This window comes from Sminthopsis crassicaudata, chromosome 2 (genome assembly GCF_048593235.1).
Source record: "Sminthopsis crassicaudata isolate SCR6 chromosome 2, ASM4859323v1, whole genome shotgun sequence".
Classification (NCBI taxonomy): Eukaryota; Metazoa; Chordata; class Mammalia; order Dasyuromorphia; family Dasyuridae; genus Sminthopsis; species Sminthopsis crassicaudata.
The window spans coordinates 368,048,238-368,120,326 of NC_133618.1; the positions used below are offsets into that span (position 1 = coordinate 368,048,238).

The 72,089-nt window shown below is 39.2% G+C and overlaps 1 protein-coding gene across 4 annotated transcripts; it reads right to left on the reverse strand.

The window, feature by feature from the left end:
- Positions 1-6,400: 6,400 nt before the first annotated feature.
- Positions 6,401-59,685, reverse strand: LOC141556642 (tRNA (adenine(58)-N(1))-methyltransferase catalytic subunit TRMT61A-like). Of its 4 annotated transcripts, none has more exons than XM_074291091.1 (4): positions 59,588-59,685; positions 55,367-55,727; positions 30,508-30,774; positions 6,401-13,666 (listed from the first exon to the last, which is right to left on the reverse strand). In XM_074291091.1, the coding sequence occupies exons 2-4, from the start codon at positions 55,695-55,697 to the stop codon at positions 13,395-13,397; spliced, it is 870 nt and encodes a 289-aa protein (XP_074147192.1). In that variant the 5' UTR covers positions 55,698-55,727; positions 59,588-59,685; the 3' UTR covers positions 6,401-13,394. The 4 variants fall into 4 exon arrangements, with proteins under 4 accessions (XP_074147192.1, XP_074147190.1, XP_074147193.1 ...); XM_074291089.1 differs by lacking the exon at positions 59,588-59,685 and adding an exon at positions 58,830-58,969; XM_074291092.1 differs by lacking the exon at positions 59,588-59,685 and adding an exon at positions 58,830-58,953 and having other exon boundaries at positions 55,367-55,722.
- Positions 59,686-72,089: the final 12,404 nt, after the last annotated feature.

Sequence of the window (72,089 nt, forward strand, 5' to 3'; positions counted from 1 at the left end):
GGAGGAATGGGAGGAAAAATTGAAACATAAGATTTTGCAAGGGTCAATGTTGAAAAATTATCCAGGTATGCAGGTTTTGAAAATAAAAGGCTTTAAACAAACAAACAAAAACAAAAGTATGCTGAAAACTATGTCTACATGAATTTGGAAAAATAAAATACTGTTAAATAAATAAATAAATATACTATTAAAAAAAAGTTGGCAAATGCTTGAACTAGTGCTTGAATTGTTGTTTTGTTAATTGCTGAGTTTTAATAAAGTGATGGAGAAAATGTTAACACTGCAGATTAAATTTAAAAAAAGAAATTGGGCTGGAAATGGGGTATTATGGTGAATATTTGGAGAATTATAAAAGAATTTTGCTTTTAAATATCCATGGGATTAGAAGATTATGGATTAGGGGACTGTGTTGTCATGTCAACAAGCTTCTCTTTATATGCAAGACACTAAGGGGTAGAGAAAAAAGCAAAAATCTGTCCTCATGAAACTCATAAACTAAAAGGGAAGACAAAATCCAAAAAAAATATGTACAAATAAGACATATACAGGATGAACTGGAGATAATTGACAGAGAGAAAGCCCAGTGTTAGGAAAGGAGAGGGCTGGGGGCCGAAGTAGAGCAGATCCTTCCTCTTAGCTGGGTGAAGTAGGTACAGTCATTATCACTGATCTGGCTTTACAGGTAAGGAAGCAGAGAGGAGGTTGTTGGGGGCAATAGCCCCTTGATATTCCTTGTTTGATCCCCAACTTCTTTTGGGACTTGGACCTTTGATACAAGATCTGGTCAAACTAGTTTGGGCTATCTGGGCTGGCCAGGGTTTTACAGCCCCCATTCTAATCTGCTCCAATAGACCAAATGCCATCAGGAAATTCCTTTACAGGAAGAGACTTCTTCTATCTCCAAAAGATAACAAGAGAATCCTTATCTTATTTACATTACTCTCCTGAACCTCCTTACATCACTGCATCTGAATGATTGTGCTCTGGTATAAAAGAGAGAACTCAAAAATCTTCTCTTTGCAAACTGGCCTTGTACCATGCAGCCATTTTGCCCACCGGCTCTCAGGTGTTTCCATTCTAATCAATAAAGACTATGTTTTGCATTAAGTAGTAAATTCCTTTGCTGTGGAACCCACCCTTGGTTACTTTGGGGAAGGAAGGAGAGGGAGAAAAGGAACTGGCCCATCTCGGTTTAGACCTCAGTTTACTCCTCATCAGAGGTGACTTGTCCAGTGTCACACAATTAGGTAGAGCAGGAGTTTGACCTTTCATCTGGAGCAACAGTGTGATATGGAAGTCACAGAGCCTATCTTCAGGTACAAAAGTACCTCTGTGACTCTGACCTTTGGACCTTCTTGCCATGATCAAGATGAGGGGTTGGACATCAAATTCAGATAGAAAAGGGGACTGTTAATCTGTATCCAAGGATTTATGCAGGCTGTATAATGACTTGGTTTTGAAATGTAATATTACCCATGTTTTATTATATTTTTATTTATTTTTAAAAAGATTTCCCAATTCATTTTTACCTACTTTCAGCTGTACTCCCAGAGTGTTGCAAACCATAAGAAGACAGCTGGCTCCATGTTGAGCACCTCTAAAATCCCTCTCATCTTGAAATCTATAATCCTATGACTTGGGGTTAAAAAAATTCTGCTTCAGTTATTATTTATTATTGGGTAACTTTGGAGAAGGTATTTTTCCTTGGACCTCAGTTGATTCATCTGTAAAATGTAAGGATTAGGCTAAAATGAATTCATGTTTTTTCCAGAACTTGATTGATGAACCTGTGATAGAAACTGACTTGTGATATCTTTTCTCATCCTGCTTCCCATCACCTTCCCTCACTCCCCATCCCCAAACCAAGGTGTTTGTATGAACACAAAGAGCTAAGATGGTGCTATTCTTGAAAGCAGTCATTGGAATAAAGGAAAAGGAAAAAAGGGGAAGTCGGTGTATAGGACATCATTTCACAGTCTTCTGGATTCACAAATCAACTTTGTGAATTAAAAATGAGATAGGTACAGCATATGGCCCAATCACAAAACTATTCATCAGTAATTAGGAGCCCACCCTGTGCTGGACATTGTGGCAGACATCGGGGATGCAAATAGTATTGCAAAGAATAAAACAATCTTTTATTGGAAAGGAGTCCAAAGGATGATCCTGCTTCTTCTGCCTTGATCAGATTATTTATCCAAGACTATTTACAATTCTGGGCATCAGATAGGATTAAAATTTTACAATCCAGCTTTTGGTTCTATTTAGAAAGGATACTGGTGAATTGGACAGACCAGAGGAGGTAACTAGGACAGTGGAGTTGGAGACTGTGCCATATGAAGGACAACTGAAAGAATTTAAAAACCAGAGTAGGTGGTGGTTCATTATAGCTTTCTTCAAGAATGTCTTAAAGTAGGGGCTGCTTAGCAGTTGGTGTAATGGATAGAACACCAGTGATGGTCAGGAAGATCTGAGTTCTAATCTGGCCTGAGGCACTTAACACTTCCTAGCTGTGTGACCCTGGGCAAGTTATTTAGCCCCAATTGCCAAAGGGAGAAAAACAAACAAACAAAAAGTCTTAAAGTACTTAAAATGCTCTCATATTGGGGAAGGACTAGATTTGTTCAACTTGGAACCAGAGGGCAGAACAAAGAGCTATATTATAAAATTTTAAACATGGTCAATGTAAGAATTGGTTTTATCTGATTATGCATATGTTACAAAGATTTTCTTTTTCTTTTTTCCAACAGGAAGATGGGATAAGAAGGAAATTCTTATTATTTGAAAATTAAATCAAAATAAAAATAGGCTATTGAAAGACATTAAAATTCTAATAAAAACACATATTATTTGTATATACATGTATTTTCTTCATTATAAGATGTAAGCTCCTTGAAGACAAGCCTGGCATATAAGCATTTAATCAATGTGTCTTGATTGACCTGTTATATCTTAAGAGAACTATAGATGTAGAAGGAATCAGACCTTCCTCCCTCACTCCCTTTTTTTCCTTCCTTCCATTCTTCCTTTTTCTCCTTCCCTCCCTTTTTCTTTCCCCATTTTTTTCTTTCCTTCTTACGTTTTTGTTTTTAGGAAGAGTCTTTTGGGAGGTGGGGGTAGAGTTCATTGGAAGTGAGATCCATGTGGAAAGAGAACATTTATTTAAAACAAAACAAAAACAAGCCAGAGCTGTGGTGCCTTAGGAGGTAGCAGATTTCATATTACTGGAGGATTTCAAGGCTTGATGAGCAGCCATCAGAGGTATGGCTGAGAGGATTCCTGTCCACAGACAAGGTGATCTTTGAGGCTTTTTCTGACTCAGAGATCCTGTGGGATTTTGCCCCTTCCTGGCTACAAACATTCACATAGACTATAAAACTAAAGTAGAACAAATTAATCTCTTCTCCAGCTGACCTTTTTATTCTCCCCAGTCTATATATGCCATTTAATAAATGGAAAAACAAGCCCAGGGGAAGCACTTTGCCCAAGGTTACTCAGAGACGGGGACAGGTAAATCCAGGTCTCCTGACTTTCAGTCTCAGGTTCAGCAAAGCCTAATAGAAAAGAACACTGAAGTAATTTAAAGTTCTGCTGTTTATAACTGTGAGGAACACGTTCTCTTTAGGCCTCATTTTCTCATTTTAAGACAAGTATGAGACTACTGCCTGAACTTTCCTCTCAGACTCATTAAGTATTTAAAGCCACATGTACCTTGCTTGGCATTGACAGGGAGAGCTGGTTTGTGACTGTTCCCACAGACACAGGGCTCAGGAAGCTGTCCCTCAGGAAACAAAGGTAATAAATAAATATATATATAAATTTTTTTTTCCTTTGTATTTGTATCAGTCTTTTATAGAGGGGGAAAAACCCCTTCCCTTCAGGTCAAACTCTCTTTTGACAAAGAAAAACAATATGCAATTAATTCTATCAAAGGACATATATACACCATTCTGCCCTGGTCATCCTCCACCTCTTTAACATGGAAGTATATTTCATTTCCTTTTCCTGGAAACTAGATTGGCTTTTTTCAATTACCAATAATTCTCTTTTCATTTATCTTGCAGCTATGGAAAATATCCTTCTTTAGGTTCTACTTTTTTCACTCATCCCTTCATGTAAATTTTCCCACGTGGTTTTTTCTTAACCCTGATCACTGAATAAGCTGGACAAAGATTCCTTGATTCTTGAGTGTTTGGAAAGAAACATAACACTCCTGAGGGGGCTTGTGGTATTTGGCATTTCATAGAGTGTGTTCGTGAGCCCAGTGTGGCTTTGTTCTTCCTTACTAGTTTGCTGTTGTCAGTGTCTCTGGGGCAGAGAGAAAGGGTAGTTGGGGACTAAAAGGTGCTAGTTAAATATGAAAGACCTGGGAAAAATACAAGGGCAGGGAAAGAGCCCAGGCTGATTAAATCAGGAGATCTGGATAGAAAGGCACCCACCCCACAGAGAAGAGAGACACTGGATGTTTCTCACCCACCTCACTAAGGTTTTGACAGATTCCTCCGTTTCTAGGAGAATCTTTTACTTCCTACAAAAATGAATTAGACTAGATTCTCTCAAAGCATGGGGCTCTATGTTCCCTTTCTTTCTCTGGGCCTTAGTTTTTTGCTTTCCTCACATGAGATTGAAAGGATTTAGGACTAGAAAGGGCCTTAGAGATGATTTAATCTACTTAAGTCATTTTACAGATGGAGAAACTAAGGTGATGTGATTGGCTCATGGCACACTGTTATTGTTTATTCATTCTTGAAGGGGGCCATCAGATGAGGGAGGTGACGCCACGACATGAAGGTGAATTAGATTTCAGTGAAGGAGGGCTGGGCAAGGTCACCTGTCTCACTTTCCCCTCCAGAGCCATCTGAGTCCAGTCGTCAGATATAGATCAGGATGACTGGAGATGGCCCTGGATGCCACGGTCACAAAGCCAGAGAATGGCAGAGCTGGAACTCCTATCTGCTGAGTTTTCACAGACTACCAGTCTCCCTCCTTAAGCACTGGGCTGGTTGTTGAGAAGCCAATGGTAAACAACAGGTTTAAGGGACACTTTTTCCCTGAAGGGTCTGGAACACATAGGTTCCAGCACTAAGGCTTTAAGGCACCCTTCCATGAAGTTATTAAAACTATTTTGAAACACATCAAGGTTCTGATTATTCTCCTTTTACCCCAATTGGCTGAGGAGTAGTTCTACTTCCAAGCTCTATTATAATTATTCAATTAACTCCCATCTATGTCCATCAATTGAGAATGGCTGAACAAGTTGTGGTACTTGAATGTTTTGGAATGTTATAAGAAATGATGAGCAGATTGATTTCAGAAAAGCTTGGACTTACATGAACAGATGCTGAGTGAAGTGATCAGAACCAGAAGAACATTGTGCATTTTCAATTTTTTTTCTTTCTCAGTTTTCCCTTTTGTTGACTGTTCTTTTACAAAATAACTGAAAATGTTTAACATAATCGTACATAACTGAAACCCTAATATATTGTTGGTAGAGTTATGATTTTGTCTAACCATTCTGGAGAGCAATTTGGAACTATGCCCAAAGAGCTAACAAAACTGTGCGTACTTGGGATAGTTAGGTGGTGCAGTAGATAGAGCACCAGCTCTGAAGTCAGGACAAATGTGAGTTCAAATCTGGTCTCAGACACTTAACACTTCCTAGCTGTGTGACTCTAGGCAAGTCAGTTAACCCCAATTGCCTCAGCCAAAGAGGGAAAAAAAAGAAAAAGAAAAAAACTCAACTGTGCATACTTTTTAATCCAGCGGTGTCTCTATTGGGTTTGTACCTAAAGAGATCATAAAAAAGGAAAAGAACCCACATGTGCAAAAATGTTTGTAGCAGCCTTTTTTATAGTAACAAGGAACTGGAAGCTGAGTGGATGCCCATCAGTTGGAGAATAGTTGAATAAGTTATGATATATGAATCTCATGTAATATTATTGTTCTGTAAGAAATGATCTGCAGGATGACTTCAGAAAAGCCTGGAAAGATTTACATGAACTGATTAATGAACTGAATAGAACTAAGAGAACACTTCACAGCATCAAGAAGATTGTGTAAATCAACTGTGATGGACTTGGCTCCTTTCAACAATGAAATGATTCAAGGTAATTCCCATAGCCTTGAGATGGAAAGAGCCATTGCATACAGAGAGAGAACTATGAAGACTGAATGTAGATCAGAGAATAGTATTTTCACTTTTTTGGTGTTTGTTTGCTTGCTTTTTTTCCCCTTGTTTTTTTTTTTCTTCTCACCTTTTGATCTGATTTTTCTTGTGCAACATGACAAATATGGAAATATGTTTAGAAGAATTTCACATGTTTAACCTATATTGGATTGCTTACTGTCTATGGGAGGTGGAGAGGAGAAAAATTTGAAACACAAAGTATTGCAAAGATGACTATTGAAAACTTTTTGCATGTATTTGGAAAAATAAAAAGCTATTAAAATTATTTTACATGTATAATCTATGTCAGATTGCTTTCTGTGTCAGGGAAGGGAGAGGAGAGGGAGGGAGAGAGGGGGGAAAAGGAAATTAAAAAATCTTATAAAAGTAAATGTTGGAAAAAAATGTGTTTAAATATTTTCTAAAAAATAACTCCCTTCCTTTGAGGTTCACTCAAACCACATTTACCAACCAATTAAAACTGTGGTAGCTATTATTTACTGATTTAAGGCACTCTTCTTTCCTCAATGAGTTAGCTCCGTGCTTGGCTCTACTTTTTACTTTCCAACTCCTGCCCTCATCCTAGTGGACTTCAATATAAATATTGACATTTTTTTCAAATACCCTGATCTTTCAGTTCTTCAACTCACTAACTTCCCATGGCCTACTTCTCTATTTCACCACACACCAAAAATGAGCATACTCTTGATCTTGCTCTCACCTTCAAATGCACCTCTTCTATGTTCATGAACTCTGAAATTCCATAGCTAATCACAATTGACAATCACCTTTCCCTCTGCTTCACCACTCCCCTGTTCATCTTCCCTGTGATCTCTAGTCTTGCCATCCCAGTTCTTTCCTACATCATCATCCCTACAGTGGCTACTTTCCCTTTACCCCTTGTTGAACTAGTTCCTCTACATCCATTTTTTCTCTTCCATCAGTGTTAACAGTCTCTGCCTGCCTTAAACATCTCCCCAGACTAGCCCTGGAAGATCTCAATGGGAGTACCTGGATCACTGAAGATGAACAGAAACAGGGAAAGCCCTCATTCCCTTATTCTATTGTCTATCTTGCCCTGACAAGCTTCAGTCTTAGATTATTCCCACTATACACTGCCTTCCCTCCTATTCACATCCTACTGAATATAAAAAAAAAAAAAAAAAATCATAAAATTTTGCTCACTGGATCCACTACCAATTAAACTAATCTCAATTGGGCCCTCACTTCTGCAAGCCAATTTTTTTATACATCCTAATCAATCTGCTATTTACCCACCACAACAGCTTTTCCAAACCTTTTGATCCCTTTTCAAATCTTTCCTAGCTTCCCTTACCCCAGCTTCACAGCTGAGAACTTGCCTATTTCACTGAAAAGAAAATGAAATCACTCAGTGAGAGCTTCTTTTTCTCATTTCACATGACTTTTTTTTTCCTATACCCTTCTGCTACAATTTCCCTTTGCCCATCTTACATGAAGAGACCTTTTCCTTGCCTCCATCCAATCCTCTCCAGTAGATTTCTCCCCTCCATCATTCCTATTCTTTCACCAATCTTCACTCTCTCTCAAGTGGATGATTACAAATTGCCTATAAACATGCCCATGTCTTTTCTTCCATTCTCAAACATCCCTCATTTGATCCATCCATCCTTGTGAGTGCTAGTCCCTTATCTTTTTCTTTGAAAGCTAAATTTCTTTTCTTACAATTCTCTGTAGTGTGGGTGCCCAACTTTATCATTCAATAGAAACTGTTATCTTTTACAGTTCTAGCTATTTCTTAATTGCCATATTTATGGCCTTTTCTCAATTCTTATTCACCCTCTTCTAGATAATCATGGTCCAATTGGGTACAAAGGGTAACACCTACCCTTAATCATTAAAAGGGTGTGGTCAAACTGAAACCAGTAGAAGACCTCAGCTCCTGATCTGGCCACTGGACCCAGATGGCACTGGAAGGGAAAGTGAGGCAGGTGACCTCATACATCCCTCCCTCACCTAAATCCAATTCACTTGTATGCCACGTCATCACCTCCCTGATGTCATGGTTCTCCATGTCATTGTCCATGAAGGACAATTTTTTCTTTAGAGTTTATGTGACATCACTCTCTCCTGGTTGTCCTTCCCATTTATCTGACTGCTCCTTTCCACTATCTTTTACTGGGTCTCTAGTGGAGTCCCACCTGGATGTAGGTACCCCCTAAGGTTCTGTCCTGGGAGGAGATTAAACTGATTCTCTATCATTTCTTATTTAACTATTTATGGCTAGTTGATTTTGTTCTGTAACAGCCAGTCATTGTTTTGTCGCTGAACTTAGTTTAGAAATTTAAATGGCTGGTAGAGTTAAGTTTAGAAATCCAGTTTTCTGGCTAATCACTGTTCTATTCTTGCCTCAAGAAAATCTGTTGTCTCTCTGAGGGATGCGGTGGACACCAGGGGGTCTGGTCTAGTATTTCTACATCGTCAAGTTATCCTTCAAGGATATCTGGTTTGCTATCTAAAGAAATCTGGTCCACTATCTCTGGCCTTGCAGGTGGACTCACAGAACATTTCTCAGTCACAAGAGGGGGATTATTGCTTAGCTCCTCATTTCCAGTGAATCATATTGTCCCCTATACCTCATCTCTCTCACCAATTATGTTGTTTCCCACCTCCATCCTGTAATCTGTCATAACTTGTTCACCTTCAAGATTCTGTTCCTTCTCCCCCAAACTGAAAATTGTCCCCTCATTCAGGGCCTTAGCTTTGCTGAGGAAATTGGAATTCTATTTATTGGTAAATCTCTTTTACTAATAAATTAATCATGGAACTTTGTGCCTTAGTTTACCTTATTTTAACTGAACACTGGGCCCGCTTTCCTCCTTTTACATTATTTCATTTAGGGATCTCATCAACTCCTAGAGATTATCTAGCTCTAGACTGATGATTCTCAAACCCAATAATGCAGATCCAGCCTCTCCTATCCTCCAGTCTCACACTACCTACTGAACATCTCAAACTGGATGTGCCACAGGCACCTTAAACTCCACATGTCCGGAACAGAACTCATTATATTCACACCCAAATCCTCGCCTTTTCCAACGGTCTCTCTGTCACTGTAGAGGGCACTCCCCTGCTCCCAGTCCCCCAATCTCACAACTTAGCAGTTATCCTTGACTCCTTATTATCTCTCACCTGTTCTCCATCCAATCTGTTTCCAGTCTATTGATTTCATCTTTGCAACATCTCCCGTATACACCCCCTTCTCTCCTCTGAACTTTTGATACAACGGGGCCTTGGAGCCAAGAATAACACATCTCACAAATCAAGAATTAACTTGAACTACTTCAGAGAGCGTCAGGGTTGAGCGGGACTTAGTCCAACAGCCCCATTTTACAGAGGGGGCCCATGAAGGCACAGTGCTTGCTTATGATATCACAATGACAGAGCTGGGACTGGAAATGGGCCAAGCCAAAAAGTCCAAGGAAGAAAGCTCGAATAAAAATCTAGTTCATAAGCAAGAAACAACAAACAAAAAAAAAGCTGTGAACCTCCTAAACCACCCTGGTCTGACCCACACCTGAGCCTCTAGTCAGTCAGTAAGCATTTATTTCTCTGAGCCAAGCACAGCAGTGATAGGGTTAAGACCTCAGGGCCTCTTTCCGGACAAGTGATCTTCCTAAAAAGGTCTCCTTAGGTGGCTGATATAGTCACTATTTCTCCCATTTTAGGTGGCTAATCACTTGGAAACCAAGAACCCCTCCTATGGCCATAGCCAATGCTAGCTGAATCCCTTGGGGACTTCCCCAGGAGACCTCTGTTAAGGTGCAGAAAGTGCAATCTCCACTCCCCAAGCCCTCTAGGGTTGGACCTGGAACCAGGAAGCCCCAGACACTAGGGCCAGTTACTAAAGCCTGTCTCACTTTCCTCATCTGTAAAATGTGGCTGTCACTGCTTGCTAGGGATAGCTGAGGATCAAATGAGAAAACACCATAAAGCACTTAGCGGCCGGCACACAGGAAGCACCGTATCCACGTTCACTCTTTATGACAGTGTGGTAAGAAATCTGATTTGGCGGCATAGGTCCTGGTTTAGAATTCATGTGAATTTGGATCAGGGTGATTGCTCTTGACCTTGAAAGCCTCCATTTCTCCATCTATAACACAAGAGGACAGGACTAGAAGATCTCTAGATTACCTTACAACTTGGGTGTTTTGATTCCAAATATCCAACAAAGGCACAATAAGAGTTGCAGTAAAGTTAGATCAATGTGGGCAAAGAAGTCCAGGGTCCAACACTCAGCTGTGTGACCTCGGGCAAATCCTCAAGCTTTGGTTTCCTCCTTTAGCACAATAAATTCTCACTATGAATAACAATGGTTCTGCCTGGGAATGTGGAGATGAACTCCATGGCTTTTTCAGACCCTGCGACTTTAAGTCACTTTAAGCCTCTCCATAATAGGATGTGGAAGGGGAGGACTCTTCTCCAAGGCCGAGCCTGCCCTTCCCATAGCCAGAACGGCCTCAGCCCTCGCCTTGACCACATGGGTTATTCCCTTGTCTCCCTCAGGACCATTCCACAACCCCAGCTGGCTCCGGGTCCTGCCCTCACTCTGGGTATTCAGAGCAGCTGAGGCCCGCGGCCTTCAGCAACAGGATGTGGTCTGGCAACCCGCAGAGAGCACACCCCGCCCCCTTGACCCCGAAGCATCCCAGCTGCTCCCAGTCACCCCCTTCTCCCCCAAGGAAATGGCCAGAGCTCTGTGCAAACACACCCAGAGGCACAGACACATATGCGCTGCAGAGAAGGCTCGTGTTGATAAGGTTTACCAAACAAATTCATACCCCTTCTCTCATTTGAGTCTCCACGTGGGAGGGTTGCCATTATAAGTCCATTTTAGCAGAAGAATTATCCCAGGTTGCAGTTACTCAAGTGTTCGAGTCAATAATCGAGTCCAATTTAACTCCAAAGTCATTGTGCTTAGGACACAGCTGCCAATTATGCACCCAGATACGTATGCGCTGATGGGTGCCCACCTCTGCACACAAGTACCTGCATGTAGGCAACACCCCCTAAGTGACAGACAGGCGGGGGAATCAGAGAACCCGTTCCCAATCTCTTTTCTCTCCTTTCAAAAGGCTAACACCAGAGCCAAGGCTCTTGTATCTCCCATAATGGACACCCACAAGTGTTTTCTGCCTTTCTTTTGCTGGTGGGAACAGATGGAATTTCCTTTTAAACTAAGACAAATTTGGAGTCTCTACGTGTTCATTTCCCCAGAATAGCCACAAACCGGGACCCCTTGAGGTCCTTTGGCAGGTACTGGACTAAGGAGTCTCAGCTCTTAGAACTACAAACCATTTCTGCACTCCCACACCCTCAGGTATCATGGACATGGGTCCCATGAGGATCTGCTGGAGAGCTTGAAGCTGTTTATTCCAGAGAAGAGAAGCCTCAGGTGGGAAATCCGGGGGAATCTTTGCCTTCAAGTATTGGAAGGGCTATTGCGGAGGAATGGATTAAAACATGTTCACTTTGGTCTCATAATGCAGATTTCATCTTAAGAAAAAAATTTCTTATTCACTTGAAAGGTTGAGTTTCCATTTTTTAAATGGAGATATTTCACAGGACTGTGTTAAGTAAAGTGCCACACCAATTCCAAAGCATTAAATCAGTGACAGAAATTAGAGCTATCCCCAAATTGACTGGGCTGCCTCAGGTGGCCTGTCAATGGAGGTCTTCAAAACAGAGACTAGATATAATATAAGACAGACTGTTTAGGTACTGGACAGCTGTTTGAGATCCAGGATCCAATGAATCTCTAAGGGTCAAATATGCCTGTTTTAAATCTCAGAGAATCTCAGAGCTAGAGGATACTCAGGAGGACAAGTAGTCCAATCCTTGCTCGAGTAGGATTCCCTTCTGCAACATCCCCCAATATTCCAAAGGTGACAGACAGCTCGTTACCTCCAGAAACATTCTTTGGGCCCCGATTACTAGAATTTTTTTCCCCTGATACCAGGTTTGAGCACTGGTTCCAAGCAAAATTCTGTCAAATGAAGCTAGAGAGGTAGCCTCCTCAGGGTTCCTTGCTCCTCTAGGAGATGTGGGAGACCTATTTCAGAAGATGGAAATGTGATCCAGCACTCCAAGGGCAACCCAGGAAAAACAGCTGATGTGCACATCAGGCCAAAGACTATCTGGGTAAAGAAACATGGGAAGGGTGAGCCTTTAAAAGAATGTACTAAGTTCTCTATTGTTACAAAGGGGTTATCCACAGGCTTAGGATGGTATATTTTCCATCTTACAGCTGTTAACATTCCAGGGCAAGGGTGAGAGAGGCCCTTCCATCTCTAGGGACTCAGAAAAACAGCAGAGGAGAAAGGCTTTTGCTCCTGAGAACAGCTGGAGTCCAGTCCCCAAAGCCAAGCTTGGTGTATGGATGGGGGTGGGGAAGAGGTATTGTACTCCTCCTCTTACCCCAACAAATGGCATTAGCTTAGTAGGAGCTGCCCCTAACCTTACTAGTCACTCAGGATCTTTCAGGATAACAGAATTTAGGGTCAGAAGAGGTCTTAAAGTTCCAGATCTATCACTTCCTTTTACAGATAAGGAAACTGAGGTCTAGATAGGGGAAGTCACTTGACAAGGCTGTATAGGTGATGGACTAATGGAATAAGAACTGAACTTAGTTCCTGGCTTTAAATTTGTGCTTTTCTGGCTAAAGTTCAAGGCTTGTTTGTTCCCTGCTGGACAGAGCACCCACAGAGGGATGTGGAAGACAGGCTGATGGCAGGGGTGGTGGGAGGGACAATTTTTTATCTTTTAGAACAAAAAATAAAAAATGCAAGGAAATGAGCCTAAAATGGGACGAGGGGGATGGTGGTGGAAAACATCTCCCAAATCTAAATAAATTCAATCCAGGCCACAGAGTTGTGGAGGGGAAGTGGGGGCGGAGGGGGGAAGGGTGAGGGGGAATGTTGGAGGAGTTCAAGAAAGAGGGTGGGGGTGGGTGAAAAGATGCAAAGTAAACACCCTAGATAGGACTTGGCCAGATTCCTTGCTCTGTTTCCAAAACCCGGGGTGCAGACTGCTGAGTGCCTGCCTGAGTGGTGTTTCCACAAAAGCCCAGGCCTGAGAGGCCTGACTATATAAGGCATTCTCTGACCAAGTGAAGAAAACTGGGCGACTGCGTATTATAGCCCCCTTTCACTCCACCTCCCAGCCTCCTCCCCTCTCCGGATCAGCAGCATCAAAACAAACTCTTGCTAGCAAAGGTCAGGTAGCCAGTGTGACCCACAGTCTCCTTCAAGGGCACCCCAATCTTAAACTGAGCTTCGCCTGGGACAGGCAAGGAGTCCAGGGCCCCACCCAGGTCTGGCAAAGGCAAGTTAGCTGTCCGAACGTTGTACTCTCGCAGCAGGATTTCCAGGGTGGTGACTTCGATGAACCCATGCTCAGCCAGGGCTTGGCAGGTCCGCTGGACTTGTTCGATGCAAGGTGAGAAAGAGCAGAGGCGACCACCTGGGGGAAATTGGGTAGGAAGGAGGAAGAAGATAGAAGGAGAGAGCAGGATTGGGGATGTGAGGGAACAAAAAGGGAGGGAAAGAATGGGAGGGAAAACACATAAAACAGCAATGTTATTATCTTCCCATGACTAAATTCAGTTCCAATCTTAGAACCATAGGATTTAAGAACTGTGTTTTTAGAACATCTAATCCACTTCCCAATGAACTAGAGGGTTTGCTTATAGATGAAATGAGTTGGCCAAGGTCTTAGTAAGGGAAATTAGGATTCAAAGACAGATGTTCTATTCGTGGTCTCTTTCTATACAGGTGGAGTGACTCCCTTACTAGGCAATATTTATACTCTACCCCGGTCCTGAAAAAATCTACTCCCATCCCTCCTAGGAAGAGAAGTAAGAACTATCAGCTCCCATGAGTCAGAAACCTTTTCTTATTAATTCAATTTGTGTCCCTCTTGCTCCTAATTAAAGCTTACAGTTGAATAAATGAAGACAAAACTTTAAACCACTTAATGAACAGACTAAGAGTTCTGACTCTAGAGTCAGGAGACCTGAGTTCAAATGTCACTTCTGATGATTGCTGCCTGTGTGACCTTGAGAAAGAAGCCACCTTTCTAGGCCTCAGTTTCCCTGGCTGTAAAATGGGGGGGGGGTTGCATCAGACAACTTCTGAGATTCCTCCTACTACCAGATCTATAGTTCTGTAATCTGCCTGCCTAAGAGGTAAGAAATCAGCTGGAGTTTAGAGTTCCCCCCTTAAATTGCTGTGTGGCCTGAGGCAAGACCCCATCTTCTTCTCAGACACAGTTTCTTCCTATGTCAATTGGGAATAATGCTTTGCTGGAGGAGTGGATCAGATGGTCTTGAATTCTGTTTCAACTCTAAGATTCAAGAAATTACCTTTTCTGAAATCATCTAATTACACATGGCTTTGGGCACCAGGTCTGCTGGGTCATAAGGACTTGTAGTTTGGAAAGGATGAGTTGGTTCTACCATTAGAGATGCAATTCTTCCAAGTTCTTTTGCAGCTATATTATTGCCCTTCCCCATCTTCCCTGGGCATCCCAAGTCCCAGTGGATGCAAATAGAACCTTCAACTATAGGGCTGTGTTTGATTTATGAGAGACTTAGAGGACCATGGAATCATAGGATTTAAAGCTAAAAAGAAAATCAAGTCCTTGGTCCAAGTCTCTTATTTTATAGGTGAGAACACTGACTTTTAGGGAGGTTAAGAGATCTGCCAAAGATCAAGAGTATTTAAGTGATAAAGGCAGGACTCAAACTCAGGCACTCTAACAGTAAATCCAACGCTTTTTCTGTTTCACCACACAATCCCTTGCATGTAACACCAAGGTAGGCTAAATCAGGAGAACATTCTAACAAAATGATCAACGCCATCAAAGATTCCAGCCCTATTCTGGGATAGTGAATTCTCCAGTCAGAGTGACTGGAAATATTCCAGCAAAGACTGAATGGCCCCTTATCAGGGAGACATAGATCAGATTTAGATGTAAAGAAAGAAGGTGAAGAGATGCCTTTTGAAGCTCTCAGAGTCTGTGCTAAGTTTGGACCCAGCAAAAAAACTCTTTGCATATGGAGGCACAAGAATTGCTTCCCCAAACCCAACCCCTATCTCTTTTCTTTCTCACACCATTCTCAAGGCATGCCTTCTTGTACATACACAACCACGTAGGTACACCAAAAAACTTGACCTTACTACAGGAAATTACCATACCACATATTCTGTAAGAAAGAACTTCTCTAGTTCACCTCATACTAGGTAGGTAACATAGGCCACAGAGCAAACCTCTTGTCACTTAGCAAAATAGTATAATAAAGAGCATGGCCATAGTGTTCAGAAAGCCAGGAAGTCTCATCTTCTCTTTGAGAATGAAGGGCTGATTCATCCCCAGCATCATCTCAAATCCAGTTTGCCTACACTTCCACATATTCTAGGAAGCCCTACCCCATAAGCTTTTTGAGCTTCCCCAACACTTAGTGGCTATCAATTGTACACAGTAAATGTTGTTTTTTTAATTTATTTATTACTTTTTTTAATTAAAGCTTATTAATTTTTTATTATATATATATATTTTTATAATGTTATCCCTTGTATTCATTTTTCCAAATTATCCCCCCCTCCCTCTATTCCCTCCCCCCAATGACAGGCAATCCCATACATTTTACATGTGTTACAATATTAAAGCTTATTAATTTTTAAAAACACATTCATTGAATACAAGGGATAATATTATTAAAAATATATAATTAAAAAAAAAAAAAATACACATTCATGGGGATAGCTAGGTAGTACAATGGATAGAGCACCAACCCTGAAGTCAAGAGGACCCGAGTTCAAATCTGGTCTCAAACACTTAACACGTCCTGGCTGTGTGACCCTGGGCAAGTCACTTAACCCCAATTGCCTCAGAAAAAAAAACACCCAAAAACATATGCATGGACAATTTTTCAACATTAAACCTTGCAAAACTATGTGTTCCAATTTTTTCTCCCCTTGTCCCACTCCCTTCCCTAGATGGCAACATATGTTATACATGGTAGAAATGTTAAATCCAATATATGCACACATATTTATACAATTATCTTGCTGCACAAGAAAAATCAAATCAAACAAAAAAAACCAAGAAAGAAAATAAAACACAAGCAAACAACAACAAAAAGAGTGAAAATACTATGTAGTGAACCACACTCAGTTCCTATATTCTCTCTGGGTGCAGAGAAATCTCTTCATCACAAGATTATTGGAATTAGTCTGAATCATCTCATTGTTGAAGAGAGCCACTTTCATCAGAATTGATTTATCTTATAATCTTCTTGTTGCCAGTACACAATAAATGTTGAAAAAGTCTACTGAATAAATCAAATATGGAAATATTTCCTCTAGTTAACTGGTCATATGTATAGACCTACCTTTGCAGACTAACTCCTTAAGGGTTTCTTATTCCTCAAATTAGAAGCTTCCTGAAGCCAGGGCTCAGGTCTCAAGGTCACACAATCAATGTTAGAAGATCCCTTACCAAGGAAAAGTACTTTGAGCAAAATTAAGGAGAAGGAGTGGGAAACATTTCCCCCAATCTCAGAACTCAAGTCCCAGGAGGAGAACTTTGTGAATCCAGTAAGATAGCTGAGCTACTGTAAGAAATGACCAGCAGGAGGAATACAGAGAGGCTTGGAGAGACTTACATCAACTGATGCTGAGTGAAACGAGCAGAACCAGAAGATCATTGTACACCTCAGTGCTGTATGAAGATGTATTCTGATGGAAGTGGGTATCTTCAACATAAAGAACATCCAACTCACCTCCAGTTGATCAATGATGGACAGAAACGACTACATCCAGAGAAGGAACACTGGGAAGCGAATGTAAATTGTTAGCACTACTGTCTATCTACCCAGGTTACTTACACCTTCGGAATCTAATACTTAATGTGCAACAAGAAAATGGTATTTACACACATATAATGTATCTAGGTTATACTGTAACACATGTAAAATGTATGGGATTACCTGTCATCGGGGGGAAGGAGTGGAGGGAGTGGAGGGAGGGAGGGGATAATTTGGAAAAATGAATTTAAAAAAAAAAAAAAAAAAAAAAGATTTAATTGGTTAAAATTGCCTAAGACTTTTAAAATACCTTGTATGTAAAAGGCTTTGTAACCCTTAAAGCACTATACAAATAATAATTGGAATTTATTTTCTAAAAAAAAAAAAAAAGATAGCTAAGCTAATGTCCTTGTATGTCTTCTCCCTGAACCCCTCTCTTCACCTTGTCATTCATTGCAATGTCAAGTTTGCTAACAGCCCATCCTTCCTTCCCATGGATCAGGCTGCAAAAGAAAAGGGCAGAAATGTTTGGTTTTCACTAAGGTAGGCTCTGGGCTGGGAGAACGGAGAGAAAATCATGTTTGGCTCCTTCCCCTGTTACCCTGGTGATCACCTCTGTCCCTGAACAGAGGAGGAGGTTGGGAGAGAAAAAAATGGAGATTCCTGAGATAAGGGGAAGGAAGAAGAAAAGGTAGGAAAAGGAGGGAAAGAAAAGGAAGTGGGGAGAAGAGTTAGAAGTCAGAAGGCAAAGTGGAAAAGGAAGAAAGAAGGTAAGATAGGAAGAAGAGATGAATCTCTCCTCATCAGTCCTATATAATAGTGCCCAGAGAAGGGCATGTCCCCCCAGGAATGGCCACATATGAGCAGTTAGAGAGTGGGGAGTCAAAGATAACCCCAAAGTTGTGATCATGTGAAAGAGAAGGGGAAAACTGGTAATACAGTGAAGGCATGGAAGAGCAGGTTTTAAGGGAAAAGACAGCCTCTCCCCCCAGGAGACCAGTGCAAAATGCAGACACAAGCCCAGGGGAGGAAACAAGCCAGACAAACTGAATCCATGATCCTCCAGAGATGTCAAGGGATCAAGAAACTGAAATCCAGGACATCCCAGTTGTTGCTCTTGAGGCTCAAATTTGTCAGGAGTATAGCTGAGACGGGGAAGCGGGGTGACACACAAGGCAGCATATTCCACCCCCCCCCAGCTCTCAACAGCACCTGCTTTTCTATAGCCCTTCCCCCCACGGGATGCATGTGTAGGTCCTGTAATCCCTTCTGGAAGCAGTCTTGGTGTCTCTCACTACCCTTCCCCCAATTCTCTCAGCACAGCTACCAGATGCTGCAGCATTTTAGGGAATGAATTCCTTTGGTGAGGTAAAGAACTCCCTAACAAGAAAAGAGAAAGATGAGAGTGAGGGGGTGGAGACTTTTCACAGGAGACAGGAGAGGAAAGGACTCAGAGCTTTTTCTATAATTCTTTCCATGGCAAGGTGATTCAGAAAAGGGATTTTTACTAAGGTGATGGGAAAGCATCACCCCTGGGAGTAAAGAGCTTGGACCAGCCTCTGACTCTGGAGCCTGGAAGTCAGAAGTCCTATGGGTATGATTTAGGGGTCTATGCTGTGTATCTTAAACTGCAACAGAAATAGGAATTGTTATTTTGACAGAATGGATGCAAGGGAATGGAGAAATTCATAGTTAGGACAGAAAGTTTGGTGGTTCAGCTAACTATTTTACCACAGAGGAAACTGAGCCCCAGAAGGAGCAAAAGGCATGGCTTTTGATATACAAGGAATAAGTAGTAAAAATCACAAACTTCAGAGCTGAGAAGAACCCCAAAGGCCATTGAGTTTAACCAGTAACTGAACAAAAATTCCTTCTATAATCACCATGAGCTTCCTTTTCAAGGCCTTCATAGACTGGGAACTCACAAGCTTTAAACCTTATATATTAGACTTAAAAACTCCTGGTCTTCCACAACACATTTTTTTTTCTTTTCTTTTCTTTTTTTTTTTTTTTCTTTTAATTTATAGCTTTTTATTTACCAGATATATGCATGGGTAATTTTACAACATTGACAATTGCCAAACATTTTGTTCCAATTTTACCCCTCCCCACCCAGATCGACCAATACATGTTGAATATGTTAAAATATAAATTAAATACAATATATGTACACATGTCCAAACAGCTATTTTACAATACATTTTCTTCTATAAAAATATTTTAAGGTTTTCTTCCTTTAAGAAACACTTGAAGTTCCCATATCCGGCTTTAAAAGTTCAGATCTTCTGGTTCTGATACTGCAATTACTGGTGACTAAGCAACCTCACGTTGAAGAGTGTGTGAGCATGAAGGGGATGTTTTTGAGAGCTCATGTGTCTCAGTACTAAAGTAGTGGGAGGCCTTGGAGCAGAGAGAAAGAAAGAGAAGGATTAAGACACAAAAGCCAGTGTCTCCTCATTTAATCTCAGGAGGAAAAGGGAGGGGGCAAGAAACACACCTTCCCTCAGCTTTGAGGCCAGTGAGCAAAGCTGGAAAAAACTCACACTGCTTGGGTTCTGAGCTCCCAAGGCTGGAGTCTCTTTCCAGGATCCAGACACTGAATGAAGTGATATACCTGAACTGTCAATCAGCAGGGAATTGAACTCATTAGACAAAAATCTCAGTGTGGAGGTTTCTTAACCCTTTAAGATAGATTTACAGAGATAAGTGAATTTGAATAGGGGGGAAAAATACATTTTTATTTTTAACGCAATTGGTTTGTTTTGTAATCCTGTGACTTTATGTTATAAACTTAGAAACATTACTCTGAGAAGAAATTTAGACTGTTTCACTTAGACTGTCAAAGACACATAAAAACTTAAGAACCCCAGTTTTAGACTAAGTCCCAATCCTGACCATTTCAGTCAAGTGACCCCTCCATGGGCTAGACAACAATATATATAAGTGGAGAGCATTTCCATACAGAGAATTTCCTATAAAAGTTAAATCACGGGGCAGCTAGGTGGCGCAGTGGATAGAGCACCAGCCTTGAATTCAGTAAGACCCGAGTTCAAATCTGGTCTCAGACACTTAACACTCCCTAGCTGTGTGACCCTGGGCAAGTCACTTAACCCCAGCCTCAAAAAAAAAAAAAAAAAAGTTAAATCATAGGTGGAAGCCTCTTTCCCAGGTAAATGTGCAGAGAATTGTGTTAACTTCTAGGGAGACAGTATTCAAAATGAAGTGACTGAACCAGCACTGATAGAAAGGCCAAAAGAAAACAGTTTCTCTCCTCAAGGAAGAAACAAGATTTGGTCGTCTATCTTTTATTCATGTCGTGGTAGACACCTTTTCAGGATTCACATTTGCAATGCCAGCAGCAAAAGAGACAGCCCGAGTGGTCACTGAATTCCTTATACAAGCTTTTGCAATTATGGGTGTGCCACAAGCAATAAAAACAGACAATGGACCTGCATATACGTCCAAACATTTTACACACTTTTGTGCACAGTATAAGATTTTACATACCACGGGCATACCCTTTAATCCTCAAGGGCAGGCAATAGTAGAGAGAAGAAACAGAGATATTAAGACACTCCTCCAAAAACAAAAGAAAGGGGGAGCCACAGGTAGCCCTAGGGAACTTCTAAATTTAGTTCTCTATACCATTAATTTTCTAATTTTTGACAAAGATGCGCTGGCTCCAGCAGACAGGTTTTATAACCCACCAGAAGGGCAGTGTCCAGTGAGAGCATCTCCACTGTCCTTAGATAATCGCCAGGTGATGTGGAGAGATCCAGAAAGTGGTGAATGGAAGGGACCAGATAGGTTAACTGCCTGGGGGAGAGGGTTTGCTTGTATTTCTTCAGCAGGAGAAGGAATCAGATGGGTGCCAACGAGTCGTATTCGCCTTGTCCATCAGAGAGAGACAGAAAAAGAGAAAGACCTCAAAATAAAGGAGAAGATCTAAGAAACATCTTACACCGAAAGAGCATGGCTAATAAAAAGACTGTTAAAGAACTTTAAAACCAGCAGGAATCATTGGACTTCCTCACACAAGATGAGACTAATGGACAATGGACTTATGGACATTTATAAATTTTCAATTTATGATTATGTTATATACTTCTAGCATGTGTTATGTTACTATGTTACTATGTGCTTATGTAATTTATGTAATTATCTGTAATACTTCCCATATTGATGGATTTATGTTTCAAGGTCATTTATGTAATTATCTGTAATACTTCCCATATTGATGGATTTATGTTTCAAGGTCATGACTGTCCTATGTTCTAAATCAAAAGAAAGGGGGAGATGTTAGGATTACTAAGTGAGAACTGAGGTTTTCTGGACAATTACAAGGTGAGAACTCAGGTTGACTTGATAGAGGGGGCAAGCTCATTGGCTGGGGTGGTTCTTCCCAGAAGCCCTTGCATTATCCCACGCCCATTCTCTGGGAGAATAAAAGAGAGGACTCTCAGAGAAAGAAGGAGACTCTCTGCATTACATCAGGCCTGACGGGGCTCCCTGCAGGAAGGGAAGTCACTTCTTTGGACAAGAGTTAACAGCAACTGCCTGGAGACAACGGTTCGTTACAGGAAGAAGAATCTGTTGGAGAGATTTGAGTAGACACAGCAGATCTCTTCCCAGAGAGCGATCCGGCAGCTTCTAGAGACGACAGCTCGCTACATAAATCCATGTAAAACATATAAAAAATTTAAAAGTAAGTTAAGAACCACATGACTGGGCAAGGGGCAGAGAAGGTACTCAAAATTAAAAAGACCTCATGAAGGAAATGGCTTCCAAGAAAGGGAGGAATTCTAACGGGCAGGGGTGAGGAAAGAGTAGATTCCAGGCAGAAGAGACCTGTACAAAAACATGGTGGTCTAGAAGGGAATGCCATATGTGAGGAGCAGCAAGTGGAACAATTTGGGGTTTGTAGAGTGTGTGAAGGGGAATAAATGTTTAACAAGTCTAGAAGTAGTCTGGAGCCATGTTGCCAAGGGCTTCAAATGAGAACTTAAAAATTGGTTGTTTGATATTCTTCATTCATGTCTGACTCTTCATGAGTTTTTTGTAGGGCTTTCTTGGCAAAGACACTGAAGTGGTTTGCCATTCCCTTCTCCAACTCATTTTACAGATAAAAAAAAAAAAAAAAAAAAAAAGAGAGAGAGAGAGAAATGGACTTAGGTGACTTGCTCAGGGTCACACAGCTAGAAAGCAGAACTCAAGTCTTCCGGACTCCAGGCTCAATGCTCTATCCACTAAGCCACCTGCCTGCCCTTGCTTTAAATTTAAATTCATCCAAAAGAGAGCATTAGGTTTTAGAGACAATAGAAAGCCAAACAGAACTTCTTGAGCAGGGAAACAACAGGGTCAAGTGCTTTAGGTATATCATGTTGTCATATGATTATGAAAAGCAAAGTGACTAGAAAAGCTAAGATCGAAGGGACTATTACAAATTCACATGAGGGAATGAGGGCCTGAATTAGGGGTGTGGTCATAACAGCTGAGATGGATCTCAAAAGTGGGACAGATGTTGGAGATTTTAAGACTAAATCCATAAGATCTGGCAATAGTAATATTAGCTAACATTTATATAAGTTTTCACTATGTGTCCGGCACCAGGCTTAGTGCTTTTTACAAATATTATCTCATTTGATCTTCCTCACAACTTTGGGAGATAGGTATTACTATTTTTCCCATTTCATAGTTGTAGAAACTATGGCAGAAATTAAGTAATTTACCCAAAGTTATTAAGCATTTGAAAGCAAGTTCGGATTTATGTTTTACTAATTCCAGGCCTGGTATTCTATCCATTGTGCCAGCTAGTTGCCCTCCAAATGACTGAGTGTTAAGAGTGAGAGAGAGTGAACGGCCAAGGATGACTTTGAAATAAAGGGTAAAGATATTAAAAGAATGTGAGTGACCCAGTGCACTCCATTTCTGCTGGGTGTGTGAATGAAAAAAGGGTATGAGTTAGAGTCCTAGTATCTAAACCAGGAACTAGAGCCCAATATCACTAATTAATAGGTACACAAAAATTTTAGTAAAATGCTAAGAGAAAAAAGATATTAAGACAAAAGAACTTATCAGGTCTTAATAGAATAGTGGGTTTGGAGCCAGGAAGAGCTGAATCCAAATCCTGCCTCAGACACTATCTGTATGACCCTGGGCAAGGGATTTAATCTGTTTGCCTTGGTTTATTCATCTGTAAAATGGAGATAAAATTAGCACAAATTAGATCAAATGAGATCATAACTGTAAAGCACTTAGCATAATGCCTGACAGGTAGTAAATGTTATATTGTTAATTATTATTTTATCATTATTCTACTACATCTCTCCAGAATTTGATCCCTTTCTCAACACCTACAAAGCTACCACACATCACCTCATATCTGGAGAACTGTAAAATCCTCCTAATTGGTCTCCTGCTCTCCAATCTTTCCCCTCTCCCATAATTTTTTTTTTTTTTTTTGCTGAGGCAATTGGGGTTAAGTGACTTGCCCAGGGTCACACAGCTAGGAAGTGTTAAGTGTCTGAGGCCAGATTTGAACTCACATTTGTCCTGAATTCAGGGCTGGTGCTCTATCCACTGCACCACCAGGATGCCCCTCCCATCAGTTATTAACACAGGTCAATCCCCTGTTCAAGAATCTTCACTAAGCCTAATCATATTGTTACTAGAATAAAATACTAATTCCCCTGACATTTAAATCTTTCCACAATCTGACAGCAGCCTATCTTTCCACACTGATTATATATCACTCCTCCTTTATGAACTCTATGTTCCAGCCAAGCCAGCCTACTTACTATTCCCATATTCTATGTCCTATCTTCATGTTTTTGTGCAAGTTGCTCCCCATGTTCTCCTTTCTCATCTTCTCCTGCTGGAAACCATGGCTCTCTTCAAGACTTCAGTTCAAATGGCTCCTCCTGCAAGAGGCCTTTCCCGATTTCTAGTTCTCCTCATTTTTTATTTTTATTTTATTTTGTATTTTCTTATCTTTAAACATGTAATGTTCTCCCCAGGTTTTTCCCCAATAGGAATGTAAGCTCCTTGAGGGCAAAGAATATTTTGTTTATATTCTTGCATCCTCAGATACTTAACAAATGCTTCCTGAACGAAACTAAAATACAATTCCTTGCCAGATACAGGATCATGAGAGACAAAAAAATCAATTATATAAAACTGACATTTAAATTCTCTGGAAATTAACACAAACAATTAATCACTCCTCCCCAGTAGATAAGAATCCAGAGACCAGGACAATTTTCAAAGAAAGAAATACTATCAATAACAACCTAAAAATGCTCAAAATCACTAATAAGCAGACAAATTCAAATTAAAAACATCCCTGTAGTTAATGTGTCACTTTCGTCAAGTATGAAAAAATGCTAAAAGAACACCATTACCATATTGTCCACCTCCAGACACAAGAAGGGATAGAATTTGAGAATTGTTTTGCTTACTCATACATATTTGTAACAAGAGTTTTCTTTTTCTTTTTTTCAATGGAGAAAAAGTAGAAGAGAGAAAAAATACATTTTGGTTCACTGAAAAATTTTTCTTTTAAAGATCAGCTCAAGAGCCTCTTTCTTTAAAATAAAGGTCTTTCCTGGTCTCCTCAACCTCCTTCCCAGCCAACAATGCCTTATAGGTTGTCTCCCTTTAGAATATAAGCTTCTTGAAGGTAGAAATTATCTTGCATTTGTCTTTGTATCTCCTATACTTGTATAATACCTATAACATAGTACTTATAAGTATGTATTAGATAAATTCTTGTTGATTAATTCCTGTGACCCAGAGGTTAGTTCTTCATTTTTATGGTATCCCTATGCCCTATTGTCCTCAATAATAACATAAATCTAGGTTTTACATGTAATTTAAACTTCTTTATTAATAAAAATAATTATTACTATTGAAAAGAAGGGACATAAAGGGAAAAAGGAAGGAAGGAAGGAAGGAAGAAAGGAAGGAAGGAAGGAAGGAAGGAAGGAAGGAAGGAAGGAAGGAAGGAAGGAAGGAAGGAAGGAAGGAAGGAAGGAAGGAAGGAAGGAAGGAAGGAAGGAAGGAAGGAAGGAAGGAAAACTATCAGAAGAGCTGTAGGAAAAAAGGCACACTTGGTAGTACTATGAAACAATTTGGAATTATGCAAGAAAAGTTACTAAATTGTCCATACCCTTTGACCCAGTGCATCTACTACTGGGATTATCTATCCTAAGGAGATTACCAACAACATGAAGAGACTCATGTACAAAAAATGTTCATTGCAGCTTTATCTGTAATAACAAAAACTAGAAACAAAAATATGTGCCCAAAAACTGAGGAAGAGTTAAACAAATGATGGAATATGAATGCCATGGAATATTACCAAACTAAGAAACAAATGAATATGAAGGATTCAGAGAAATGTGGGAAGACTGTTATATAATGAAAGGGAACAAAGGAACAATATATGCTATATTTAAAGCAACATAAATAAAATCTGTGTGAATAAATGATAAAATCATACCTCTGGGAAGAGGTATGGGACAATGGAAAGAATACTGACTCCAGGGTCAGAGACTTTAAGTCCAACACTACTCTGAGGCTCACCAAGGGGGTGGACCCAATGACCTTAAATGTAAACAAAATGGATTTAGAGCTGGAAGGCCTGAGAGACCACCAAGTCCATTCTTTTCATTTTAAAGATGAGGAAACTGAGGTATCATTGATTTGTTCAGCTTCACATAGCTATTTATTCAAATTATTTATTTATTATTAGGGTTATTTGAACCCAGGTCTTCCTAATTCTAAGTCCAAAGTTCCATTCCACTATACCACCCAGTCTCATAGAAATTGCAATGATCAATGTTGGTACCATGTTGTCAAAATTACAGAAGATATCCCTCCTGTGAGCAATCAATAAACTAACCATTTTTCTAGGAATGTTTTTTGCAAAGGATTTTTTGGTGGGTGTTTGTTGAGAAGTGTTTGCTACATCAAAAATATAATTTATGAATATGATACAAATAGATATTTAAAAACTAATTTCCACATTTGTCAACCCAAACTGTAAATAGTAAAAGTTTGTCCATTCTGATTCTTGTTTATATATTTGTGTTTGTTGATGTTAACTTTATAATAAATAAGAAAGAAGGGTAAATAGGTTCTAAGATCCCTGATTTCCCAGCCCTAAAATAAAAAAAGACATTAATGGTTATCTCATTGAGGGAAATCTCAAGATGAATAATAGATACCCATCCAAACTATTGAGGCGGGAGGGGGAAGGACATCTATAATTCATCTTGAGATTTCCCTCAATGAGATAACCATTAATGTCTTTTTTTATTGTTGAGCAATAGGGGTTAAGTGACTCGCTCAGGATCACACAGGGAATCCTCTTGACTCCAGGGCCAGTGATCTATATGCCCCACAGCCATAAGGTCTTACACCTACCATTTTATCTGTGTTTCAAAATGCCCTCATAAGAGAGGCAAGGTAGGAAGAAATATGCCATACTTTGTTTCCACTTTAAAAATGGAGAAAACATTTCAACTACTCCCTAACAGGACTGTTGTGAAGGTCCAATGAGATAACAAGTAATGCCCTTTAGAAACTAAAAACTGACATCAAAATTTGAATTGTCAATGTCATAACCTCTGTTTGAAAAGGAGATAACTGAAGTCCAGGGAAGTGTGATTTAATTGAAGCACAAAATCCAGAAGGAGGAAGGTGGCAGTGAACCTTTCCTCTGGCCTAATTAGACACCACCTGGAATACTGTGGTTGAGGCTGCTAAGAACAGTGGACAGAGCACTGGCCCTCGAGTTCAAATCTGGCCTCAGACACATACTAGAGGTATCCTGGACAAGTCACTTGTCTCTTATTTAAAAAAAAAAAAAAAAGAATACTGTGGTTGTCTCCAGGTACTACATTCTAGGAATGAATGACATTAGCAAACTGACTCCAAAAGAGAAGACTGGAGGCTATGTCATGCAAAGATCAGACAAAGGCCCTAGGGATGTTTAGCCTAGAGAAGACAGAAGACATAGGGGAGATCAAATAGCAGTCTTCCAATATTAGGAGGGCTGTCACAAATAAAGGAGATTAGATGTTTATGCTTTGTTCCTAAAGGAAGAATAAAATGGGTAGAAATGGAAATTGCTGGGGGTAGGGGTGGAGGGGGAAGAATAAAATTGGGTTTCTCATGAAGACAAATTTTTTTCTTTTTTTTATTAAAGCTTTTTATTTTCAAAACATGTGCACAGATCACCTTCAACATTCACCCTTGTAAAACCTTGTATTCCAATTTTTTTCCCTCCCTTTCCCAGATGGCAAGTAATCCACTATGTTAAACACATGCACTTCTCTACATATTTCCACAATTATGCTACACAAGAAAAATCAGATCAAAAAGAAAAGAAAACAAAATGCAAGCAAACAAGAACAAAAAGAGTAAAAATACTATGTTGTGATCTACACTCAGTTCCAGTCTTCTCTCTGGGTGCAGATGGTTCTATCACAAGACTATTGGAAATCATCTTATGGAGGAAAATTTTCTTAATTGTTATAGCTATCCAAAAGTAGAAGAGGCTGCTTGATTATGTAATGAGCTGTCCATCACTGGAGGTCTTTAGGCACAGGCCAGAAGCCCACTTGGGGAATCAAAGAATTTAGATCTGGAAAAGGCCTCAGAGGTTAACTAGTCTAATCTTCCCTGATTGTCAAGAAGAAACAGACTAAGTGATGACACAGCAAGAAGTAGAACTGGATGCAAATCCAGATCTTCTAAGCCCTTCCTGTTGCAGAGAAGCTTCTAATTTAGATAGTTGTCTGAGAGTCCTTGAAGTTGAAGGTCCATCCCTTCTTCTTTGCCAAGATCCCACAGCAACTCAAAGGGAGAGCCAGGACTAAGTCCCAAGTCTCCCACCCTTTAGTCTGGTGCTGTCTCCTTCATGGTTTTATCCTCTGTTGAGTTTGCTCTCTTGGGGACAAAGCAGTCACAGAAGGGACTCCCAGGGATGGGAGATTGCCCTCGAGATTAGAAACATCTCTTAAAGCCTCCTGGGAAGAAGAAGATTTTGTCTAGACAGCAGCAACCTTATAACTGCAATCAATCCTCCTAAAGGAGGCAAAGAAATTAAATCAGTAGCTCCAGGACCATGATTAGGCATCCATACTCAGTCTACTTCCCATTCCTTCTGTAGGGTTCTATTATCTTGTATCTGCAAACCAAGGGGGACTTAGGGGCTGGACTGGGCCTGAAGGTCATCAGTAAATGCTGCAAAGGACAGTGATAGTCATATGAGTAAGTGGCTCAGTGGCTCTCCTCAGGAAGGGAAGGAACAGAGGAAAAGAAGGCATCCGCAAATAATTAATTCTCTAATGCCCATTCCAAGCCCAGTGTTCTATAATCTAGAAGAGACAGAAGAATGAGAATGGCCCCAGATCTCTGGGAGTTCACAGTCTATTAAGGAAGATAGGTCCACATATAGATACAAAAGACAAGCTTTGAAGTCCCAGAGAGCAGGCCCATGTGCTATCACTTCTGACCATCTCCTCACTATACAGACTGCTTCTCAGTCATTCTCTTCAACTTCAACTTCTCAATAGAAATTTTGCCCCGGGGACTGGGCTTTGATAAGTGAGTTTTTATCCTGCCCTGCAGGAATCCAGACCTCTAGCCCACTTAGCATTACCACAATGAGTCTGTTTTGGTTCTCTATCTCAAAATTCCAGAATGCAAGCTTCTTGAGGGCAGAAATTATCTTGCCTCTTAGTATTTGCATCTAGTGCTCAATTAGATGCCAATTACACAGTAAACAATTATGTTCTCCCTACCTATCTATCTGTTGAAAGAGGATTTGTTAAGAAAGAAAAGTAATCTATTAAGAACTATATCTATTTTGTTCTGTACTTGCCTCTAACCCACTTTCCAGCAGCATTAATGGGCCTGTTTTGGTTCCCTATCTCAAAATTTCACAATGTATGATCTTCTTCCATTAGAATGCAAGCTTCCTGAAGGCAGGAATTATCTTGCCTCTTTGTATTTATATCTTGTGCTTCATACAATGTACGTTACATAGTAAGCAATTAATAAATGTTCTGTCTATGTATTGAAAAAGGATTTGTCAAGAGTGAAAAGTAATCTACTAAGAACTATTTATTTTGTTCTGTATTTGCAGGGTTTTGTTTTGTTTTGCCAAGTAATGTCTCAGCAAGCTATTTTTCAATATCTTCCTTCCCCCATAACCTCTTTGGGGCTACAAAAGACAAAAGAATCTAAATATCCCAAGGAAGTTATCTCCTTCTGATAAAAAAAAAATAGCAGGAGGTTCTCAACAAATGCTAAAATGATTAAAAAAAAAAAAAGTACAAGTTTTCTTAACTTAATGGCTATTCTAACAAGGACACATTCTTTCCTTTGTAACAATTTAAGCATCTTTTTGTTTTAATAAGTACTTTTCCTGCATTCTGGGCCACACCTACTCTTACCAAAATCACTGTGTATTGCACCAAATATGTCTCCCCTTATTCCTCTGTTACACAGTTTAGGAGGAGAGAATGCGTACGTACACACACACACACACACACACACACACACACACGTGTCATTTGTAGAATTGTGACATACATGGTCTATTACATGGTATATGTATACACTGGGTGTACATATGGTATAAGATGGTGTTATACGACATAGAGAGATATACAGAGATAAATAAGCTACAGCAGTTAGTTTACTTATCTGTCTATATCCTGTACTGGGCTCATTTGGATGCTAGTGAGTAAGGACCCTGAAAATTCTCATAACAATTTCTCTATCTATCTTTCTACCCACTCGTCCAGCCATGGATCTTAGCATAAAGTTGTAAATGGTCTAAAAGGAAGGCTAAGATGATACACAATGTGACAGGACAAAGTACACAGGAAAAATCTGAGGAGAGAAGGATCATTTTCAGTTGAGAGAAAATCCAAGAAGACTTTATGGTGTTGGAGCAAATAGGTAACACAGAATCTAGTATTCCAATTTTACAGATGGGGGGACTGAGGCCCAAAGAGAGGAAGGAGTTTGCTCAAAGCCTCCTGCCTCCCACCTTTCTATGCTGCACCCATGTGCTGCTTTTGTCATTTCCAAATGTGTTCTCTCTTCCTCTTCCAAAGAAACTGGGTCTCTCTCTGTTGGGGTCATCAGCACCAATATACTTCAGAGTAGTCCTGACCCTAGTTTAAGTGAGAAACAAATACAAAGGGGACACCCACGGATTTACTGCCCCTAAGTCACACACAATAGCACATGCAAACTAACCTACATACACAGTCTTGTTGCTTACTTTTTTTTTTTTTTTTTTTTTTTGACGGTGAGGAGCTCAATTGAAGTTAAATGAATTTCCCAGGGTCATTCAGCTAGTAAGAGGCTGGATTTGAACTCAGGTCCTTCTGATTTAAGGCCAGTGCTCTACCTACTTTGCCAACTGGCTGCCCCATATATTCTCACATCATGAAGCCAACAGTCTATAACTCACCTTCAACCTTCAGGGCATCTTTGGCATGGCCAATGGCTTCCCAGGGTGAGGGGATGTCAAGGAAGACGGCATCGGCCACATGGGACACACCGAAGCCATTCTTGCACACGTCCTGGTTCCTCACAGTCACCCATCGGTCCACCCGGTGCTCCCGGAACTCCTCCTCTGCCTTCTGGGCTCGCTGCTGGTGAAACTCCACCGTGTGCAGATGCCCAGTGGGAGCCACTGTCCGGATAATGGCATGGGATAGGGAGCCACTCCCTGTACCTAGGACACAGAGCCAGTCAGACTCACTTCATTCATTTGGTCATTACTGTAATATGCCATGGGGCCACCCATGTATTCTTTTCAAAAAATTATTTTTAAATACAAAGATTCACACTTTTTTCTTTTCCATAGAAGGAAGGGAGGGAGGAAGGAAGGAAGGAAAGGAAAGAGGAAGGGAGGGAAAGAGGGAAGCAGGGAGGAAGGAAGGAAAAGAGGGAAGGAAGAAGAAAAAATTCTAGAATAAACATGAACAATCAAGCTAAACAAATTCCTGCACTGGCTATTAAAAAAAAAAAAAAAAAAAAAAAGTCTCACTCTGTACTCAGAATTCATCAGCTTTCTATCAGGAGGTAGGGGCATGGCTTGTCATGAGTCTTCTGGAATTATAGTCGGTCATGGGATGACCAGAGTCATCATTTGAGCAGTTGTTTTTAAACTACGTTTGCTCTGAGGAAGGCACACTGAATTATTTAAAATTGGAAGCATAACTGGGAAACATGCAAAATGCATATATTAAAATTCCCAAGTCAATTCTACATATGCAAAGCTAATAATCTTTACAATGTTGCTGTTATGTATAAATTATTCTCCTGGCTTTCTCACTTCAGTTTGCATCAGTTCATATAAGTTTTCCCAGGTTTCTCCTCAACCATCATCTTCATAATTTCTCACAGCACACATTACTGTGTGAATGTACTGTATGAATGTAATAACTATTACATTCATACATCATAACTTGTTTGGCTACTCCACTTGGTTTCTGATTTTTTTCCATGCAAACAAAGCTGCTATAAATAACTTTGTACAAATGGATCCTTTGCCTCTTTCTTTGATCTCTTTGGGGTATAGACCTAGTAGTGGTATTGCTGGGTCAAAGAGTATGCTTAGCTTTTTGGGAATAGTTCCAAATGGCCTTTCAGAATTGCTGGCTCTGTTCACAACAGGCACAAACTCTTATTAAGAGTCTTGGGGAGAAAATAAGTAATCTTTCCTTTTGCTCTCTCATGTCTCTCAAATTCTGAAGGACAGACTGAGCACGGAGGAAAGGGCCTTGAAAGACAGTAAAACCCTGGCAATCTGGGCTCTAGATTGGCATAAGACCAATCAGTGATTCTCAAACTATGTTTGCTATGAGGAAGGCACACTGAATTATTGAAGTTTGGAAGCATAACTGGGAAACTTGCACAAGAATGCATGTAAAAAATTCCCAATAATCCCCAGACCAATTCCTGGCATGCCTTTTGGGAACCTAAGTAACTTATATGAGTCAATTTTCTCATCTATATAATGGGGACATAACCTCTGGCTCAGCTCCTTCTCCCGGTAGTAAGAAGGAGAATAGGAAAAATGTGAACATTAAGATATTTCATGAATTATAAAGCATTATCTATGTGAGAACACTTAATTGAGATTGAAGGCTTTCTATTCAATTGGCAGTTCTCTTTCTATAAAGCTTCAGAGGCTTAGAAAGCTTTGTCCTCACAATAGGCTATGGAGATAGGATCATTAGGCCATTTAAAAATAGTACTTTGTCTACTAATACATAGACTTTCTTGATATGATCATTTGCTATTATATATTCTGCCGAGTACATAACAATCTTCTCTTTTATTTTATTTTTTGTTTTGAATTCCTTTTGTTGTTTTTTTCCTACTCTGTTTTTTCCAAATAAAATACATTTTAAAAAATAAATGTGCTTCAACCAAAAAAATATTATTTTGTTTTAAATTTATGGAATAAAACAGATACTCTATAATATAATAATAAAAAAAAGATGACTATACAGAAAATTGCAATTATGACTTCATTTTACAGAATCTCAAAGAGATTGAATGACTGAACCAGTAACGGAGCTATTAAATGCAAAGCCAGGCCTCCTCGTCCCGGGTCTTCTGATTTCTCTGTGGCTTTTTCCATCACATTACATTGTCTCTTATAAATCCAATTAAACAAATACCTATGTAGCATCTTTTATGACAGTAACTACAGTGGAAATTTCAGGCTGGGTAATAAAAAGCAATAATTAATGGTTCAAATCTCTATTAGCACTTAAAGGTTTACAAGTTGGTTTCCTTACAACTCTTCTGTTAAGGAAGTTATTCTCAATTTATAGGAAACTCAGAGAAAATATCAGAATAAATACAGGTCTCATACCTAGATAACTGTCAATTCTAAAAGTCAAACCTACTGTTCAGGCAGGAGGCAAAAATCACAACTGTTACCCTAGAGATCCTACTTAGTCCTGCCTTATCCTCCATTCCCCAGAAAAGAGGGTTTTCTTTTTTCCTCCTCTAAAAGAGAATTCAATTAAGAGATATCATTTATTAAAGGAAAAGTCCCATGGAGCAGCTAGGTGGTGCAGTGGATAGAACACCAGCCCTGAAGTCAGGAGGATCTGAGTTCAAATGTGATCTCAGACAATTAGCTGTGTGACCCTGAGCAAGTTACTTAAACCCAATTGCTTTAGCAAGTGAAAAAAAAGAAAAAAGAAAAAGGCCCTGCAAAATGGTGGGATAGTATTAAGCGCTATGGGATACAAAGAAAGGAAAAAACTAAACCTATCCCCCAGCATCATCCATGACATGGAAGCTTAATGGAAAGACAACAGCCAAGGGATTCTTATGACTGAGTGATACATAAAACTGGAGATGATCAACAAGGTAACAGAAGGTACTAGATTTAAGGGGGTCAGGAAGGCTTCCATAGAAACTGAGATTTGAAAGAAGCCAGGAGGCAGATATGAGGAAGGAAGAATTTCTAAGCATTGAAGTCAGAAAAATGCCCAGAATCAGAAAAAAGAATGTCTCTTGTGAGAAACAGCAATAGGCCTGTGTCCTTGGGAGGAAGTATGATGTAAGAAAACTGGAAAGTAGGGAGGGACCAGATTAGGTAAGACTTTGAAGACAAACAGAAAATTTTATTTGATACTAAAGCTGGAATTTACCGAACAAAAGTGTGATGTTGTCAGATTGATTTGATGACAGCTCAGTGCTTGGATGGACCACAGTGGAGAGAGATTCGTGGCAGACAGACAGACAGACTAGAAAACACTGGATTTGGAACTAGGGTCCCTTACTTCCCTGGGCCTCAATTTCCCCATCTTCCAAATGAAGGGGATAGACTCCATCTTTCTCCAAGGTTTCTTCCCATGCTAAATTCTATGAGGTATAACATAAAGGAAGGCTTTATATGAGGGTATCTTAAGTATGTCTAAGATCTCTTCTAGTTCAGAAACCTAAAAAATTAGAAACTGACTTCAACTGCTTGGGGGCAGATATGGGGTACACTGGAACCCCATCTAGGAATCTAGCAGGGATAAAATGGGGAAATAGGATGAGAGAGCAATGGCAAAGGGCAATGTACGTGGGTGATTGCGGGATGGGGAGAAGCCCCCTGCACGGATCTCTGCCAGCCATAGTCTGCCTCCCTGCCCTCCAGTCCCAGCAGGCCCTCCCTGCCAACAGAAGGAGAGACAGATGGAATGCTAGGAAAGACACCAGGAGTTGGGGGGAGGAGTAGCACTGCCAGCATGCGCTGGAGGAATGGGAGGGGGGAAGCCAGGGCAGAATTTCCCCACTCTCCACAATGGGGGCTGGGACTGAAATTCCAGCCCTGAGCCTTTGTATTAGGGCCACTCAAGGAACAAAAGAGCCAGTCTAGAATTTCATCTCATTTTACTCCTAGACCCAGGCCAAAAGGATTGATCTCTGGAAGGGGTCAACAACTGGAATATCAGAGAGCAAGTGGAAATTGCCAGCAGAATGGCATCTCTTGATGTCCAATGCCAAGGGAGAAACATTTTTAAAGGACTTAATAAGAGCACACAATCTTTGAGTTGGAAGAGATCTCGGAAGCCATCCCCTCCAAAATGAATAGGAATCCTCTCTAAAAATAATAATAATAACAAAAATCCAAGAAAAGTAGTTGTTCTTACTTACATCCCTCTACCAATGGTAGACAACATGCAAGCTGTTTACCTCCTCCCAAGTTGGCCTCTTCCTCTCCTGGATTGTGCTAAATTGGTCCTGACAGCTTCCTCTCTGCATCTTCCACCCAGGGCTCTTTCTCTAACCCCCAGGACTACACAGAGGAGGGGTTAATCCCTTTTTCACAAGGCAGCCCTTAGGGAGATCCTTTCATTGTTTCTTCAAGGGCCTTCCCCAGGGCTTTGTACTTTACCAAAAAAAGTCCATTTGGCACAATTCACTAAAAGCCAGAAATTACCATTCTTCCATACTTCCAAATACATGTTACATATAAACAGGCATAGTACACACAGACACATTATATGTATATACATCCATGTACTAGATGTATATAGATATATGAACATACTGTATAGGTATGTATTCATGCATATGTATTATTTCTGGGAGCACAGATATATGTGATATATACATTTATATTACATATAGCCATACATGCATTAAATATGTATGGGTATGTGTGGATTGTGTCTGATCATTTTACAAAATTCTCATAGATAATAAGTAAAGAAGTAAAAGCCAAGATTAGTTTTAACCTTCTGAAATCCTTTTGGATCCTCACTCAAGTCACCAACATGCTAGCTATGCTTTCAGCTCTGGGAATCTGTAAATCTGATGTTGTTACCTAAGACACGAACAAGGACATACTGGACTAAAGACCTCCTTCTAAGCAGAAACAATTAATCAACATTAAGGATCATTTGGGTCAGCCCTTTCAACCCATTCCATTTTCCCTCAATGTGCCATCACCTAAGCTGCATCTTTAGGTCTAGAAAGACAGCAAACCAGGTTTTTGAAATCCAGCCTAACTATACCTTCTTCGGCATCCCCAAGTCTAATCTAGTAACCTGAGTTTTGAAAAAAGCATATGGGTTTAGTTTGATTTGATCTACTTTTTCAATCCTCAATTTTGCATTCATATGGTGTCAGCCTGAAGCACAAGTCTTAAACAGCTGATAGGCAGGAGACCTCAAAGTTAAGAAGACCTGAGTTCAAATCTCACCTCTGATCTGAGCAAATAGCAGAAGTTTCTAAGGCAAGAGAAATGAGGGGGGGAAAAGGGCCTAATACTGTACTGAGCTTACAAATATTATCTCATTTGAATGTTGTTTATTTGTTGGTTTGTTTGTTTTTTTCTTTCTTGTGTCTTTTCCCTTTTGATCTAATTTTTCTTAAAATTGTACATGCTTAACCTGTATCAGATTGCTTATTGCTTGGGAAAGGAGAAATTTGGAACACAAAAGTTTTACAAAGATGGTTTTCTTTTGTGAAAACTATCTTTCCACGTATTTGAAAAAATTAAAAGCTATGAATTTTATTTTATTTTTTTCCTTTTTATCTGATTTTTCTTGTATAGCAAGATAATTGTATAAATATGTATACCTATATTCCATTTAAATATATTTTTACCATGTTTAACATATATTGGATTAATTTCCATCTAGGATGGAGAGAGGGAAGAATTTGGAACACAAGGTTTTGCAAAGGTCAATAGTAAAAAAAATATATATATCCTTGTATTTGTTTTGAAAATAAAAAAGCTTCAATTTAAAAAAAGAAAAAGCTATTTTAAAAAAAGAAAGAAACTGAGGCTCATACAGAAACAATCTGCTCGAGGTCATAGGAAATGACAGAGCCAGGATTCAAAGCCAGGTCTGTTAATTACTCAGTACTCACTGCACAAGTGGCTAGATGGCACCATAGTGCACAGAGTTCTAAGTCTGGAGTCCAAAAGACCTGAGCTTAATTTGGCCTTAGATACTAGCTGTGTTTCCCTGGGCAAGCTACTTAACCCAGTTTACCTCAGCTTCCTCATCTGTAAAATGAGCTGGAGAAGGAAATGACAAACCACTCCAGTATCTCTGCCAAAACCCCAAATGGAGTTGTGGAGAGTTTCACAATTCTTATATTTTTCTAAATTTCACAAATTCTTATATTTTCTGAGCCCTCCATTGTGTGAAGCCTGTGCTGGATGGCTTGGGTGAGATCAACAGAACAATACTCTTGATACTTTGTAGAACTCAAAGTCTCATAGGAAGAATCCCATAGGGACAATAAAAGGTCACTAATGCAGTTCCAAATCAATAATAGCCAGAGAAATGCAAACTAACTCTGAGGTACCATTTCATATTTATCAGATGGCCTACATGAAAGAAAAGGAAAATGACATATACTGTGGAAAAAGTGGGATATTGATGAACTGTTGGTGGAATTGTGGATCTAATCCAGCCATTCTGGGGAACAATTTGGAACTATGTCGAAAAGCCTTATAAAACTGCGTATAAGCTTTGATCTAAGAATACCACTACTAGTTCCGAAACCCAAAAAGATCAGAAAAAAAGGACTTATATGTACAAAAAATATTTATAGCAACTCTTTTTGTGGTGACAAAAAAGTTGTTATTTGTCCTTCATTCTTGAAAAGGATCATGACATCAGGAAGATGATACCATGACATGCAAGTGAATTAGGTTACAATGAGGGAGGACTATACAAGGTCACCTGCCTCACTTTCCCCTCCAGAGCCATCTGGGTTCAAAGGCCAGGTAGAGGTCAGGATGACTGGAGATGGCCCTGAATGAAATGGGAAACCTTGGCCTTCAATAGATCTCAGTTTGAGAGATACTCATTCAGAGATTAAGGCTAGATAGCAATTGAGGCAAAGAATCTATTTACTTAGATTTTTTTTTTTTTTTTTTAATGGCAAAGAAGTAGAAACTCCATCAGTGGAGAAATGGCTGAACAAGTTGTGGTGTATGATTGAGATGGAATACTACTGTGCTATAGGAAATGAGAAGGGGAGGGTTTCAGAAAAACATGGGAAGATATATGTGAACTGATACAAAGTGAAGTGACCAGAACTGGGAGAACAATCTACATAGTAACAGCAATACTATAAAAATAATCACGTGAATCAATTGTGAAAGACTTAGTTACTCGGATTAATACAATGATTTATTATAATTTGAGGACCCATCATAAAAATGCTATCTACCTCCAAAGTGAGAAATGATGAACTATGAACACAAATGAAAGCATATTTTTCTTCACTTTTCAATTTTTTTCCTTTTTTCCTTTCACAACATGGTTACTAAGAAAAGATATTTTGCTTGACTTTACATGTATAATGATATTTTATTGCTTGCCTTCTTAATGAGTGAAGAAGGAATGGGAGGGTGGGAATTTGGAACCTAAAATTTAAAAATGAATGTTTAAAATGTAAAAATAAAGTTTAAAAAACCCACAATTTCTAAAGAAAACAAAAACACATTTTCAAATGCTCCTTAACAAGTCTGACAGTTTGAGTCTTTCCAGCTACTTCTTCTATTTATACATCATGAACTAAGTAGGAAAGTATGTTTAATGGGCAGAAAGTATTATAGATTGGCTACATTAAAGAGTATATCAAATCAATCCATTCAACTCAATGAACTAGGCATTTATTAAGCTCCTACTATATTCCAGACACTGTCAGGCACTATTGTAAGCATTTTACAAATTTTATCTCATTTGATTTTTACAACCCTGTGAGATAGATGCTATTTAATTATTCCCATTTCTGGAGCCGAGGAAACTGAGGCAGATGTTGGCTTAAGTAAATTAGCCAGAATCACACAACTAGCAAGTGATTTACCTAGTTGTTTCATGGATAGTGGATATGTGAAAAGAGACTGGTTGGTGTGAAACGTGTGGAGGGAGAAGCAGAGGGAAGTTGGCATCCTCCATGAAGCCCTTCCTGTTCATTCCAGTCTCCTACAGCCCACTTCTCTGAAATTTTGCAGCATCTTCTGCCTGGACAATGCAATCTAGGGCCTGCTAGTAGTCTACTCCCATCTTGTTTTTCCACTCTCTATCAGCTCTCTGACAACAATAAAAGCTTCTGTGGAACTTACAAGGGCATTCTCTTCCAACAATCTTGTGAGGAAAATAGTGAAAGTTATTATTATCCCCATTTTATAGATAAGAAAATTTGAGGCTTAGAGAATTTGAAGTAATTTTCCCAAAGTCACAGAGTCAGAGTCAATATTACAACCCAGTGTGAAATTATAAAAAAGAACCTTACTTTGGGATCAACATGACTTGGGTGCAAATTTGGTTTCTGTCACTTAATCTCTCTGTGTTTCAGATTTCTCATCTGTAAAATGAAGCACTTGGACTGGCTGGTCTTTAAGGTCCCTCTATGATCCTATACTGTACCACCTTTGTTTCTTCCATGTCACCTTGGAAACCTCTGAGGGCAGGAATGCTTCAACACTTCCTGATATACAGCTTAGGATTGAGCACTGGTAAAGGAAAAATGGCAAATGTCTATAGACTGAGTAATAGTGCCACGTGGCAACCTAAAAGGGGCTTTTTGAAAAAAAAAAAAAAAAAAATTATTCTATGCATTCTATAATAAAATCACTGCCTATGGAAAAAATATGTCAATCAACTGTTTTATTTACCATCTCTATGACTTCCTCAACCAAAATTCCCTTCCTAGATTTTCTCTTCTCTTTATATCTCCTTCCTCCTTACCTTCCTTCATTTCTTTCCAACCTCCTCTCCTCTCCTCTCTCTTCCTTTCTCTCTCTGTTTATATCTCTTTCTCACTCTCATCATCTCTCTGTCCCTTCCCAACTCTCTCCATCAGCCAAGACAAACAAGACAAAACAGGTCACTATACTCAATTTACAGAGAAGGAATCAAACTCCTCATTTGAGTAGGGTCATAGATGGAGCAAAAGGGCTGGGATGATGAGAACATGCATCTCCTTGACTACTAGGCCAGAGCTCTCTGCACTGCTTTGGCTGTCCCTGTAAAAAAGAGATGACCCAGGAGTTCTACTATATACATCGCTTGGATTATTGGTCTGAATTATGCCTCATGGCTACTCTGGTAGGTTCTGGAGACCAGACTGATTCTCCTTATCCCAAGTTACAGCCTGTATCAATGGAATAGACTAGATAAAAAAAAAAACCAGAGGCAATTAAACTTAATAACCCAGTGTTCAATAAACCTCCAACATGGAAGCAAAAGGACCTGGGTTCAAATCTTCCTTCTGTTACCTAATACCTGTGTGATTTTGGGTGAACTCCTTCCTTCTTATAGATATCTTATAGATAAAAGAGAATAAAAGAGAAGTGTGGCATAACAATCCCACAGATGATTCTGATGGTATTCATGTCCCCCCCTCCCCCCTTGGAAGTCCAAGAAATAACTGAAGAAGAGGAGAGCTATCACTGTGTCAACTTGAGTCCTTCTCCAATCCTCAATTTCCTCCTCTGTTAAACAAGGATGAGAATGGGAATGATAAGGTGAATAAGACTCCAGCAAAAGGCCACATCCTAGCTAGCAACCCAGTGTCTACATGGGTCATAGGGTAGGGGCAATTGACAGGATTATCTTGTTCCTAAGGTCTTTCCTGTGCTTACTACATACAAACAGGAGACTGAGCTACAAATTCCAACCTCAGAAGTTATTCCTCTCAATTTGCCCTTGTTAATCACTAATTCATTAAGAATTTAGCCCATTGGAGAGACTTATATCAACTGATGCTGAGTGAAATGAATAGAACCAGAAGATCGCTGTATACTTCAACAACAATACTGTATGGGGATGTATTCTGATGGAAGTGGATATCTTCAACATAAAGAAGATCCAACTCACTTCCAGTTGATCAGTGATGGACAGAAACAACTACACCCAGAGAAGGAACACTGGGAAGTGAATGTAAATTGTTAGCACTACTGTCTATCTACCCAGGTTACTTATACCTTCGGAAGCTAATAATTAATGTGCAACAATAAAATGGTGTTTACACACATATATTGTATCTAGGTTTTATTGTAACACATGTAGTATGTATGGGATTGCCTGTCATGGGGGGAGGGAGTGGAGGGGGGGGATAATTTGGAAAAATGAATACAAGAGATAATGTTATAAAAAAAAATTAGTCATGCATATATACTGTGAAAAAAAAATTAAAAAAAAAAAAAAAAAAAAAAAAAAAAGAATTTAGCCCAGGGGCAGCTAGGTGGTGCAGTGGATAGAGCACTAGCCTTGAATTCAGGAGGACCTGAGTTCAAATCTGATCTCAGACACTTAACACTTTCTAGCTGTGTGACCCTGGGCAAGTCACTTAACCCCATCCTCAGGGGGAAAAAAAAAAATTTAGCCCACCTTGTGGCATCTTCCCCTTTGTTAATCTCAAAGTTTGCTAGGAAATTTTGCCCACTACCTTCTCTCTTGTTAATTGTGGGTTCATTAGGAACTTTTCCAGCTCACTAAGTGTCACAATAATGTTTTTTGCCCCCTGAATGGAAGACAGATTTGAGCCCAAGAATTCTTTACAGATGTCTCCATACATTCCAGTTTCTTAACCCTCAGCAAGAAGACCAATGTATAATAATAGAAAGAATATCAGGTTTGAAATCTAGAGACCCTGAATGAGAGGACCTGGAGAAAAGAGACCTGGATTCTAGTATATCTCCTCATTTGAGTTATTTCCTGACATGTAAAATAAAGGCTTTAAATTTTGACCTAGAGCTCTGGTCTATAATTAAAGGGTCTAAAAGTCCTTTTTAGATTAGACAATCACTGATTCTGACAATCCTGGCTCTGACCTTGAACAAGTCAACTATCCTATTCTAAATTTCCTATACTTTATCACAGTTATTATTGGAAGAATTAGATAAAAAACATTTTTTTTTTATTCATTTTTCCAAATTATCCCCTCCCTCTCTCCACTCCCTCCCCCCCATGGCAGGTAATCCCATACATTTTACATGTGTTACAATATAACCTAGATACAATATATGTGTGTAAATACCATTTTCTTGTTGCACATTAATTATTAGCTTCCGAAGGTATAAGTAACCTGGGTAGATAGACAGTAGTGCTAACAATTTACATTCACTTCCCAGTGTTCCTTCTCTGGGTATAGTTATTTCTGTCCATCATTGATCAACTGGAAGTGAGTTGGATCTTCTTTATGTTGAAGATTTCCACTTCCATCAGAATACATCCTCATACAGCATTGTTGTTGAAGTATATAGTGATCTTCTGGTTCTGCTCATTTCACTCAGCAACAGTTCATATAAGTCTCTCCAAGCCTCTCTGTATTCCTCCTGCTGGTCATTTCTTACAGAGCAATAATATTCCATAACCTTCATATACCACAATTTACCCAACCATTCTCCAATTGATGGACATCCATTCAACTTTCAGTTTCTAGCTACAACAAAAAGAGCTGCCACAAACATTTTGGCACATACAGGTCCCTTTCCGCTAAAAGTAAAACATTTTAAAAACCAAAAATACTATGCAAATATGGGGCATTATCATTGCTAGTTCCTCAAAGAAACATTTGAAGCTTTCTAGATAAATGCAGAGGCAAGGCAAAGACCCCACCTTCTTAATTGACCAGGTTCTAGAAATGCTATGGATCAATAAAGCAAGAAAGAGATCAAAAGCATAAACCCAGAAAAAAAAAAAAAAAAAGAAAGAAAGAAAGAAAAAGGACACAAAACTATCCTTATCAGCTAAAGAGTAACAGTTTAGTACTTAGAAAATACTGGAGAATTGGTCAAGAGCTGGAAGAAATGAACAGAATAAAGTGAAGTTTAGTTAACAGTTAATTCCTCCTTCTAATCTCCAATTTAGTTAGCATCTTTAAAGACAGATTCAACAATCTTTGAGATAATTAACATAAATTAAGAAATTAAACTTTCCCAGACTATCTTGATTGGCATATCTTTAGGTAGGTCTGACACCTAGTCAGCCACCAGGCTCCCCAACTCAGTTAGTACTTTCACAATCCCTACGGTTACATTTCCCTCCTAAAAGATCTGCTTATGATGAAAATTTTTGCTAAATTCTCTTCAGGACCAAATCCACAATAAGATACTCACTCCCCCAATAGTGCCTTCCTTGCCTCTAGCTAACTCTGGTTACTCCGCCAAACAACGGCTTTCTCCCACCTCTTGGGGAAACCTCTTTTCTTTTTTAACTATATAGTCTCCCAACTCTATTTCATATTTACCTTTGGTGTCTATTATATGCCTTCATTTTGTCTGTAACCTATTCCCCTAAATAAATCTTTTGCCAAAGACAATGCCCCTTGTGAATTCTTCACATGGCCAAACCCCAACTTTAGAGGCTCTATCATCTGGTGTCTACATCACCCATATCACTGGAGACAATAGTTTCAATAAAACAGTAGGACACAAATAGAACCCAGAAAATCAATAGTATTTCCATGGAATATTATTGTTCTGTAAGAAACGATCAGCAGACTAATTTCAGAAAAGCCTGAAGACTTATATGAACTGACATGACATGTAGTGAGCAGAACCAAGGGAACAATGTACCTAGCAACAAAAAGAATATGTGAAGATTGATCAATGGTGATGGACTTGGCTCCTTTTTAAAAAAATATTTAATAAATATATTAGGTTTTTTATTGTAGTAAATTTATTTTTAATACATATTGCTATGAAGCATGTTGGGAAAGAAAATCAGAGAAAAATGGAAAAATCATGGGAGAGATAAAAGAACAGAAAAAATAAGTGAACATAGCACATGTTAATTTACATTCGATGGAGTTGGCTCTTTTCAACAATGAAATGACTTAAGGCAATTCCAAGAGACTTGTGATGGAAAAAGCCATCAGTAGCCAGATAGAGAACTATTGAGATTGAATGTGGATCAAAGTATAGTGTTTTTACCTTTTTATTATTGTTGCTGCCTGTTTTGTTTTTCTTCTTGGATTTTTCCCCTTTTGATCTGATTTTTCTTGTGCAGCATGATGAATATGGAAATATGTTTAGAAGAACTACACGGTTAACCAATTTCAAAAAAGAAGTAAGGAATGATTTGCATAGCCCAAAGAATAGCATTCATGAAGAGGCCACCAACATCATAAAAATTATTCTATCTGATCAATTTTAGATTTAGTAGGTACCAATCAAATAGATACTTTAGAGAGCTGGACAAAATAATGTCAAAAATTCATCCGAAAAATAAAAAAGTCTAGAAACTTAAGGAAAACAATGAAGAAAAATAGCATTTTTGGACATCTCCTACCTATGTGACTCAAGTCAAGTCATTTAAATCTCTACTGCCCTAAATTCACAGGAAAAAGAAATGGCAAACTGTTTCAGTATCTCAGCCTAAAAAACCCTAAGGATAGTAAAGGGTCAGAAGAATCAGGCACAAATGAACAATAGCTAGTCTGTTAAGGGCTGAGGATACAAAGAAGCACAAGATGGTCCCTGCCTTGGAGGAGCTTATAATTTAATATGGGTGGAGTCAGGGAATATCCCATTAAAATACAACTTTTCCCAGAATAAATTCAGTCACTTAGTAGAAACTAATTCAACTTTATTTGCATGTAAGTTCCACCTCTGGTCTCTTAAAAAAAAAAAAAAAATTATTTCCATTATTTCCTTGGGTCTTTATATATATTTTAAATAGCATTTTATTTTTCCAAAAACATGCAAAGATAGTTTTCAAGATTCACCCTAGCAAGACACTGTGTTTCTAGTCTCTTTTTGTATCTCTAGCAAATAGCACAACATGTAGCATTAAATAACTGAGACTTAATAAATGATGACTAAACCACTCATCATAAAAAGTATTTTGAACTAGTTAAAAAATAGAAAAGAGTATCAATGGAACAAACTAGATTAAAAAAAAGAACCAGAAGCAATTAAACTTAATAACCCAGTGTTCAATATACCTAAGAACACACATTATTCAACAATAATTTCTGGGAAAACTGCAAAACAGTATGAATAGGTTTAAACCTTCCTAATAATAACTACCGTTTATGAAGCTCCTACCATGTGCTAGGCACTATTCTAAGCACTTCAAAAATACCATTAATGTGGTTCAAGGATCAAAATGATGTGGGTGATAGAGATATCAAACAATGGTAGGCACCAAAAGTTGGGATTCAGTCATGTGAAGAATTCACAATGGCTATTCTCTTTGACAAAAGGTAGGTTTATTAGATTTATTGAAGGGATATAATATAAATATATATAATATATTTATAAATATAAACTAGGAATAGTAACTATGAAATGAAATAGAGTGGGGGAGTGCATATCAAAGACAAGTTCCTCAGTGGAAGTCACAATTACCTAGTAGAAAGGGAGCTCTCCATGAGGTTGGGGCATGTCCTTAGCTGGCAGGCTAAATCCTGAAAGAGACTGAGTACCCTGAAAGAGTTAGTTAGCTGTAAGAAGTGGGATTGGGAAGCATAGTGGAGTTGGGAAAGATACCCCATGGTATCTTGGAATACTTTTCCCCATGGAAAAGGGGAAGGGAAAAAATACCACGAGGCAGAGTATCCTGGAAGACTGACCCAAAGGAAGGCAGCAGCCATGGGATGACCAGAAGTAGACTTTACAGGGAAAATTTAATCTCAGGGACATGACTGGGATTTGACAGAGCACATCAAGGTAAGACTGCTAGAGACAGCTCAGAAGGTAAGTCTCAGGGGTTTCACATAACTTGGATTTCAGACTGAACCACTTCCCCAGAGGGTGGTTCCATGGAGCTAAACTGAACTCTTATCGGTACCTTTTCCCTGTCTGCCTCATGGTTTAATTTTTATCAGTTCCTCTGCTAACCACACCTAACATTGAAGACATCATTATCTCATTTGAACCTCAAAATTATTATGTTATTCTTATTCCCTTTTTATAACTGAGGAAACCAGGGTCACAGACCTGGTAAGTGTCTGAGGCTGCATTTGAACTCAGGTCTCCTTGTTACCAGGCTCAGGGCTCTATCTACTGATCTGCCACCTAACTAGATCATAATGAACTCAAAAGGAATAAATGACCAGAATACTAAATATTAAATACTATATAAACAAATAAAAAGAGAAAGCAATCAGGGACTTTTTTTTTAGCTATGGCTAATAGGAGAATTTTTAATTAAAGAAAAGACAGAGGTAATCACAGAAGAAAGCCAAAATAGATAAGTCTAAGTCAAAACAACTTGGATATTTTATCTCACACCTAGTAAACTGATGAAGACAAAAGACATCAATAGCCAATGTTGGAGGGGATGTGGAAAAATAAAGGCCTAGAATAATATAATAATAGGGACTTAATAATAAATGTTAGACTATATAAGATCAAACTACTTAAGATGGCTTGATTAGTTTTGCTATTTTTTTTTCTTTTTTGTTATAATGAATGTCTCTATCAGAGGAGGAATGAGGAAAGGATATACTGAAAAATTAAGTTGACAGAAAAACAAACCAAAAAATATTTTTTAAAAAGTTGCTGCTATTTTTCAAGCAGATCTGGAATATTTTTTCCTCATCAAAGGAAAGACACTCAGTAGTCTTTCTAAGCTAGGGAGCCCTAGGTAAAAATGGGTGCTTTATATAATTTTTGTCTTCTAAAAGCTCATAATGACCCTTGAAAGAGAAGCAGGATTATAATCCTCATTCTGTAAAAGAGAAAGAGGACCCAAAAGGGACATAGATTCCAAATTATACAACGAGCATCAGGCAAAGCTGAGAAAGAGACCTACATTTCCAGATTGTCAGTCAAAATTGATGTAGAAAAAGATTTCCTCAGTTGTGAAAAATGATTTTAGGATTCATAATTGCAACATCAAAACCTCCTAATATCCGTTTAAAAAAAAAAAAATACAAGACAGAGCTTCCCACAAGTGCTGGGTGACCTAGGGGCAGGGGCCCATATCTGAACAACCATTGTTCTAAGCCCTCATCATTATTCCAATACCTCCCACTATTCTGGAAGAAGTAGGCTGGGAAGAAAGGGAAAAACTCTGCTCTCCTTCCTTGAGTGACTAATTCCAAGACAGCCTCTATTGAAACTTAGGCCCCAATCTAACTTAAAGAGTCAGACAAGGCCAGTTTGGACTGGCTGCCCAGGGGAAAGCCTGTACACAATCATCTTTATCATGCTATATGGAAAATGCCCTAAAACATAGCAAGCTGAAAACCTAGGTTAAAATCCTATCCATGTCACTGTCTCCCTCTGGACCTCAGTTTCCCTAGCCAAAAAATGAAAAGGCTTAGATTAGAAAGTCTCTATGATTTTTTTATCAGTAATGAAGATGTGACTGGAGAGCAAGATTCTCTGTCCATTATCTGGAAACAGAGCAGACCAAGATGCTAGATCCTATGCTACATGCTTACTGCCTATGGGAATCACAGAATTGGAGCTGGGAAGCCCCTTTCAATTCTGATATTCTGTGATTCTAAGGCACTTCCAGTGACAGCACCATAAACTTAGTCTCAGATCATTTTTTTTTAATTGAGATTATTTGATTAATGTTAAATTTCTGCTTTCATTTTTGTAAGATTCCAAATTTTTCTCCTTTCTTCCCTTCCCTGCCTTCTCTCCAAAACAGTAAGCAATCTCATATAGATTATACTATACAATTACTTTAAACATATTTCCATATTAGTCATGTTGTGAGAGAAGAAAATGAAAACTAAAGGGAAAAATCTGAGGAAGAAAAAACAAAAAAGAATGAAAATTATATGTTGTGATCTACATTTAGTTTCCATAGTTCTCTCTCTGGCATTTTCTATCACAAGTCTATTGGAATTTTCTTGGATCACTGTACTACTGAGAAGAGCTAGATCTATCATAGTTGATCACCACATAATGTTATGGTTCTGTTTACTTCACTCAGCATTGGTTCATATAAGTACTTCCAGGTTTTTCCTGAAATTCACCTACTCATCATTTCTTACAAAACAATAGTATTCCATTACTTCCATATATCAATACTTATTCAGCCATTCCCTCAATGTCTAATTCCTTGACATCTCAAAAAGGGCTGCTACAAACACTTTTGCACATATGGGTCATTTCCCTTTTTTATGATCTTTGGGATAAGGCCTCAGTAGAGACACTGCTGGCTCAAAGGGTATATACACAGTTTGAAAGCTCTTTGGTCAGCCTCAGGTCTTAAATGAATGACACTGTAGGTCTGATCCCTCTCTCCAAAAGCCAGGTTGGGATTCATTACGCTACGGCAGAAATCTGAAATCCCCTAAGGATTTACTAATGCTAGGGTAGAACATTATCTAGATGGGGTGTTGAGATGTGGGTTCAAATCCTGGTTCTGCTGTGTGATCCTGGGTAAATCATGTTCCCTCTCTGAGCCTCAGTTTCCCCTTCTTAAAATAAGATGGTTAGATTAGATTAATTTTAAGGTGCCTTCCAGATATGGGGACAACCTATACTTTAGAGCTCCCTCCAGCCTTCACATTACCTCCAAGACTGACATTCTGTGCTTCTCTTTGATGAGGGAAAGACAGCCCTACTAGCCCATCAAAAGCCTTTTCTACTCTAAATTCCCTCTCCCCAATACCGCCCCCCCCCCATTACAATGCTCAACAGGAAAAGCAGGACGACAACAGACCTTAAACAAAGGACTCATTCAATCCTCAAGTCACAAGCAAAACCCAATCATCTTTTAAAGGGACCACACCAGTTTAGAATTAGGCCCTCAGAGCAGAAAGGGATCAGCTTTAGCTAAAGGACCACAGCAAGAAGCCCCAGCAGCTTAAATCTCCTCACTAATGTTTGCCTCCCAGATAGCTCGCTGCCCATGAGAATCATAGAAGTGTAGCTAGGAGTGCCCTCAGAACATGAAAGAGTCAGAATGTCAGAGCTAGAAAGCGCTGTAGAAATTATATAGGCCAGCCCCTTACATTGGGAGAAGATGGAAAGAGGCTCACTCACATAGTTAATTAAGTCAGGTCTCCTGACTAAATACAAGGGGAGTCTTCTCTTCTCTCTTTCCATCTCCTTTTCCTTCCCCCTGTCCACCCTCACTCGATGTATAACCAAGGCTAGACTATGTTCATGGTACTTAGACCAAGGGCCCTGGCCCTATCCCAGACTCTTACAGTTGCAGAAGGCCCTTAAGAGTCATATTCCAAGTAATCCCCCACTCTGACACACCCAACAAGTGGTTACCCAGATTTGCTAGAGAAACTCTGGTAATGGGGAGCTCACTATCTAGCATGGATATATGACATAGTAGTGATGGGATACTTCAATTATGCAGACATGCTGAGGCTCTCTCTCTGCCAAAGGCTGAGAAGATGACATTTTCTTGGCTTGACTTTGGAATTTCATTCTTCAAAAGATACAGGAAACAATAAAGGAAGCTGCTATTCTGGAATTGGTGCTAATGAATGATGAGAAAACTGGTTGCAGAAGTAGAAATAGTTAAAACTTTGGGGATACATAACCATTGTGTCCTAGAATTTTTGAAAGAGAAGGCCTAGACTGAGAGGCACATTAAATTTGGGGAAAGCAAGTATCAAAAAAAAAAGGTTTTTAGGCAGGATCTTATGACCTAAAATTTTACAGTGAAATACAAAGAATCACAGATTTACAGCTGGAAAAGTCCTTAGAGATCATCATCATGAAGGTGACTCTTTTTTAAAATAGTATTTTATTATTCCAAATGCATGCAAAGATATTTTTCAACATCCACCTTTGCAAAACTTTGTGTGCCAAATTTTTCTCTTTCACTCCCTCTTATCCCTTCCCATAGATAGCAAGTAATCCTGCAATTCTTCTAAACATATTTCCGTATTTGTCATGCTGCATTAGAAAAATCAGATTAAAAAGGTAAAAGGAAAAAAAAAAAGAGAAAAAAAAACAACCAAACAAACAACAAAAAGTGAAAATATTATGCTTTGAGCCACATTCAGTCTCCATTGTTCTTTCTCTGATGGGGATGGTTCTTTCCATCACAGTTGATTATTATGTAATCTTGTTCTCTTGCTTCTGCTCAGTTCACTTAGCCGCAATTCAGGTAAGTTTTTCTATGCTTTTTTGAAATCAGTCTGCTCATCATTTCTTATTGAACATTCCATTACATTCATATATTATAACTTAGCCATTCCCAACTGAAAAGCTCAATTTCCAATTCCTTGCCACTAAAAAATGGCTGCTACAAACACTTTTTGCACATACAGGTGCTTTTCATATTTTTACAGTAATCATAATCAATTTTAGGAGAAAAAAACCAAACCACTTTATACCCTCTGATTGCATATGATCTTGATTATGATGTAGAGGACTTCTGGCCTATAAGAAATGATGAGTTCATTGAATTTAGAAAAACATGGAAAGATCAGCATAAAATTATAATTAACAGAACCAAGAAAAGACTACATACAGTAATAACAATAATTAAGATCAACTTTAAGCAACTAAGTTATTTTGAGTATTAAAAAATGCCCAAATGGGGCAGCTAGGTGGTGCAGTGGATAGAACACCAGCCCTGAATTCAGGACCCGAGTTCAAATCTGATCTCAGACACTTAACACTCCCTAGGGGGGAAAAAATGCCCAAATGGAAGTATGTATACTATGGTTTTACACATATGTATACATTATTTGCATTGAATGATAATTATCTCTAAAGTGAGGAGGAAAATATATAAAAGGCACAAAACAGAGATTAAAAGAATGTAAAAGGAAGCATATAAAGCAGAATAGCTTCAAAAATAGTGAAAAGTCCTTATTACATTATTTTTCAAAAAAGCAAACAATCTAAAATGTAAATTCATGTTTTATAGAGAATCCTCCTTTTAGTCTGTGCTGTGTGTAAACGGAAATGTTATTTTTTTTGTGTCTTTACAAATTTAAGTTAAACTATGCTCAAAGAGTTATCAAACTGTGAACATCCTTTGATCCAGCAGTGTTACTACTGGGCTTATATCCCAAAGAGATCTTAAAGGAGGGAAAGGGACCCACATGTGCAAAAATGTTTGTGGCAGCTTTTTTTGTAGTGGCAAGAAACTGGAATATGAATGGATGCCCATCAGTTGGAGAATGGCTGAATAAGTTGTGGTATATTAATATTATGGAATATTATTGTTCTGTAAGAAATGATCAGCAGGATGATTTCAGAGAGGCTTGAAGAGACTTACATGAACTGATGCTGAGTGAAATGAGCAGAACCAGGAGATCATTATACACAGAAACAAGACTATATGATGATCACTACTGATAGACATGTCTCTTTTCAACAATGAAATGATTCAAACCAGTTCCAATTATTCAGTGATGAAGAGAACCAGCTACCCAGAGAGAGGACTGTGGGAAATGAGTATTGACCACAATATAGCATTTCCACTCAGATTTCTATTGTTTGCTAGTATTTTGTTTTCTTTCTCAGGGTTTTGTTTTGTTTTGTTTTTTTCCTTTTTGGTCCTATTTTTCTTGTGCAGCAAGATAATTATGAATATGTATACATATATTGGATTTAACATATATTTTAACATATTTAACATGTATCTGCCATCTAGGGGAGGAGGTGAGAGGAAGAAGGGAAAAATTTGCAACAGAAAACTTGCAAGGGTCAATGTTGAAAAAATTACTCATGCATATGTTTTGTCAATAAAAAGCTTCAAAATGAATTTTAAAATTTTAAAAATAAAAAGAATGGAGGTTATTCCTGAGCCATTGTCAGTGATCTCTGAAAGGTCATAGGCAACAGGAATAGTAGAGGGCGAATAAAAACAAAAACAAAAAATCCAAACACCAGAAAGTAAAATCTGCATCTTCAATCATCAAGGCCAGAGACCTTGATCTCAATTACTGGAAAAATCTAGAATATATCAATAAAGGGATGTTTGCTGCAGTGTAGAAGAAAGGAAAGTAAACAGTTCATGATGGACTAACTTTGTTCTGATCCCTGCCACAGGAAATATTGGGAGAGTGTTGTTGATATGGATGATCTAGACCAAGGCTTCTTAAACTTTTTCCATTCTCAACTCCTTTTCAGCCAAGAAATTTTTACATGACCCCAAGTATACAGGTATATAAAATAGATACACAAATCAAATATTTACTGATAAGAAATCATAATTTCACGACTCTCACATTCAGTTACAAGACCCCATATGGGATTGTGAACCACAGTTTAACATGCTAGATTCTAGATTTCAGTCAAGCATTTGACAACTTCTAAAGACATTTTTGTGACAAGTTGAGAGATATGGGCTAATGAATAAGATTTGGTGAATTCAGGACTCCTTAATTAGGAGAAATTATTAGTAGCTTGGAGATGTCTACACCTGAGAGTCCTTACAAAGGCATTCTTACATCTGTGTTGTTTAATATTTTATTAAGGATTTGGATGAAGGTAGAGAAGACATATTTTTATCAAATCTAGAGATGACAAAGCCAGGAGGAACAGTTTTTTTTAATCAGCCTGTCTAATAGAGTTAGCATATAAAAACATCTTGATAAGTTAAAATGAAATTTAATACAGATACACATCAAAGCCAAAACACCAACTTCCCAAGTACAGAACTAATTAGGTAATAACCTATGAAAAAAGATCTACTGATTTTAGTGGACCACAAGCTCATGAAATCTAAAATTATCCTATGGAAGCACCAAGAGAGCATAGGGTCCAGAACATGAAAAATAATAATCCCATTATATTCTCCCCAAGTCAGACAATAGCTAGTGTTCAATTTTGGATGCTATAATTTGGAAAGGACTTTGAAAAGCTAGAGTAAATCCAGAGAAAAGAGATCAGTGAGGAAACTCAAGACCATGTCATGCAAAGATTTGCTGAGTAAACTATCCGACTGATGAATAAGTAAATGAAAACTCCCATAATTGACTATCTAATTTAGGGGGCCCCAGACCATATTTCACATGCTATCCAGTTTTCCAGTAGATGGCAGAACCACAAACTTTTCTCCCCCACCCCAGCAACTTTAAGGCTTTCTATAGTAACAAAAGGGAAGTCCATACTATTCTCACTTTTTGCCAATCTTGCATTTCTCAATCAATATTAATAATCAAATTAATACTATCTTTGCTTTTGGAAAAGGCCAATAATCTACTGCCCACATTCCAAGACTTAGAATGGAAAATGCCATCTGCATCCAGAGGGAGAATTATGGAGATTGAATGTGGATTGAAACATAGGATTTTCACTTTGTTTGTTTATTTGCTCCCCCCCCTTCTTATGTTTTTTTTTCCCCCTTTTGATCTAATTTTTCTTATACAACATGACAAATATAGAAATATATTTAAAAGAACTGCACAGAATGAGCCCATATAAGATTGCTTGCTGTCTTAGGGAAGGGAGAAAAATTTGAAACACAAAGACTTACAAAAATGAATGTTGAAAATTATATATGTATTTGGAAAAATAAAATACTATTGAAAATTGAAAAAAAAAATCCATCTACCATCCATGGCTTCACTTAATAGCCTCTTTCTCTCATTGCTTCCCTGTCTCCTCTCCACATCTCTTTCCTTTTCTATTTCCTCTTCCTTTTTGTTTCCTCTCCATCTCTCTCATTCCTACTGTTTTTCCCTCCATTTCCTAATTCTCTTTGTCTTTTCTCTCTCATCCTCTAGTTCACACTTTTCTGTCCTTTCCCCATTTTTTCTTTTCTTTTCATAATTCCCTTTCTCTTAGCTGAAGATAGGAGTATGGCCTGGATTCAACTAAACAAGCATTTATTAAATGACCAGTCTGGAGAATCACAGACATAAATGAAACAGTTCCTGCCTTCAAGAAACTTCTATTCTAATTGCAGAAAAATAAATACAGTGAGACATCACCTCTACTCAGGTGATTTGCTCAATTAAGCCTATTAGAACAGGGAGGATTTCAATATACAGCATCTTAAAAACATCAACATTCCCCAAATAGGATTATTACAAAAATTCAAATGAGATGGCAGATTAAAATAGACTTTACAAATGATTAAATGTTATGTTCAACACAAGAATATTGAAAAATATCATTATTATCAGGTCCATGAAGCTCAGACCAATCAGAAACTAGGGAAAGGGGCAGATGGAAGCTCCAATAGGGGTCTGGCGGGCAGCCAAGCCTGAGATGCATGGGAGAATGAGAGAAGAACATATTCAATTTAATTAATACATTCTCCCACTCACCTCCCAGGACTGGGAATGGAGTCTTAGATCTTTTCAGGAAATATACTTCCTTCCAGAGTCCCAAAAAGCCCTAGGAGAATGACAAGGTGGGATAATAAGTTTCCTGATAGTTTACTGAGACATATCCAACTAAGGTCACAGAACATAAGTCAATCACCTGATTTCCAAACTAGAGAACTTTTTGTTAATTCATCTGCCTTTCTCTTGTTTAGTGAATTGACCTGTAAAAAAATACTCACTTACTCACTCACTCACTGGGCAGAAATAGGGGGAATAGTGAAGAAAATAACAGGAGATGACTAGTTCTAATCAGCCTCCCTGGGGGCAGAGAAATAGGCTGAGACTTCTGGAATGTCTCCAGAAAGTAAAGAAAGTGCTGAGCAGCCCACCCCCTTGCCAAACAGGATTTGGCACTTTTAATATTCCTTCGTTCATTCATTGGACTCCTGGAATCTCAGAGTTGGAAGGATCACAGATTATGAGCTGGAAGGGATCTTATGAGATCATGTAGTTCTATCCTTTCAATTAAAATAGATAAGGAAATGGGATCTCCAGAAGGGTCACCCATGCCCTACCCCACTGGCAAAGGAAAGCATCCTGCGATAGTGACAAAAGCCTATATTCAGTATCTGAGAGCCTGGTTTTGCTATTTACTGTCAGCCTTAGTTCTCTCCTGGAGGAGGCCTGTTGCTAGGAAGTTGCTAAATGGTGCAATAGATGGAGTGCTAGACCTGGAGTCAAATATGAGTTCAAAGATGGCCTCAGATGTTTCCTCTGTTAGCACACTGGGCAAGTTAGTTAATTTATGCTGTAGAATGGGGATAGTAATTGTACTGACTTCATAGGATTGTTCAGAAGATCAAATAAGTTCATTTAGCTTTTTTAAAAATTAAATTACAAACTCCTTGAGGGTAGAGATTATCTTTCTTTTAAATCCTCAGCATTTAGAACAGTGTTTGGTACATAGCAGGTGCTTAAGGAATGCTTACTATCAGATTATTTTATGCCCAGAAGGTCCTTCCTTCTCTTCTTTTGTCAGTTAAAGGAGAACCAGAGTTCAAATCCAGCCTCAGATTCTTTTTTTTTTGTTGTTGTTGTTGAGGCAATTGAGGTTAAGTGACTTGCCCAGAGTCACAACAGCTAGGAAATGTTAAGTGTTGGAGACCAGATTTGAACTGGGGTCCTCCTGACTTCAGGACTGGTAGACTCAGATTTTTAATAGCTGTGCAATCCTAGGCAAATCACTTATATCGTCAAATAAAACAAAATTAAAAATAAATAAATTCTATTGAAATGCTAGAGAAACGAATCTTCCCTGATCCTCCCCGGTCTGTAATGAGATTCCTCTCATCATACTTTTTTTATTTCTTGGTAACGTACTTAATATGTGTCTCTCCCCTTTAATAGACTGCAAACCCTATGAAGACAAGTATTCCACCTTATCTAAACTCTTTTGAATTGAAATGAAGATCTTTTTTAGCTGTAAATCTTTGATGTTTTAAAGGTCTAAGAATGGAGGATAGGGAAATATTTCTTTGACAAAAGACTTCTATGTAAGGTAAGCCTTTCTTCAAATAACATTCAACTTAAAAAATTTCCATTTATAGTCAGCCTTACTGACATATTCCAGTATAAACTGACCTCATTCTTCCCAGTGTTAAGCTCACCTGATTCGCAAACAATGGAGCCAGGCTTCAGTTCCAGCATCATTGTGATGATGGAGATGTCTGTGGAGTAGAGAATCTGGGTCCGGTGTGGCAGGTTCAGGGTCCAAAGCTCAGGGGTGGGATGGAGCACATAAACCCAGCCCCCCTTGCTGCAGGTAACCCGGGAGCCATAGGGTTGGCCAATGAGATGGGCTGAGTGACGGATCACACCATACTTGGTCTGAGTCTGAGCCCCATGCTGGACTTGTACTGGGAACATGGAGCCATGGCCCAAGAAAATGATGGCAGTATCCCCTTCTTTAATGAGCTCTTCATACTCGACAAAACTCATGATGAAGGCCTCTACTGAGGCTGCCCTGTCCTTTTGGAAAGAAAGAACAAAGTCATATAAAGAGGTTTACATTCAGCTAGATCAGAGAAAGGACACAGTTCCTACCATAAAGCCCCAAACCTCCATTTTTTTTTAACATAACTTTCACCTCATTCAACAATAATAATAATAAATCTTCCTTTAATAGAACCCTTAAGATTTTCAAAAAATGTCTTCTTGAATTGAACATGTTTAACTTATATCATATTGCTTGCTGTCTTAGAGAAAAAGAGAGAAAAATTTGGAACACAAGGTTTTGCAAAAGTGTATTCTTTGCATGTATCTGTAAAAATAAAACTATTATAAAAAAATTTTTAATAGAAAGGCTTAGAAAGATATACATGAAATGATGCTAAACAAAACAAGCAGAACCAGGAATACATTATATACCATAATAGCAAAAATGTGCTTTGATCAACTGCCCCAGCCTGAGCTGAGATAGAGCAAGTCAGAGACAGAGGAGTCAGGGCACAAACAGAAGTGTAATTAATTTCAGAATGAGGAAAACAATATTTGCAGATGGAAGCACGCTCTCCCCCCCAAGGGCTTAATACTCCTGATGATGGGGCTATATATCTGTAAAAGATTGGCCTACAATACAATTATTCTTGATGGTCTAAAGACAGTTCTCTTGGTTGGCATTTCTTGGGACAATATAGGTATTCTTGGGTCATATGGGGAACAATCAGTTGTGACAGTCATGATTACTCTGTGTGGTAAAGCACCCCACACTGGTTCTGTGATAGGAACAGGAGCACACAAGGAACAGGGATTGTGAACATGCAGTGGATGGCCCTGGGAAATGGGAGGCTAAATTTCTCAGTGAACACCTGGAGATGATCCAAGTAATACCCTTTGCTAGAGGGTAATATCATACAGGATGCTAAGGATTATTGTTATAACAATTTCTGAGCACAGCCTGTTTGCCATCCCTTAGCTCTGGGAAACAGGGTATCTCCAAAATATTTTAACAATATTTATTGATTGACTATATAATACAAACATTGAATTAATATTTACTATACAACTAGAATGTACAAGGCACTGTGCTAGAGCATCAAAGGCATAAAGAACTAAAATATTTTCTGATCTCAAAAAACATTCAACTGTATGTGTGTTGGGGAATCAGGCTAAAGGTTAAAAGGAAATATAGCATGAATTTGCACTAGGAAATACAAATTACAGGAGACTTAACCAGTGCTAAGGACTTGTGGGGGTTACCAGGAAAGGCTTGAAGAAACTAGGAATTTCAGGATTTAAAGCTATGTTCCAGGTATTCTGGAGAGCCTGTATAAAAAGAAATGGCCTGTTGAGGTCTGGAAATAGCTAATAGGTAAACATGGTTGCAAATAATAGTTTGTGAAAGGGAATAAATATGAAATAAGTCTGGAAAGATAATGCAGGATCAAATGTGAGGGCTTTTAAGGCTCACCAGGCCTAGATGTTTATATTTTATTCTAGTGGCAATGGGCATCTACTAAAATTTTTCTATTGCATAAGAGAAATGATTATTATAATAACCTACTGGAGAGATGCAGAATTATATTCTTCTTAAGGAAATCTTAGTCTTAGCACAAAAATTTACCTTTCCTAGACCATTTTATCTAGGTGGAGTTGTTGCCCCACCCCACTAAAAAACTTATAAATAATTTAATCTAAAATGAATTCTGGCCCTTTGTCTTCTATTTAGGCTAGTCTCTAGGTATGGATTATCCAAGAATAGTAAATAACATGAATAACATAGTCAATCTCATTAGAATAGTCCCCTCTCAAAATATTCACTTTCTCATTACTAGTTAACTTGTTGATTGCCACTCAGGAATACCTACTCTAAGGGGTGTTTATTAATTATTAATGTTGGTAGCATAACAGTATTAACTATCCAGAAACTGTATCTCTTGAACTTTTTTTTTCTTAATACATTACACATAATAGTGTCTGACATGTAGTGCTTTAAATCATCTGACATCATCTGAGCTGGAACAAGCTGGGGGGTTATTAAGTTTGATAGCTATGGTGAGACAAGTGTTTGGAAAATTAACATTTCAGTTGTGTGGAGGATACATTAGAGAGGGGATAACCTGGAGAACAGATAAGGCCGTCCATCACAATAGTTCGGGCTAGAGGCGATGAGAGCTTAAAGCAGGGTAGCGGCTGTGGGAGAGGAAAAGGGACGGGGTAAGCGATGGGAACTGGATAACCGAACAGACACGGGGTGGGGGAGCAGAGCTCCAAGGTTACAACCTTGTAAATATGGGTGAACGGAAGAATGGGGCTTCCCTGAGCAGAAGTGGAATAGATGGAGGGGAAATAGTAACCTTGCTTTGAACAACCTGAGATGTAGAGTTTTTCTGAAGAGGTGGATTCTCCGCAGACAGTGTGGGATGGCTGGCAAGGGGATGCACAGGCGGGGGAGGCCGGGATCGGACACACGAGGGGCTGATAGATGGAGGGCGTGGTGGGAAATGGGGATTTATGGAGAGGGCTCACAGCACGTGCATAAGTTTGCACACATGTATTTGGAGGCCCTTTATACACCAACATATTAGGGGCAGGGGTAACATACGCTGCATTTCATTGAATTCTTACTCTGTGCTAAATACTGGGAATTCAAAAGCAAAGCGGGCACGGGGCGCACAGGCCCCGTGAGAAGGCCTCATTCAGGGCTCCAGCTGGGGGGAACTGAGGCACTCGGCAGGGCCGAGGCAGGGGGTGTGCGGACGGCCTCTTCTGGGCAGAAGTCTGCACGTTCCACAAATATACACAGTGTGTGTGCGTAAAGTCTGTTTGTTCCCGCAAATCCTACACTTTTTGCGAAGAAGCGGATGACCTTCGGGGAACGAGTTAACAGATCGAGCGCACGACCTGCCCAACTTGGGACATGTGCTGAGAGCGGGAAAGGGACGGAGGGACTGGGGCCTGGGGCGGGTTTTGTGACTTTCTGGGCCTCGTTCCCCCCACTTTCCGATGAAGGCCTCCGGGGATAACATGAAAGTTCCCGCTCGCACCAGGACCGGCCGTTGGGGGCCAGACAACAGGAGCTGGGGGTGGGGGGTTGGGGATCCCCGGGATCTGCCCGCCCCGGAGCCTCACCTGGGGCTGCTCGGGGCTCTGGCCCAGCCGGGTCCCGCTGGGTTCGGCGCGGGCGGGCTCCGCACGTGGTTCCGGGCAGCAGCAGCAGCGGCGGCGGCGGCGGCGGCGGCGGCTCCGGGAAGGCTCGGCTTCCTGGCCCGGCGCTCAGTGCTGACGCCGCAGAGCCCGCGGCTCGGGCTCCGCCCCCGGCCCCGCCTCCAGCCCCCACTGCAGCCGGGACGCCCCGCGCAGGTCCGGGGCCGTCCGACGGACAAAGCCGTCGTCAGCTGTGGCCGGGAGCGCTCCTAGTGCACCGCGGGCTATTAGTGGGAATGCCGGCCTGCGTGGTCCGGGCGGGGAGAACTCACAGCACGGGGAGTGGGGCGCCACCGGGGTGCAATGCTCCCGTTTTACAGGGGAAACTGAGGCACCGCACGGTCAGTCCCGCCCGAGGCCGTGTAGGAAGTAAGAAGCAAACTTTCGGGCCCGGAGCGCTCCCCACTTGCAGCCCTCAATAACCTCCTCCTCTCACTGTCAGTGCCCTCAAAACTGTACAGCCCGGAACGGACAAATCCGCGGCTGCAGACAAGCACTCCGCCCGGGACTCTCCCGAGTCCTTACTTCCCCTTGCCTCCACCCCGCTGCGAGGTCGGGCCACAAGCGGCCAGCCACCCCGTCTAGACTCTGCCCCCACTGTGGCCCGAGCGATGACACTGCCCCTCCCGAGGGCGCCCGCTGCTCTTTCTCACTTCCCCACTTCTGGCGGTCCCGCGGAGTACCTGCAGCTCCCGCTCCCAGAGCTTCCATCCCCCTCTGTGCGGTTTGTTACTGTAGCAAGCCTTGTGTGTGTTCTCTCTGCAAGGTATCTCACATGCATCCGTCACCGCAGCGGCCTCCCACCTGCGCCCCTGAACGCCCGCCTCGGAGCAGGCCTTCCAGCTCCGCTGCAGAAACGGTCATTGAGGGTAATGAGCGAGACTGCAGGGCGAACATGGTGATCGCTTTCATTTTTACCATTAGCATTCTGCATAAGGCCTCAGTCAGAATATATGGCTCTTGACTAAGAACGAGGGGGTCAGGGAACAACTCTCCCAGCTTTCACCTCGCCACTCAATTATCGCCTTTCTTGTATCAACCCTGAGAAAGCCCTTTAAAAGAGCCCTCCACCATCGTTTCCTCCCTCAAATCCGTGTTCCCGACAAGCTGCTATACCACTTCTCTGCTCCCTCACCTTCAATACCTGCCTTCTGCCTCTAGAATAAAGTATAACCTCATTAACTTAAATTTAAGTTAATTAATTTAAAGACCTTCGAAAACCAGATGCAAATTTCCTTTCCAATCTTATTTCACATTACTCGTCTGTATAAGGCTGTCCTGGAAAAAAATACCATCCCAATAAACTCCTTCCATCAACACCCCAGCCCTGACCTTCCATCCTAGCAGTGAATTTTGGGGGAATAGGGAGCTGGGAGTAGAAAACTCGTCTCCGTGGCTTCATTCACCTCCTTCCTCAATTCTGTCCCTTAGAACACTCCCATTTCCTTTCAAGCCCAGCCAGAAGAAGCTTCTCAGATCCCCGCCCCACCCCCACCCCAGCTGCTGGATCTGTAAGTTCTTAGAGGATGGATCCTGTCCCCTCAATATCTAGGGTTTGGCACATTGCAGGAGTTCAATGTACATCAGTGCCTTCGTATAGGAAATTCAATATGTTGAAACTCTCTGGACCCAAGCCAAACTTGGAGACAGAGAGGTTAGGGATCCTGCCTTGGGTCACATAGCATGAGTCACAGAGAATGCTGGAGTCTCCCAGTAGGCCTGGCCCTCTAACTTCTGCCGCATTCATTGATTTGGGAAAGGGGTAGAAGTGATGAGGGTTGGAGTCCCTTTAAGATTCCTAATTGCCCAACCCATGACTGACCTTGATTCACAAATTCTGGTCAAAGGCACCCTTTGAATATCCGGGCCCAGCCCCCACTCTCAGCTCAGCTTCTCCCAGCCCTCACCTCATCTGGGCTAACTGAAAAGCCCGCCAGAACTGGGTACCGCCCATCATCTTTTGGGGGTCTCCAGGCTCAGTTTCTCTTGTCAGATTCTCATCAGATTGATCCCTACATAGTGGACACTGGGAGGAAAAGTGTGAAGCATTGGGGAGGGGGGAGGGTAAGGGGGAACAGAAAGAGAAGTAGAAAGACCAGCCCTGACTTACTAACCAGTTCTGCTTTTCTGGGGCTAAAGGAAGGTGTTTGTCAGCATGTGTGAGCCAAATTATCTGTGACTGGGATCTCCCATTATCTTGAGTTATTCCAGAACTGCCTTATGTGAATAAGCTTTATCTCCTCATAAAAATTGAGCTAAATCATGAAAAAACCCCAAAGGATCTCAGGAGAGAGATGACTTGCCCTTTGGCCTCCATTCCCTTTTCCCCAAATCATCTCAAGGATTTAGAATCATTCGGTTAAATCTAATAAACATTTATAAAATGTCTAGTATATGTAGAGAGCATATTTGGAATGGGGGGGTATAAAGAGAAAAAAACAGTATACTTTGTCGTTCTTATCAAACTTATTTACAAAGTAGATAGATGGCATATACAAATAATTATATTTAGACAATGAGTACAAGTGGCCCTGAACAAAGTAAGCTCAAGAGAGAGAACAATTATAATTTTAAGGACTGAGAGGCAGAGAAGAGTGTCAGCAAAGATTTTCTGGAGGAAAAAGCACTATAGCTTCTTGTTCATCATTCCAGAATGTACAGACTTCCTCTGGTGAATTAGATTTGAGTGAGACTTAACTGTGCTGAATTATCCGCTCAGCTTTCTCTCCAGAGTTGTAGGGAATCCAGGGTTGAGAGAAGAAGATGAGGCCAGTGACCTAGGAAAATTAGAATTAAATTAAATTTCCAAATTAAAGTCTTTCCTAGATGTCAGTTTCTCTGAGGCAACGCCCATTAAAAATAAAAAGATCCACCAATTTACCATCACAAAGACGAGAAGACCCTCCTAATGTATTGCCGGAACAGAAAACAATTGCTTGTTTTACATTCATTCTAAAAGATCAAAATCTAAACAATGAGCCACCACAAACGATTGGGCTGGGCCTATTATCAGCCATTCAGTGAAAACCAGAATGATTTGGGTTTTAAGGCACAGTTTGGTAACTTCATTTAATCACAATAATCTTTTTTAGAGCTATTCCAAAGAAATCAAAAATGGAAATTCCATGGAACAAAAGTCCAAAGACAAAAGAAAGCTTCAAAGAATCACCGAAAAATTGGATAGCTTTGAAAAGATGAGTAGTATTTAATTACATGGTTCAGGAAACCTAACTATGTGAAATAGAAATTCATGGATTTTTTTTTTTTTTACCGAATCTTCTTTTCATGTTGTGCTGTGTACATGGAAATGTGGTTTTTTTGTTTTTTTTTCTATACCTAAATTTAAAAATCTAAGTTTTTTTTTTAAATCCTAAAAAAGAGAGAAACTTAGCTTCTTTTAAAAGCACGAAGCCATTTTTGAAATACCATAAAACAGGTTCCCTTTCTCTTATTCAATTCTAGACAGAACTCACTATCAATCTTCAGTGTCTGTCCAAGATCAATATGTTGATAAATCATCCATATGTCTGATGGATTTTTTTCCACTTTTTTTTTTCTGTTAAGTTATTAGGTAGAATTCATTTGAATGAACCTGAAATGTATATTGGGGGAGTTACCATAATCAGCACATTACCATCTAGAAAGAGGAGGATGGGGACAAATCAATATTTACCATGAAGGCCTGAGTCATTATCAATATTTAATATTGTTACAAGATCAAAGAACTAGGGCACTGTTCATCACATCTATCCCCTTCATTTTAGCCTGAATGACTTGCCCAAGATCACAGAGGTAACACTCTTTAGAGACAGAGCTGAAAGCTATGGATATTTTGAAGACTTGGAAAATAAATTCAAGTAAGATTTGCATCTTGGGAATACCAGCATTGATTGTTCCCTGACAAGAAGTCAAAATTGGGGGATTATTCCATTATCAAAACACAACAGTCTATCTCACAGTTCCCAATATTTTCTTTGGCTATCCCACATGGATGGAATGTTCTTGCTCCTCCACTCAGACTACTTACTATCTTGACTTACTCTAAGTCTCACTTAAAAAATTAACTTCTACTTCTGTCCCCAACCTCTCTTAATTTCATGGCTTCCCTCTGCTAATTAAATACTTTGTATGCTGAATATAGCTTGTTTGGACATATTTGTTTGCACATTCTCTGCCCTGTTACAAACACTTTGAGAGCAGGCATTGACTTTTGCCTCTTTTTGTATCACCACACATAACAGAGTATCTGGCACATAAGTAATAAATAAAAATATTTATTACTTATGGCACAGAAGTACTTACTTATATGCCAGATACTCTGTATCTTTATCAGTAAATAAAAATACACTGATTAACATTTTCTTAAATACTGGAAGATCACTTAGGAAAACTGAGCCTGAGAAAAGTAATCTATAAAATGAGATTAACAGAGACAACTTTCTTACATGGTTATCTGGAAGACCAAATATGACATACATTAAGCCATTTGCAAAACATAAAAAACTGCATAGTTGTCATAATTACTATTAACAGTTGAGTTAACATCTAAGGGGAACAAGGTCATAGTCAAGAAGAAAAGGTTTAATGTATGTTTATTGTGCGGGTGGGAGGTGAGGGTGTAAAAGAATGCCAACAATCAGAAAAAGTAAAAAGGAATATGAGGCCCCAGAAAGTCTTTCCTACTTTGGTGAGAGCCAGGTTAGGGTTTCACAGTAATTTAAGAGTGGTTAGAACTTCCAGAAGTCTTCTCCTCTGGACAAAATGAATGTTAGCTTAAGTGATTTAAAGCTAACAATGTTTTTTTCCTTTTGAAGATCAAGTTGTATCCTTTGTCCTACCATGTCATTGTCTTATAATTTTTCCTCCTGATTACAATTAACCACACTCCAAACAATTGCAGTATAACCTGTAATGAGTGATGGATGGCAATGAAAACTGTCTCAATCTGAATATTGAAAGAAATGAGGGTTTGAATTCATTCTAAGGTATTAACAAAAGCAGTGATGGGAAAGGCAAGATGAAATCATGGAGGATAAGATTATAGACTGAATTGAATATTTAATATTGCAAAACAATATTATTAACAATCTAATCCAATCCCTCTTTTTATGAAGGGGGAAACAAGTTGAGAAAAGATTAGTGATTAGCCAAAATGTGCATACCCTTTGACCCAGCCATACTACTACTGGGCTTATACCCCAAGGAACTACTAAAGAAGGGAAAGGGACCTGTATGTTCCAAAATGTTTGTGGCAGCCCTTTTCATAGTGGCTAGAAGCTGGAAGATGAATGGATGTCCATCAATTGGAGAATGGTTGGGTAAATTATGGTATATGAATGTTATGGAATATTATTGTTCTATAAGAAATGACCAACAGGAGAAATACAGAGAGGCTTGGAGAGACTTACATCAACTGATGCTGAGTGAAAGGAGCAGAACCAGAAGATCATTATACACTTCAACAATGATACTGATGAGGTAATAGAGAACCTCAAAATGATGAGGTAACTTGAACCAAATCATGAGATAAATACCTAATAATGAGGTATATACCTCAATAGGATTAAGTGAGGTCTAGTGGCAGGATTTGGGGTACAGGGAGTCACATGGAGCTCCCCTGCAACCCCCTTAGGATTTGGCACAAGGATACAAAGTTAAATCAGGTCTAGTGGCGGCGAGAGTCCCCTGTAAATGAATTTACAGGCCCGAAAACCTAGATGGGTAAAAGATGTTTATTGCAGGGTTTGGAAGCAAAGTTAAGGTCTGGTTAGCAAAAGGCATTAGATAGAGGAAGATATACGCCGAAAGCGGCGGGGACAGAGAATCTCTGATGCAAGCATCTTGGCTGGCATCTTTCAAATCTCTGAACCAAAGATGGTTCTGGCTTTGCTCTTTTTATCTGCTTGAAGAAGTAATGGGCAGAGCTCAGGTTAATTCCTAGAAGGCCAGATCTTTGGCACGCTTTATCCAAGCCAGCTAGATCCAGTGGGGGGCTGTGTACAAGCCCAGACTAGTTTGACCAGATCTTGTATCAAAGGTCCAAGTCCCAAAGGAAGTTGGAGATCAAACAAGGAATACCAAAGGGGCTACCGCCCTCAACAATACTGTAAGAGGATGTATGCTGATGGAAGTGGATTTCTTCAACATAGAGAAGAGCTAATCCAATTCCAATTGATTAATGATGGACAGAACCAGCTACATCCAGAAAAGGAACACTGGGAAATGAATGTAAACTGTTATTTTTACCTTCTGAATCCAATTCTTCCTGTGCAACAAGAAATTTGGTTCTACACACATATATTGTATCTAGAATATATTGTAATATATTTAACATGTATAAGACTGCCTGCCATCTGGGGGAGGGGGTTGGGGGAGGAAGGGAAAAAATCTGAATAGAAGTAAGTGCAAGGGATAATGTTGTAAAAAATTACCCATGCATATGTAGTGTCAAAAAAATGTTATAATTATAAAATAAAATTAAAATTAAAAAAAAAAAAAAAAAAGATTAGTGATTAGCCCAAGGTCACACAAGTTGTAAGTAGCAGGGCAGGGCTAGGATTTGATGGGATTTTATGTAGTTCTTTTTACAGAGAGCTCAGCTGATCTGATTTAGACTGATTTGCCTAAATAAATAAATAATAATTAAATTAACATTTTTAGCATATTTCTCTAGTTTATTCTCCCTGAGAAAGGCTCACTACATCTGCCCTTGGGGGTCCTGAACTAAAGTGAAAGGTTTAAGGAGAGTCTTCTTTCTTTATAACCTTCTTCTCAAATGATCTAGGACTAAAGCACTCTGCCCCATTGTTAGAAGCTGGTGATTAGCCAGTTCCGTTTAACCTAAAATCAATTAGCATTTAAAAAGGATTGTTTATTTCAGAAGCTACTGCTAGAACAAATAGGTATTTTTCTGTTACATCCATCTTCGATTCTATAAGGAATAAGAGTCTATTTAAGTCGTGCCAGGCATGAATGGCATTGGGTCTTACTGAATTCAAGTGCAAGTGAATTAAATCTCCCCTTATAGCTCTGTTTAGAGGGAAAACTAATGTATTCCTTTATGGGATTTTTGATCAGATTCCCAAAGAACTTGACAGGTTAAGGGAGTGGTACTATTCCCAATCAGATGATATCCTTAAGGTTAAATGGAAGGCGTTGCACTCCTCCCAAATTAAAAACAAAAAAACAAAAAAAGTTTAGCAATGTAAGATAAAGGAGGCTTGGTAGGATTTTCATCTTTTTGTTATTTGCTTGGTTTTTTTTCTTGTGTTTTCTTTTTTTCCCTTTTGATCTGATATTTCTTGCACAGATGAATATGGAAATCTGTTTAGAAGAACTGCAAATGTTTAACCTTTATTAGATTGCTTGATAGCTAATATATCTAATATATCTAAAATACCCCCCCCCAAAAAAAGGGAGGGAGGGTAAGGGAAAAAGGGAGGGAGAAAAATTTCAAACAGAAGGTTTTGTATGGGTGAAAATTGAAAACTATCTTTGCATGTAATTGGAAAAATAAAAAGCTATTATAAGATAAGGGAGCATTGGTTGGAAGGAAGTGAAAAGAATAGACAGACAGATTTGACATTTATTAAGCACCTATAACGTGCTAAGCACCATGTTAAGCTATTTTTATAAATATTATGTCCTTTGTTTCTTATAACAATCCTGGGAGGTACTTGCTATTATTATCCCCATTTTATAATTGAGGAAACTGTGGCAGAATCAAAGTGATTTGCCCAAGTTCACACAGCTAGTAGGTATCTGAGTTGTTTAGTGGAACAAAAGCTCCATGAGTCAGCAATGTGTTGCTTTTTGGTAGACAAAATGCCATCTTAGTGATGTGATTGAGATTCAGGACTAAATGATGAGTTTGAGAACAATTGGCACCAAATAAGATAGATATGAGCACATCAAATGTTGGGGTCCAGTCATGTAAAGAATTCACAATGGCCATTCTTTTTGGCAAAATAAATTTATTTAGGAGAATAGATTATAGACAAAATTAGGAGATACAACAGACACTGGCAATGGTAAATATGAAATAGAGTTGGGAGAGCATATGAAGGACACGTTCCTCAGTGGAACTCACACTTATCCAGTACAAAAGAAACACCCCATAAGGTTGGGGCATGTCCTTAGGTGGCAGGCAAATCCTAAAAGGAGAATGAGTACCCTATAACAGTTAATTGGCTATAATAAGGAAAAAGACTCCATGAAATATAGTGAGGAGCATAAGAGGAAAATCACCATGAAGCATGGGAGAGGAGTGAAAAGGAAGACACCAGCAGGCAGAATGCCCTGGTGTTACACCAAAGGGATTCAACAAATTTGGCACAGGCCAAGGACAGATTTATAGGGAAAAAATAACTTAGTGGGTTGACTTAACTTGGAACTATGCCCAACAAGTTATCAAACTGTCCATACCCTTTGATCCAGCAGTGCTACTACTGGGCTTATATCCCAAGGAAATCCTAAAGAAGGGAAAGGGACCTGTGTGTGCCAAAATGTTTGTGGCAGCCCTTTCTCTAGTGGCTAGAAACTGGAAAATGAATGGATGCCCATCAATTGGAGAATGGTTGGGTAAATTATGGTATATGAATGTTATGGAATATTATTGCTCTGTAATAAATGACCAACAGGATGAAGAGAGAAGTTTGGAGAGACTTACATCAACTGATGCTGAGTGAAATGAGCAGAATCAGAAGATCACTATACACTTCAACAACAATACTGTATGAAGATATATGCTGATTGAAGTGGATATCTTCAACATAAAGAAGATCTAATTCACTTCCAGTTGATTAATGATGGACAGAAACAGCTACACCCAGAGAAGGAACACTGGGAATTGGGTGTAAACTTGTTTGCACTATTGTCTTTCTACCTAGGTTACTTGTACCTTTGGAATCCAATTCTTACTGTGCAACAAGAAATTTGGTTTTACACACATATATTGTATCTAGTTTATACTATAACACATTAAATATGTATGGGATTGTCTCTCATCTAGGAGAGGGCGTAGAGGAAGGGAGGGGAAAATTTGGAAAAATGAATACAAGGGATAATGTAAAAAAAAATTACCCATTCATATATACTGTCAAAAATTATAATTATAAAATTAATTAAAAAAATAATAATTCTGGGTATTACAATTTAGGAAGGACATTGATTGAAAGATGGAGAATGTTCCAAGCAGGAAAAGTAAAAGATGATCTTAGGTCTATAATATGAAGAGTGATCAAAGGAATTCATGATAATTAGCCTGGGAAACAGAAGACTTGGGTTGGGGGTAAGCTGTGGTAACAAGGAAGGTTTAGGCTTGTTCTCTGTCCCAGAGGGCAGAACACTGAACTCAGCATTGGGTACAAAGTTACAAAGAAGCCAAATTAGTCTCCACTTTAGGGAAAACTCTTAGAGCTGTTCAGTAGTGGAATGGTCTTCCAATGGAGGTAGTGGATTCACCTCCTGAAGATATCTGATGTCCACTTGTTAGATGTGTTATAGTGGTTGTGCCTTTTGTGTATGGATTGGATTAAATGATCACCGGAGATTCTAGTTCTCAAAGATGGCCATCAATGTCAATGTTTTACTGCTTGACTGTGAGGAACTTTGAAGCCTTATAGCATTAGGGAGAATTGTTATATTTGTCCTTTCACTGAAATGGAATCAGGGGAGGAAAAAACAGGGAAAAGAAGGTAGGTTGATCATGTAAAATGATTAATAACATGTGCTGCAAGTGGAAAGAAGATAGATTTTGGAAGTCAGGGTTCCTGGTTCAAACACAAAGTCTTCATTTCTCTAATTGCACAAGCCTCAGTTCATCATCTTTTAAATGAGAGAGTTGAATTAAGAAATCCCTAAAATCTCTTCCAATTTAGAGTCTATAATCCTGTTAATGATAGTCTTGCCTTAGCTGCTTTCTACCTCTACACTCTTTTCCCATAGTTAAATTCTTCCCAGAATCTCCATTTTGAGGAAGAGTCTGGACTAACCCTCCATTATTCTCAAGATATGTTATCACCATCTTTCCCACCTCTTTCAGATTCCTTTTATATCTTATTTTTCTCTATTAGAATATATGCTCCTTGAGGGCAGGTACTATCTTTTTTTCACTTGTGTATCTGCAGCACTTAGGGCAGTACCTGACTCACAGTAAGAGCTAAATAAGTATTTGTAGTGCTCCCCTGACAAAGTCAAAGAGATTTGGAAGAAATTCCTCAGTATATTGGATACTGACCTGTGGAGGAATAATGGGAGAACATGGACCACAGTTATACTATTGGAGACATATAGAGAAGATAGTAATAGATTTTGCCTCAGGAAGAGTAAAATGTGATGAGGAATGTAAGTTCCTTGAGGGCAAAGACTATTTCATTTTTGCACCTTATGTACAGTGTGCATCTAACAAATACTTTTTGACAGATTGACATATCCCTCTTACAGAACTTAGGTGTTCACATAGAAGGCATGCTCCTTACCGCTGGAGAAACTGGTTTGACTTTGCTACTGGTCTCTGATACGCAACAAAAAGGCTCTGACTCAGGGCCACTACTCATAACTTATAAAGGATATAATTCTTTGAGGTTCTTGGACCAAAAGAGGAGGCTGCTGGGATGGGGTTCAATTCTAGTTCTCAGGCTCTGGCCCCACCTCACAGGTGATGTGTCATAGAACACATCTTCTGAAGATCCCAAAAAGCTATAAAACAATCCCTGCTTGCCCATATAGGCCAAGTTTTAAATACCAACTTTTATGTGGAATACAAGGGGGTTTGGAACCAGGAAATAGTGGAGACCTGGTGGTCTCAGTATGTGCTTGCCTTTCTGTGGCTCAATTGCCCTTCTCCATATGGGGGTGTTTTCTCTATGGTCATCTCTATATATGGCATTTTCTAAAAGAAATAGTATATAGGTAAGGACTGCAGTCCCAAAATTAGACTACAAATCCTTCATCAGACACTTATTAGCTATGTGATCACAGACATTTGATTTACTCTCTTGAGGCCTTAGTTGCCTTAACTATAAAATGGGCACCTTAATCTCTATGGTCAGATAGAAAATGCTTTGCATATATTAAAGCTTTATTTAAATGAAAGAGGATATATGGCAGACTCATTATGTGACAGTTTATATCAGCTTTGGGGAAACTTTTCTGCCAACAGTTCTGCCAGTTACACCATTGGAGGGCCATACAAAAATATCAGCTTCTAGAACTCAAGCAGTAGAAAGTTGTACCTTCCTTTCACCTCATCATTAATAGGGTTGCCTTGCAGGTCTTATACACCTGAGGGCAGGACATTCCATAAACCAGGGGTGGAGAATGTCATGCCCTTGGGCATAGAAGGCCTATAAGGCAATACCATCAATGATGAGATGAAAGGAAGATAACAATAACTTTCTGCTGCATGAGTTCTAGAAGTTGATAATATAACAGTTGACAGTCTCTAGAGGAAATCTTTATGGGGGAAGTCTATACAATTTGAATGGTTCATGCCACTAACTTTTGGGGTGACCTTTCTGGGCCTTTTGTTATTGTTTTCCACTCTTTATGACCTCATTTGGGATTTTCTTGGCAAGTACACAGGAATGATTTCCTTCTCTAGCTTATTTTACGGATGAGGAAACTGAGTCAAACAGGATAAAGTGACTTATCCAGGGTCACATGGCTAGAAAGTGTCTATAAGCTGAATTTGAATTCTAGGCCTGGCACAATATCCACTGCATCACCTAGGTGTCCAGTAGTTTATTCCAAATGAAGAAAGGGGATGATAAACCTCGTCCTTCCCCAGCTGAGGCTTACCTTTCCCACAAGAACTGACTATCCTTAAAAAGGAATAAAAATAAAGACTTCATTCACTGCTATAAGGTTTGCAAGTACTTTCCTTATAACCCTCTGGGATAAGGAAATCCTCTTTTTACAGATTAGGAACCTGAGCTTCTGAGATGGTGACTAATCAGTGGTCATGGTTAGATTCAAATGCAGGTCCTCTTGACTCTAATTCCCAAACTCCACCATGGTACACCAGGAAGGCCTTTTGCAAAGTCTAATGCAATAAAACCTTTAGATTTCAAGGTATCTTGAACCTCTTTAATACACTTATTATGTATTATTTTATATTCTAATTAGTAATCTATTTTATCTCCCTATTAGATTGTGAGTTATATGAGAGAAGGAGCTACGTCTTATCTATTATGTCTTCTCATACTTAAGGTTACACATTGTAGACTATTATTTATAGTATAATATATAATCATAATGAGAATAAATACTGAGGATTTATGTGCCATTAAAGTTTGCAAAGTGCTTTAAAAATTTATCTCAACATTGTACACAGCAACAAGAAGAATATATGGTGATCAATTCTGATGGACTTGGCTCTTCAACAATGAGGTAATTCAGGCTAGTTTCAATGGTCTTTTGATGGAGACAGCCATCTGCTCCCAGAGAGAGGACTGTGGGAACTGAGTGTAGATCACAACATAGCATTTTCACTTTTTCTGTTATTGTTTGCTTGCATTCTTTTTTCCTCATTTTTCCCCCCTTTTTGATCTGATTTTTCTTTCTTTTTCTAGGGTTTTCCATAGACAACTTCACAATTCAAAAGAAATTAAGTGAAACAGATTGACTTATAAATAAGTGGCCTCAAAAACTAGAATCCAAAACACACATGCTCTGAAGTAATTAAAAACATGAGCTTCCTCACTCTGCCCACTTTTTTTTTTTTTAATTAAAGCTTTTATTTACAAAATACATGCATGGGTAATTTTTCCAATATTGACCCTTGCAAACCCTTTTGTTCCAAAATTTCCCCTCCTTCCTCCCACCCCCTCTCCTAGCTGGCAGGTAGTCCAATACATGTTAAATATGTTACATGTTAGATCCAATATATGTATACATATTTATACAGTTATCTTGTTGCATAAGAAAAAATCATGATTTGATTTGTCTTGTGCAGCATAATTGTGAAAGTATTACAGAAGAATTGTACATGTTTAACATATATTGATTGGATTACTTGCTATCTAGGGAAAGAAGTGTGGGAAAGGGAAGGAAAAAAAATTTGGAACATAAGGTTTTGCAAACTATGTTGAATGTTGAAAACTACCTATGTATGGATTTTGAACACACAAAGTTTTATATATTAAAAAATATCTCATTTGGGATCTTCACAACAATCTTGAAAGA

Bases quoted from the DNA above. Each gene is read 5' to 3' on its own strand.
- LOC141556642 (XM_074291091.1), bottom strand. From the start codon at position 55,697: ATGAGTTTTGTCGAGTATGAAGAGCTCATTAAAGAAGGGGATACTGCC. The intron at 30,775-55,366 runs GTGAGCTTAACA...TCTGTGTCCTAG, and splicing joins CTCCATTGTTTGCGAATCAG to GTACAGGGAGTGGCTCCCTA. The intron at 13,667-30,507 runs GTGAGTTATAGA...AATTTCCCCCAG, and splicing joins AGATGCCCTGAAGGTTGAAG to GTGGTCGCCTCTGCTCTTTC.